The sequence below is a fragment of the Melanostigma gelatinosum genome (genome assembly GCF_949748355.1).
Source record: "Melanostigma gelatinosum genome assembly, chromosome: 12".
NCBI lineage: Eukaryota > Metazoa > Chordata > Actinopteri > Perciformes > Zoarcidae > Melanostigma > Melanostigma gelatinosum.
Window position 1 is genome coordinate 21,803,804 of NC_136645.1, and position 72,089 is coordinate 21,875,892.

A 72,089-nucleotide genomic window follows, 5' to 3' on the forward strand; every position below is an offset into this window, starting at 1 on the left:
CTTGCCTTTCTTCTCACAAAACTCTTGAATCTCTGCTCTCAGGTCTCGACCTCTTTGAAGCACTTTGCTCAGGCTGAGCCACCTGACAGCTGTGTGTTAGCCTATGTCACTGTGTTCAGTCTCATGCTCCTCCAAGAGTGCAACAAACTGTCTGTGATTCAATGCTCAAGGCGTTAACTATTTTAGTTACAACATCAATTAAAGCTGCGAGCAGCGATGAGCGGGCCCTCGCTATATGCACGTCGGGGTGCATGCACGTCGGAGTGCTGGCGGGACTCCGGCCTGCGCGGCTGAGAACGTCCGCGACCGTCGGACGGCGCGAGGACTCTGGTTGATGCTGCCATTCAGTTCTGTGACCGTCAGACACTGCATGCAGGTTCAGAGCATGGCCCCAATATACTTTTATTTAAGTCCATATGTGATACATGTTCCTACCAAATTTCATACATCTAGGTGAAACGTATTGCGAGGGCTGCTTCGTTGAAATTTTGTAGGGGGCGCTATTGAGCCGATTTGCCACTCTGAACCAATAAAATCATATTATACAACTACATTTTGGGCTTTAAATGTGTATGCCAAGTTTGCTTATGTTTCGAGCATTTTTAGCCTCTCAAAATGACCTTCGTTGTTAATGGCGAAGACTGCATCGCCACGGCAACGGCGTTCGACAAAACATCAAAAGCTTCATGATCTGGCATTATGAACTATTTGTGTGGAACAAATTTGATATTGATTTGATTTACCTACTAAGAGAAACAAGCCAAAGTATCAAGACTTTAACTTCCTGTTACCAGTAGGTGGCGCTATGACTATGATTCACAATTGGCCTGCATATGTCTTCAGGCCTGGAGTCTAATCAAACACGTGAAATCTGGTAAAGATCTGATGATGTGGAGTCGAGTTACATCAGTTTATTCGTTCATGGCGAAGGATCGAAATTCCGTCGCCACGGCAACAGCTTTTCACGAAACAACAAGCTTTGAGTAACTTTTCATCACAAAGGTCTTTAGACTGTACCGACCAAATTTGAAGTTGATCTGATGAATTCCCTAGGAGGAGTTCGTTAAAGTGCAGCGGCTGGAAATGACAAAAACGACATGAGAAATTCATAAAAAATGCAAAATGGCTGACTTCCGGTTGAGTTTAGAGCATAGCCCCAAGAGACTTTTATTGAAGTCCATATGCGATACATGTTCCTACCACATTTCATACATCTAGGTCAAACGTACTGCGAGGGCTGCTTCGTCGAAATTTTGTAGGGGGCGCTATTGAGCCGATTTGGCACTCTGAACCAATAAAATCATATTCCGTAACTACATTTCGGCCTTGTAATCTACTTGCCAAGTTTGCTTATGTTTCGAGCATTTTTAGCCTCTCAAAATGACCTTCGTTGTTAAAGGCGAAGACTGCATCGCCACGGCAACGGCGTTCGACGAAACATCAAAAGCTTCATGATCTGGCATTATGAACTTCTTCTATTTGTGTGGAACAAATTTGATATTGATTTGATTTACCTACTAAGAGAAACAAGCCAAAGTATAAAGACTTTAACTTCCTGTTACCAGTAGGTGGCGCTATGACTATGATTCAAAATTGGCCTGCAGATGTCTTCATGCCTGGAGTCTAATCAAACACGTGACATCTGGTAAAGATCTGATGATGTGGAGTCGAGTTACATCAGTTTATTCGTTCATGGCGAAGGATCGAAATTCGCCGAGCCGCCACGTCGCCGCCCTTCAGTAACTTCTTACAATCTTCACAATGAAGCATTATCAAGGTCTTAAGGCTTGTTTGACAACATTAGAGAGGGATCTGATTAATCTGTGAGGAGCAGGATGTCAAAGTATGCAGCGTACAACTTCCGGTTGCCACTAGGTGGCGCTATCACTATGATTCTAAATTATCATATAGATGTGTTCCGGGTCAGGATGTTATGACATATGAGAGATTTTGAACAGATTCGACAATGTACGGCCGAGTTACAACAACTTCCTGTTTCGTGGCGAATGGTGTTTCTTTGACGCCACGCCACGGCCACATCGTTCGATAACTTTTTGATCTTTGAGTAACTTTTCACTGCCAAGGTCTCAAGAGCAGACTAGCCGAATCTGAAGTCAATCGGGTCAAATCTCTGGGAGGAGTTCGTTAAAGTATGACGCCTTGAAACGGACAAAAAACGTCATAAAAGTAAAAATGGCCGACTTCCTGTTTGGTTTAGAGAAAACTTCCAAGAGGATTTTTGGTGCGTCTCATCACGTTCCACATACCTACCAACTTTCATACAGCTGGGTGAAACCTGATGTTGGGGCTACTCAATAGGGGGCGCTAGCGAGCCAATATTTCATACTGCAGCTGGACACCCCAATCAGACTGCAATTTTCGCAAATTCTGGCTTGCGTGCCAAATTTCACAGACTTCCCAATATCCCAAGCACCTCCTTTTTGCGACGAAACACATAAAATAAGAATAAACATAGCGGTTTCAATAGGTCCTCCGCTCCGACTACGTCGGTGCTCGGGCCCTAATAACATGGTTAAGTTTGAGCACATTCTGATGTATAATGCAATGCAAAAATACACATTTCAGTTCTGGGTTTATTTCAGTCACTTTATCTTGCATCTGCTTTAAAAGTCCGAGATTTCTCCCGATCAGATTTGGACAACCATCAGTTGTGACACATGCCAGTTTGTCCCATTTCAGTCCCAGCTTGTGGAAGCATGCATTTACCTCCGTGAACAAATCACTCCCCGTTTCACTGACTGCATTGCTGCCAGCTCCTCTGTAATCTCGTACAAAGATGAGTAGGTGGGCTGTGTCCCGGACATCGCAGCTCTCGTCCAGAGCCAAAGCGAAAAATTCAAAATGGTCTGCTTTGTTTTGCAGCTGAAGCTCCAGATTTCCCGCGATGCCCTCGATCCTCCTCGTTACGGTGCACTTGGAGTCAATTTTGTGGGATATCACAAAGCTGGTCTTGGCGGCTGCATCCCTGGATGTGTGAAGCTGGATGTGTAAAAAGGCCTTGTTGCTTTTGCAGCTTAGCTGGCAAAGCCTCAGACGTCCGTTCCCGCTCTGCATCCGTCAATCTTTCGTATTTCTCTGTGTGTTTCCTCTCGTAATGACGATTCAAATTGTAATCCTTCAACACTGCGACTTGTTCTCCACAAACTAAGCACACGGCTTTACCTTTGACTTCAGTAAAGAAATACTTTAAAGTCCATGTTTTGTTAAAAACTCGACACTCTGTGTCAGTCTTTCTTTTTTTAACACAGGCTGGCATTTTTTGAGGGCTAACAGCTAACTCACATCTCTCGTAAACTCAGTTCGCCAACACATTGCAGTGACGCTGCTGCTCACACACATTCACTGACGTACTTAAATTGAGAAGAAAAAAACAACAAAAGTATCCTTCAAAATAAAAGCAACGCAGCTCTATTCTGTGCACGATGTACACTTATTTACGTTTTATTCCTAATTTACCAATGACCTCTCGCGGGCCGGACGGCAAGAGCTCGCGGGCCGGACATGGACCGCGGTCCGTACAATGCCCAGGTCTGGTCTAGATGTATCAAAATGCACATAACCCCCCCTGTAAGAGGATTACTTGACTTGTTTGTGGTTGACTGGTGCAAGATGAAGGGCCTCGCTCCACCTTCCTGCTCCCTTGAGGATATCTTGACTTTCCTGCAGGTTGTTGTTGACAGTGGTCGTGCTGTATCCACCTTGGGGGTGTTTGCTGCAGGAATTACAGTTTGTGTTCTACATTCTGTCAAATGTTACAGCATTTGTTATGATCCGGCTGTTAAACCACAACAAAACGCCACGAAGACTCAGTCACGGAGCTAAATGAACCAATTAGTGATGTTACGAGATGTGCCGACGCTTCGAAGCGTGTGTCGAGTAATGGAGGGGGCGTTTCCTTGAAGCGCGTATCGAGGCTTGCTTCATGTAGGGGAGGAGCCAAAAATGATGACGTCCGAAGCCTCGCTGCCCGGCTGTACCACGTGACTGCTTCGGGAAGTGGTTCAGAGTTTGCCGGGAGGTTCGACAGCAATATAAACCACTCAGGCTCCATTCAAAATGTGGGTTGTTGGTGGAGAGTTGCGGTCAGTTGAGAGTTTGGATAGTTTGGAGAGAGAGAGATAGTTTGGATAGCGTTTATATAGTTTGGAGAGTTTAGAGAGAGATAGTTTGGAGAGTTAGGAGAGTGAGGAGAGAAGGATAGGTGATGGAGCCAGCTAGGAAGAGGAGGATTTCCCCTGTGTGGGAACACTTTGATTTGATAACTCCTAATAAGGTAAGCTAAATCTAACTCTATTTCAGACACATTAGGTTTGCTTATCAAGAACTGTATTTTCACAGTTTCTTCTTTTATTCAAAGGTGAGGTGTTTATTGTGCTCCAAGGAGCTGGGGTACAATAACAACACCTCATCCATGCTAAGGCATCACCGTGCCTTGCATGAGAATAAGGAGGAAACTGGAGCTTCAGCCAGCCATTGTAAGTCATTACAATATTACAAATGCACCATCACAATTTTTCCCTGTTCACTTTTGTGTATTGTGCAAATTAAGACAGGTAACAGACACTGTATTTATTCTCTTTTAACCAGCCACCAGAAAACAAGAGCTGGATGAAGCCCTCGTCTCCATGATAGTGAAGGACACACAGCCCTTCAGTATTGTGGATGATGTTGGATTCAGGGCATTTGTGTCCAAACTGGATCCTAATTATGTTATCCCTACAAGGCAGGTATGTATGGGTGCATGCATGAAATTGAGAAACTGTTATTTCTGAATAAAAATGAATAAAATGTCCCGTGTCCTGTACATCACTGTCCAAGTTCCACAAGCATATTCAGTCCCCTCTTCCTAGTTCCACAAGCACTTTCACTGTCCTCTGCCTGCTTAAGCCCATGCCATTTTCCTAAAGTGACATAATAACATCATTACACAACCTGCCATATCATATGATACTTCCTTTTTTGGAAAATTCACACACAGAATACATTCAAAAAATATATAAAAATATTTTATTATGCACATATGTGATCATTTATGTACAGAAATGATTTGGTCATACATTTTTGTAATTCAGTCATTCCCAACAGCCATAACAGACACAACAATTCAATGCATCACATTATGTGGTTCAGATACAGCTGCCTGTGATTATACACTTGGCCAGTAGGTGGTATCGTGTGCACATGAAGCTTCGAGTAATGAACCCTTTCTCGAACCAATTGGCTGAAGTGTTGCGAGGCCTCATGAGGCTTCATCTCGCCATCACTAGAACCAATCCTTTTAATGATCAAATGACAGGACATTTCAAATGTGCAACAAATAGTGAGCATTCTGGCCGTGAGCACCAGACGGTGTAACTGCTGCTGCTGCTAGACTCTCCGTGTAGCACACCAGGTGTCAGAGGAAGAAGCCAGCACTTCCTCCGGATGGGGCGGGTCTTGTAGGGCGCAGGCCGTGGCCAGCTGCCTCCAATCTTCCTGATGTCACTCTAACGATCCAGGAGCACTGAAAGGTAAACACCCCCTGGCCGAGGCCGTGGGCCGTCACACATGCAAGCCAGCATGCTTTCCTGACTATTCTGACCCACAATCCTTTGCACAGCAGATATTTGAGCAAGAGGGTCAAAGTTCAAGGTGGCATGTTATAAGGAAGCAGTCTGTCCCAGTTGAATGCAAACTGCATGCATCAGTATGTACTTTGTAAGAAAGCTGCAGTATGTCCTGAAAGTAGAAAAAGTAATCAAAGTAAATGATTTAGAACGCAGCTTCAGACTGATACGTGGGTAAGTTGTCCCGCCCCAACAGGTTCAACCAGATCCACAAAGTGGAGTGAAGAATAAAAACACTCTCAGGTCAGACTCTGTTGTCTTAGTGAATGTATTTATTCAAGATAAACTCTACACAACATTTGCTGCAAAGGTTTCTGCTTGATCATCTGTTCCCTACTAGTCTACATACAAGAAGACAAGGTGACAAAGAGGGCGTGCATGGATCCTCTGAACTATCTGGTCTAAGCAACAGAATCCAGTTTTCAAAGCAACTCTTTAGTTGAAATTATTTTTTACCAGACACTGAGTTTGATCCTGAACGACTCTTGTTTGAGCTGTGAGGAGGTTTGTGTTCACAATGACATTTGATCCTATGAACACAGCTCAGACTGAGGCTCAGTCCAACCAGTCAGACTGTATACTTTGATGGTGACGTGAGGACACACATACTCTCTGATGAAGGATAAGAAGCTGCGTCACTTCACTTCGTCTGATGGAAGTTTAAGTTGAAGTGAAGCACGGAGCTCCTTTTCTACACAGACCTGCTGAGGACAGAAGAGAGCTGCACACTGATGAAGTTCATGCTGAAAGTTCAGTAAGTGGAGCTGTGATTGGTTGAAATGATGTCGTTGATTTTTTTGAACGTGTGAATGTTTAAAGCTGCTTTCAAACACAAAGCTGGGACACAAGATGGCTGCCTGTGTGAGTAGGCAGAGAGAAGCTGCTGTTAGTTTGAATGTTGAAGTCCAGATGAAGTGTTGCTTTGAATGATGACACTGTGATGAAGAAGAGGAGTTCAGTCCAGTGGCGGCTGGTCAATAGAGGGCAATGGGGCATGGCCCCACCTTGAGCCACACAACAAAAAAAATTTATAATAATAATAAATTATACAAATTGTCAATATTTGTGTTTTTGAACTGTGGAATGTACCCAGTAATATGTGTAAAATGTGATATCTGCACAAAATATATGGTTTTCCTGCTCGTCCTCTCCGTCTGTGTGCACGACACTCTGAGAACGCGCAGCTTGGGGGGCCAAATCGTTTTGGCCCAAAAGAGGCGGATCTATGAAGCAGTTTAGCCAATTGCTGATTAAAGATATAAATGAGTGACATACAATTTAGCCAATCAGCGCCCTCAAATAGATTCAGTGTGGGGCCAAAAAGATTTTGCCCCCCTAGCTGCGCATTCTCGTCAGGAGAAGTCTCTACAGGCGAGCACTACTCCTCCAAGACCCGTTTGAGAGGAGAACTTTGGCGGAGATTCTGCAGCCAAAGAGCTGATAACAGATCAGCCTGACCTCACAATCAGACAGCAGACTCGCGGGAAAGGGAAGCAGTACATGCGAAGTTTCTGACAGGTTTGGCTAGCTGGATGACGTCATGCTAAGCATTTATTTCGCTTTTTAAAACAACGGGGACGGATCCAGCACAGACAGTTACGGGAGTGAGGGATGAGGAGGTAAGGAAACATGAGAACACCAGGGTAGGGAGTGAGGGATGAGGAGGTAAGGAAACATGAGAACACCAGGACACACATGAGAACTCTGTCAAGCTACATATTAGACAAAGTGAACATCTTTTCTTCTACATAGTTGTCCTCAGTCTCATCTGCTTAACTTGGTCATGGAGGCATCAACATGTAATAGAGATGTTAAATTAACAGTGAAAACTCATCATAGCTTAATTTAACATCAGTATTCATAATTACACTTCATGTTTACTTCTCCTGATCTTTACCTCCTATAACAAGGTCCATAGGGGCATCTCAATAAATAAACATGTTATATTATATTATATAAGTGTTATTTACTGATTGTTTTCATGTTGGAATAAATGTTAAACATTTAACTGCAAAGTAGTAATCCGTGTTTGATCCTTTAATTTTTTTGCATCAAATCATACTGGGATGTTTGCTGAAATTGATAGGATGGCCCTACCTAGAACATTTTCCACCAGCCGCCACTGGTTCAGTCTGATCAGGGGTCTGTCAATTCTTTCAATTCAATTAATGTTTTTATTGCCCAAAATCACAGATTAGAAATTTGCCTCAGAGGGCTTTACAACATGTCAAGTCCCGCATCTCATACAAGATCCTCCTCCTCACCTACAAGTCCCTCCATGCCCATGCCCCCCAGTACCTATCGGACCTCCTCCGCCCACATGCCCCTCCCCGGAACCTGCGGTCTTCAGACTCTGGCCTGCTTACCACCACCCGCACCAAACTGCGAACCGTCGGGGACAGAGCTTTCAGTGTGGCAGCCCCCACCCTCTGGAACTCTCTCCCTGCGGTGATCCGTAACATCTCCACTCTGGACGCCTTCAAAAGGGCCCTCAAGTCCCATCTGTTCGCCAAGGCTTTCGGCCCCTAGTTTACTTGTTTTGTTTTTCCGACTGTTTGTCTAAACTGGTTTTGTTACTCTTGTAAAGCGGCCTTGGGTCCCCTGAAAGGCGCTATATAAATTAAAGTTATTATTATTATTATTATTATTATTATGTAAAGATTTGACATCCTCTTGTCCGGGAACCCTCACATCGGAACAGGAAAAACTCCCCCAAAAAAAACCTTTTACAGGGAGAAAAGAGGAAGAAACCTCAGGGAGAGCAACAGAGGAGGGATCCCTCTCCCAGGATGGACAGAAGTGCAATAGATGTCATGTGTAGTCAGGACTGTTACTGACGTGGAGCACTAGGACCCAGCAGGGACCAGAGAGCTCACCTGGGCCTTTGTTCCTGCACTGAAACACACCTGAGAGACTCTCTGTTTGCTCTCACCTGCTGCTTTCAACCCTTTAAGTCCACAAAGCTTCATGTTCATTTCTTCTTCTGCTTTTCAACACATTTACTCCATTTTTTACAGTGTTTGAATGTGTTTGTGTTTTCTTTCGTGTTCAGTTTTTCTCTCATTGATCACCAGGTTGTAGTCGACCTTTTACCAACTGATCAAATGGTGAAGTGAACAATCCATCAAATGAAAGCTTCCACATGTTCCCATAGTGCCCAGTGTTTTCTATGAGGATACTTACATGTCATTTTACTGTTCTGTGTTTTACTGACTTCTGGACTCTGTAGGTAGATCATGAGGAGAAACAGCTCAGATCCATTTGTTGGACAATATTTAACTTGTAAAACACTGTAAATTTATAGGATGAGCATTTAAAATTACATCTTTTGTCATGTTGATAAAACATTAATGTTGTTTTATCTCCAGAAATCTAAACATTAACAGACAGATGGACACAACAAAAACATTTGGTTACAACATAACCAAAGTTCAATTAGTTCAATTCAATTTGCAGTATTCTCTTATACCTTTAACATATGTTCTCATATCTACTTACTGGCTGTACAATTACAGAGTATCCATAGCTAATATCTGTATTTAATGGTATTTTATTGCAGTAGAATATATTTTTATTTTACTGTAATTTAATGGGAACTTCTGCTGCCAGACTTTTTACCATTTTATAAAGATTTGTTTTTTAAAGTGTGCACCTTAATCAGCAGGTTGTCGTCGACCTTTTCTTAACTCAACTGTCTGAGACACTTTTTCTATTGAACTTTTCTCTTCAGACTTTTCTGAGTGAAAGAGGAGCTGAGCAGCAGACAAAGAATGTTTCCTCGTGTGCTTTGAGTTTTCACTGTAAAAACAACTGAAGTCAAAATTAACAAAAGGTTTGTTCACTTCAGTCTTTAGTGTGAGCAACAAGAAGCCAAAGGGATTCAGCTGACACTGATAGGAAACAGAGAGAAGCAGCTGATACAGGAGAGATGATGTAAAGGAGAAATGAGTGCTGATGTGCTGATGATTTCAGCTCTGCTCTCACTGGTTCCTCTACACATGAAGGCACAAAGTGATGTGAATTCGGCAGCAGCTAACAAGGTCACATGACTGATTTTGGATTATTGGACTAGCTGCTTCATGCTCTGACTAGATGTAGTAGATTTGGAAACAAGTCTTTTCAAAGTCAGTCAAAGAAAGTGAAAAGTGACGTCATCCCCAAAGAACATGAAGTGTCTTCCTCTAGTCTTCAAACAAGCCTAAAGAGCATTGTGAACGTCATTTCTTAGAGATGACTCTGCAGCTCAAAGTGACAACATGGAAACTGTCCCATGAGTGTATTTAGTATTGAGGTGAATGAGCTGTGTGTGTTTGTCATGCTGAAGAGAAATAATGTTGTTGTGTTTGTGTGAAGGTGTGGACTCTGCTATGAATCAGTGTGAGGACAGAGAGGAGGGAGTCCCTCCCTCTAAAACCAGCCGGACCAAAGCTCAGAGGTGAGATGACCATCTCTAACTGTTCACACATAGTGTTCACTTTTTACTGACACCGTCACAGAGGAGTTCACTCAGTTCATTATGTTTTATCACTGAGGTCAAAGTTACTGATGGTGTTGTACCAGACTTCATTATATTCAGAGGGGTTCCTAATATTCTGACCCTCAAACACAGCTCTCAGTATCATGTAGTCCATTACAACACCACCTTTAACTGAGTCAGTCTCATGTAGTCCATTACAACACCACCTTTAACTGAGTCAGTAGAATGTAGTCCAGTACAACACCACCTTTAACTGAGTCAGTATCATGTAGTCCATTACAACACCACCTTTAACTGAGTCAGTAGAATGTAGTCCAGTACAACACCACCTTTAACTGAGTAATTATAATGTAGTCCAGTACAACACCACCTTTAACTGAGTCAGTCTCATGTAGTCCAGTACAACACCACCTTTAACTGAGTCAGTATCATGTAGTCCATTACAACACCACCTTTAACTGAGTCAGTATAATGTAGTCCAGTACAACACCACCTTTAACTGAGTCAGTCTCATGTAGTCCAGTACAACACCACCTTTAACTGAGTCAGTAGAATGTAGTCCAGTACACCACCTTTAACTGAGTCAGTAGAATGTAGTCCAGTACAACACCACCTTTAACTGAGTCAGTAGAATGTAGTCCAGTACAACACCACCTTTAACTGAGTCAGTCTCATGTAGTGCAGTACAACACCACCTTTAACTGAGTCAGTAGAATGTAGTCCAGTACAACACCACCTTTAACTGAGTCAGTCTAATGTAGTCCAGTACAACACCACCTTTAACTGAGTCAGTAGAATGTAGTCCAGTACAACACCACCTTTAACTGAGTCAGTATCATGTAGTCCATTACAACACCACCTTTAACTGAGTCAGTATAATGTAGTCCATTACAACACCACCTTTAACTGAGTCAGTATAATGTAGTCCATTACAACACCACCTTTAACTGAGTCAGTATAATGTAGTCCATTACAACACCACCTTTAACTGAGTCAGTATAATGTAGTCCATTACAACACCACCTTTAACTGAGTCAGTATAATGTAGTCCATTACAACACCACCTTTAACTGAGTCAGTATAATGTAGTCCAGTACAACACCACCTTTAACTGAGTCAGTAGAATGTAGTCCAGTACAACACCACCTTTAACTGAGTCAGTCTCATGTAGTCCAGTACAACACCACCTTTAACTGAGTCAGTATCATGTAGTCCATTACAACACCACCTTTAACTGAGTCAGTATAATGTAGTCCAGTACAACACCACCTTTAACTGAGTCAGTCTCATGTAGTCCAGTACAACACCACCTTTAACTGAGTCAGTAGAATGTAGTCCAGTACAACACCACCTTTAACTGAGTCAGTAGAATGTAGTCCAGTACAACACCACCTTTAACTGAGTCAGTCTCATGTAGTACTTTCTGTACTTTCTCATCTGTGATGACTCATGTTTGAACTGAGACACTTTACTGGTTTAGTGTCATTCTTTCACACTCGGAGCTGCCCAGTACAAACTCTGACACTGAGACGCTCCACTGGAGCAGCTGGAGGTTCTGGGTGCCTTGCTCCAGGGCACTTCAGCAGTGTACAGTGAGGGAGGGACAGCTCCATCGAGGGCTTGGTGAGAACTGTTGGGACTAAACCAAACTGACTGGTGAAGAAAACAGTGAGCTGAAAGACTGAGCTGTTGATTCTCAGTGGGATCAGCAGGACTAGTAAACCTTTACCACTACAGGGACTCATCTGATCCACATCCACATATCACTTCATGGACCTTTACCTTGTGTTGGTCTCTGTGTGGACAGACACAATGTGAGCTGATTCTTCATGATTGAATGATGATGATAAAATCTCAGTGTTTCTATCAGTTCACAGCAGCAGAGAGAAAAGTATCCTGTACCCAGCTGTGTGTCCATGAAGCGATATCGGTCTAATGATCGTCTGATTAACTTCAAAGATGGACGCCGTTCTGATGACCCAGAGTAAGTTCTTAAAACAGATGAAACAGATGACTAGCTGTTACACTGATACAAATTTGGTCGTCGATCATTTATAGTCTGTGATCTGTCATTATGATCTCATTTCTTATTATGATCATGACATGATGCAATATCTTTAACTACTTGTTGTAAATTTTACATCAGACAGCATTCTGGATATAATCCTAAATCTAGTTGCAGAGGTCTGGAGACTAGAAAGACTCGGAGGAGGAAGTCTCCCCAATGGTGCTGTGGACAAAACCGAACACAGACCCTTTGTTTCAAGTGATGTGGCAGATCAACAGTATTAAGTCTTGGTACATCTGACTAACAACACAATGGTAGAATAGAAACTACACCAAATATGAAAAGTATCACATCAGATGTGATTCTAGTTGTTTCTAGTTGTAGTTGTATCTAGAGGTGGAAGGTATATAAAGTAAACTGGGATGAATTTGACCTACGATATAATTTTTGACTATACGGTGCTGCCAATGAAATAACTTTTACTGTCCAGTGAAAGCAGATGTAACAGACACAGATAGGGCATGGAAAGAGACGACTCAAAAGATTATTTTCAAGCATTTATTGGCTCCTGCAGAAGACAATATAACACACATAAATTGCCTTCTGATTGCTCCCTCAGCAATGCAAAACACCGTTGTGTAAAGATTTCATTATTTTTCTTAAAATGTGGAAGATATTGTTGACTAGCTTACATTACGATGTAATAGTATTTGTCAAGAACTATTACAATTGACAAGAAAACATTCAACCTGAATTATAACAAGAATTTTATAACCATGAAAACTAATGTACAATAGCAAAAACTGCGACATCAGGTGGACAAAATAAACAGGAGCATGGGGTGGAGTGACTAAACAGAAACCGAGAAAATTATAACATTAAACAAAGGAAAATACATACCTGCAGAAGGCAATATAACACACATACATTTCCTTCTGGTTTCTTTCTCTCGCTGCACATCTGCTCCTAAACATGCAAAATAACAGAATTTACACAAGGGAATGAATGCTGAAATCTCTGCGTCGCTCCGTCTTTTTATATGACCGGGCGGCCTGACGTAAAAGCAAATAGCGCCTAAAAGGCAAAATGAAACAGCCGCAAAACTTATATTATGATGATCAAAATGACATGTAACAGCTGGATAACGTGATCGTATTAGAATAAAATTCACACATTCTCAACAACATCGTTAAATGACAAACAAAATTAAAATATTACAAAATGGAAATAAGAAATAAAAGTACATTTTTAACTCATAATTTTTACATCTGGTTTTCATTGCGATCAATCATGACAGAACACACCATCTTCAACTACTTGGTGTATTTGTGTTAATAGTACAAACACAATGTGAGATGATTCTTCATGATTCCTCCACAGAGAGGACCAGGAGAGCTCAGAGGTTCCCAGAGGTCAGTCTGCCCAGCAGCATCAAACACACCTGGACTCCATATTTATGGTCTGTACATGTACAACTACTTTTACATCTATTCTGTTCACAATCATCTCCATGCTGCACTTTGTAGACCAGTGGATTGTCAGTCTGTCCAACATGGATCTGATGTTTGGTTCCATGGTTTTAGTTTGTGTCATTCATAGAATATTCTGTTCCAGCTGCTGGATGAGAACATCGTCACTTTTGTGAAGAACGAGCTGAAGAAGATCCAGAAGGTTGTGAGTTCAGATTACCCAGAATGCTTAGAGAGTCAGACGGATGATGAGGAGGTGCTAGACGGTGAGGATGAAGAGCAGAGGAGGAGCAGCAGAGAAGCATTTGTGAAGATCACACTGCACTTCCTGAGGAGAATGAAGCATGAGGAGCTGGCTGACTGTCTGCAGAGCAGTAAGAGGATTTCTCTAAAGATTTAACATGCCGCTGGATGAATGGGACATTTACTAATGTCTCAAGAGATGGACCAACATATTCATAGACTCATTCTTTGAGGAAATGACATGTTGAAATATATTCTTTAACTCATTGATCTTCTTTGTTGTGTGTTCACTCAGGACTTCTTGCTGCAGTTTGTCAGCGTGAACTCAAATCTAACCTGAAGAAGAAGTTCCAGTGTGTGTTTGAGGGGATCGCTAAAGCAGGAAACCCAACCCTTCTGAATCAGATGTACACAGAGCTCTACATCACAGAGGGAGGGACTGCAGAGGTCAATGATGAACATGAGGTCAGACAGATTGAAACGGCATCCAGGAAACCACACAGACCAGAAACAACCATCAGACGAGAAGACATCTTTAAAGCCTCACCTGGAAGAGAGGAACCAATCAGAACAGTGATGACAAAGGGAGTGGCTGGCATTGGGAAAACAGTCTTAACACAGAAGTTCACTCTGGACTGGGCTGAAGACAAAGACAACCAGGACATACAGTTCACATTTCCATTCACTTTCAGAGAGCTGAATGTGCTGAAAGAGAAACAGTACAGCTTGGTGGAACTTGTTCATCACTTCTTCAGTGAAACCAAAGAAGCAGGAATCTGCAGGTTTGAAGAGTTCCTGGTTCTGTTCATCTTTGACGGTCTGGATGAGTGTCGACTTCCTCTGGACTTCCACAACAATGAGATCCTGACTGATGTTACTGAGTCCACCTCAGTGGATGTGCTGCTGACAAACCTCTTCAGGGGGAAACTGCTTCCCTCTGCTCGCCTCTGGATAACCACACGACCTGCAGCAGCCAATCAGATCCCTCCTGAGTGTGTTGACATGGTGACAGAGGTCAGAGGGTTCACCGACCCACAGAAGGAGGAGTACTTCAGGAAGAGATTCAGAGATGAGGAGCAGGCCAGCAGGATCATCTCCCACATCAAGACCTCACGAAGCCTCCACATTATGTGCCACATCCCAGTCTTCTGCTGGATCACTGCTACAGTTCTGGAGGATGTGTTGAAGACCAGAGAGGGAGGAGAGCTGCCCAAGACCCTGACTGAGATGTACATCCACTTCCTGGTGGTTCAGTCCAAACTGAAGAAGGTCAAGTATGATGGAGGAGCTGAGACAGATCCACACTGGAGTCCAGAGAGCAGGAAGATGACTGAGTCTCTGGGAAAACTGGCTTTTGATCAGCTGCAGAAAGGCAACCTGATCTTCTATGAATCCGACCTGACAGAGTGTGGCATCGATATCAGAGCAGCCTCAGTGTACTCAGGAGTGTTCACACAGATCTTTAGAGAGGAGAGAGGACTGTACCAGGACAAGGTGTTCTGCTTCGTCCATCTAAGTGTTCAGGAGTTTCTGGCTGCTCTTCACGTCCATCTGACCTTCATCAACTCTGGTTTCAATCTGCTGTCAGAAGAACAAACACCATCCAGTTTGTCTAAAGTCTTTAGAAACAAACCTAAACCAAAACGTCTCTACCAGAGTGCTGTGGACAAGGCCTTACAGAGTCCAAATGGACACCTGGACTTGTTCCTCCGATTCCTCCTGGGTCTTTCACTGGAGACCAATCAGACTCTCCTACAAGGTCTGCTGACCCAGACAGGAAGTAGCTCACAGACCAATCAGAGAACAGTCCAGTACATCAAGAAGAAGATCAGTGAGGATGTGTCTCCAGAGAAAAGCATCAATCTGTTCCACTGTCTGAATGAACTGAATGATCGTTCTCTAGTGGAGGAGATCCAACAGTCCCTGAGTTCAGGACGTCTCTCCACAGATGAACTGTCTCCTGCTCAGTGGTCAGCTCTGGTCTTCATCTTACTGTCATCAGAAAAAGATCTGGACGTGTTTGACCTGAAGAAATACTCTGCTTCAGAGGAGGCTCTTCTGAGGCTGCTGCCAGTGGTCAAAGTCTCCAACAAAGCTCTGTAAGTACAGAGAGAGTTAGATTCATAGATCATAACTTAAATACTTTATCTTTTCTACATATTGCTTATTTTTTCTCAATCATTGTCTCGTCAGGCTGAGTGACTGTAACCTCTCAGAAAGAAGCTGTGGAGCTCTGTCCTCAGTTCTCAGCTCCCAGTCCTCTAGTCTGAGAGAGCTGGACCTGAGTAACAACAACCTGCAGGATTCAGGAGTGAAGCAGCTGTCTGCTGGACTAGAGAGTCCACACTGTGAACTGGAAACTCTCAGGTCAGAATTCATCAACGTTTTCAATTAATGTCCTCTCAAGTCCTGACTTAGATTCATAGATGAACTCGTAACCTGTATAAGATGCTGCTTGTATTATTTCAATCAATATTTTAGTCTCAGTATATTTCCATGAAAGCCAACATCATCGCAGTACTGCAGTAACCTTACAGCAGTGGTGTATAAAGTACTCAAAAACCATACTTGAGTAAAAGTAAAGATACCTTACTGGAAAACTACTCAAGTAAAAGTAAAAAGTCACCTATTAGAATACTACTTGAGTAAAAGTCTTAAAGTATCTGATATTTATTGTACTTAAGTACAAAAGTACTTAAGTATCAAAAGTAATTTTCTGATATTAAATGTACATCATAACCTGAACATTAAATGAACATCATAACCTGTTCATTGAAAGTAAAAGTACAAGTAAATGCTGTTAATAAAAAAGCAAAAGGTCAGAATTTTGAGAATTATGAAGTTTATTCTTTTAAGTGCTGTGGCATCATGACCAAGGACATGGAGCTGTGTTGAACATAATTGGGTTGGCTGTGATCCATCCAGGAGCAACAATGTTCAACATAATATATTGTACATAAGTATACTTTTGCATCTACTATGAACTTATCATCATAATTCTCCGAAAAGCAATATGACACTATGAAGGAGTTGTAACAGTGCGTTTATAAGTATGCTCATTAGACTAGAGGATGTAGAGGACAAATGCATAATATTATGTTCAGCAAAAAATATCCACTTGATGCATCAGGTCAGTGTTTAGAGAAAGGACGCCTGCCTTGTAAACTCCTGTGGGCCTGATTTGAACAAAATAAAGGTTTTGCTCAAGCTGAATCTGCAATTGGGCGACTGCTCCCATCATAACTCCATCTGATCATCCACAACATGACTCAAATATCAAAACATGATCAATACTAAAGCAGCAACACAGTCATTACTTGAAACTGAAACATGTCCTGTTCATCTTCAAAAGAAGTTAGTTTTCAAAATGGTGAGAATTCAGTCTCGCTCTTCTTGGGCTGAAGACTAGTCCTGCGATGCTAAATAGCCTTTCACAGGCCGCTGAGGCAGGTAGAGGTCTTTTCTACATATTGCTTATTTTTTCTCAATCATTGTCTCGTCAGGCTGAGTGACTGTAACCTCTCAGAGAGAAGCTGTGGAGCTCTGTCCTCAGTTCTCAGCTCCCAGTCCTCTAGTCTGAGAGAGCTGGACCTGAATAACAACAACCTGCAGGATTCAGGAGTGAAGCAGCTGTCTGCTGGACTAGAGAGTCCACACTGTGAACTGGAAACTCTCAGGTCAGAATTCATCAACGTTTTCAATTAATGTCCTCTCAAGTCCTGACTTAGATTCATAGATAAACTCGTAACCTGTATAAGATGCTGCTTGTATTATTTCAATCAATATTTTAGTCTCAGTATATTTCCATGAAAGCCAACATCATCGCAGTACTGCAGTAACCTTACAGCAGTGGTGTATAAAGTACTCAAAAACCATACTTGAGTAAAAGTAAAGATACCTTACTGGAAAACTACTCAAGTAAAAGTAAAAAGTCACCTATTAGAATACTACTTGAGTAAAAGTCTTAAAGTATCTGATATTTATTGTACTTAAGTACAAAAGTACTTAAGTATCAAAAGTAATTTTCTGATATTAAATGTACATCATAACCTGAACATTAAATGAACATCATAACCTGTTAATTGAAAGTAAAAGTACAAGTAAATGCTGTTAATAAAAAAGCAAAAGGTCAGAATTTTGAGAATTATGAAGTTTATTCTTTTAAGTGCTGTGGCATCATGACCAAGGACATGGAGCTGTGTTGAACATAATTGGGTTGGCTGTGATCCATCCAGGAGCAACAATGTTCAACATAATATATTGTACATAAGTATACTTTTGCATCTACTATGAACTTATCATCATAATTCTCCGAAAAGCAATATGACACTATGAAGGAGTTGTAACAGTGCGTTTATAAGTCTGCTCATTAGACGAGAGGATGTAGAGGACAAATGCATAATATTATGTTCAGCAAAACATATCCACTTGATTCATCAGGTCAGTGTTTAGAGAAAGGACACCTGCCTTGTAAACTCCTATGGGCCTGATTTGAACACAATAAAGGTTTTGCTCAAGCTGAATCTGCAATTGGGCGACTGCTCCCATCATAACTCCATCTGATCATCCACAACATGACTCAAATATCAAAACATGATCAATACTAAAGCAGCAACACAGTCATTACTTGAAACTGAAACATGTCCTGTTCATCTTCAAAAGAAGTTAGTTTTCAAAATGGTGAGAATTCAGTCTCGCTCTTCTTGGGCTGAAGACTAGTCCTGCGATGCTAAATAGCCTTTCACAGGCCGCTGAGGCAGGTAGAGGTCTTTTCTACATATTGCTTATTTTTTCTCAATCATTGTCTCGTCAGGCTGATTGACTGTAACCTCTCAGAGAGAAGCTGTGGAGCTCTGTCCTCAGTTCTCAGCTCCCAGTCCTCTAGTCTGAGAGAGCTGGACCTGAGTAACAACGACCTGCAGGATTCAGGAGTGAAGCAGCTGTCTGCTGGACTAGAGAGTCCACACTGTGAACTGGAAACTCTCAGGTCAGAATTCATCAACGTTTTCAATTAATGTCCTCTCAAGTCCTGACTTAGATTCATAGATGAACTCGTAACCTGTATAAGATGCTGCTTGTATTATTTCAATCAATATTTTAGTCTCAGTATATTTCCATGAAAGCCAACATCATCGCAGTACTGCAGTAACCTTACAGCAGTGGTGTATAAAGTACTCAAAAACCATACTTGAGTAAAAGTAAAGATACCTTACTGGAAAACTACTCAAGTAAAAGTAAAAAGTCACCTATTAGAATACTACTTGAGTAAAAGTCTTAAAGTATCTGATATTTATTGTTCTTAAGTACAAAAGTACTTAAGTATCAAAAGTAATTTTCTGATATTAAATGTACATCACAACCTGAACATTAAATGAACATCATAACCTGTTCATTGAAAGTAAAAGTACAAGTAAATGCTGTTAATAAAAAAGCAAAAGGTCAGAATTTTGAGAATTATGAAGTTTATTCTTTTAAGTGCTGTGGCATCATGACCAAGGACATGGAGCTGTGTTGAACATAATTGGGTCGGCTGTGATCCATCCAGGAGCAACAATGTTCAACATAATATATTGTACATAAGTATACTTTTGCATCTACAATGAACTTATCATCATAATTCTCCGAAAAGCAATATGACACGATGAAGGAGTTGTAACAGTGCGTTTATAAGTCTGCTCATTAGACTAGAGCAGCGGTTCCCAAACTTTTTAGGCCGCGCACCCCCTTCTACATCCCGACCGGGTTCGCGCACCCCCCCCCCCCCCCCCATTAATAAAAAAAAAAGAAAAAAAGACGCAACAGAGCCTTTTAAGCCTTCATAGCCGCATAAGAATCGGACCAATGAGAGAACAGTTTGCTCGCGCGTGGCATTTGTTTACAAGATTTAGTCCGCTGTTAAATGTTGCAGTGTGAACACAAACCGAACAAAGGAGCAAGTGCAACATTGTATCACATTAATCCCTGAATCAGAACAAAGCAAACGAACTGAAGGTGTGAAAACGCCCTGAAACACTGCAACAAAGTTTCAATAACTTTCAGTGACACAAGGCGTCACTTTTAAAGAGCAATACGGATGTGAGGACACACGCACAGGCTCAGAGGCAGATTATCACATTTAATTTACAATTAATGAGCGACTAATGTAGCCAGGATGTCTTCGGACAAAGCATCGATGCGGCGCGACACAGTGTTGTTGGACACCGGGATCATGTCCAACTTTTTTGCTTCTTTCTCCCCAATCATACATTCCACCATCTCTCTGGCAGCTGGCAAGCTCACGTCTTCAGTGATTGTGTGCGGTAGCCCCTTTCTCGCTATTCTGTAACCAGATATGAAGCCCGTAGTGCGTCATTTATAGACCAACACATGAATGAGACTGCAGTTGTTTTGGCTGTTTTGTAACTCCTCCAATTTCGATATAAACAATGTAAGGGGCTTTTGACTTGCACTGGCATGCTTAGTGTTCAGGTGGCGACATAAATAAGAGCTTCAGACTGTTAGCCAGAACCTCACTGCACACCACGCACTGTGGCTTTGGGCAATCTGCGTTGCCAATACAAGTGAAGCCCAGACACAGATACTTTTCATCATATTTCCTCTTTTTTTCCCAGTCTGATGCTCACTCTCTTTCCTCTTTTTCACCTTGACTCCGCGATGGGCCGATGTGCTCCCGATTTGTCTGTGCAATCCCTTCCTCCTTCCTCCGTCTCATCTTCCTCTGACTCGATTTCTTCTCCCGGTCTCTCCCCACGCACCTCTCCGTTCCCCTCGCCTCCGATTCCTCTCTCTCTCTCTGTCCCTCTCCTCTTTTATGACTGATAGCTTCAGATGTCCCACCTGACAGTTTTTAAATTAAAATTACATTTTTTTTTTATATTTAATATTATTACACCATCAGACCGCCATTACACTTTTCCTCTCGCACACCCCCTAGAGGCAGCTCGCGCACCCCCAGGGGTGCGCGCACCCCACTTTGGGAATCCCTGGACTAGAGGATGTAGAGGACCAATGCATAATATTATGTTCAGCAAAACATATCCACTTGATGCATCAGGTCAGTGTTTAGAGAAAGGACACCTGCCTTGTAAACTCCTATGGGCCTGATTTGAACACAATAAAGGTTTTGCTCAAGCTGAATCTGCAATTGGGCGACTGCTCCCATCATAACTCCATCTGATCATCCACAACATGACTCAAATATCAAAACATGATCAATACTAAAGCAGCAACACAGTCATTACTTGAAACTGAAACATGTCCTGTTCATCTTCAAAAGAAGTTAGTTTTCAAAATGGTGAGAATTCAGTCTCGCTCTTCTTGGGCTGAAGACTAGTCCTGCGATGCTAAATGTAGTTTACCTCTACCTGCTGAGGCAGGTAGAGGTGTGTTCAGCGTCACAGACAGCTTGCACACAGCTGCAAAGGATTTCCCTAATGCTAACGCTGCGCTCTCTCGGCTCCCATCAATCCTATGGTGTGGTGGCTAGCTAACATTAAGTTAGCTAACGTTAGCCAACTAGTGCTGCACAACTGTCAACACTTCCTCAGCTCACTAACTCGCTAGCGATCCACGGGTGTTGGTCTTCGTCACCACCGTCGTTTGTTGCGGGAGTAGCAGGTGTTTCCATCATTGTAGAGTGGAATTCTACTCAGGTAGTCGCTCGCTAGCTATAGCATGTAGCATCCTGGCATCACTGGGAATCAAAACACCGCGGCTTTGAGAGCACTTGTTTGCAATTGTGCGCAATTGTGCATTAACGTGATTAACCAATGATTTAACTCGCAAGCTAGGATCACTGATTCACCAAACCTGCTTGATTGCAGTCTGTGTTCCACCACAGTCCCCGACGCTGCTCTCATGATTCATTTTTTTCGAAAGGTTTCAGGGGAAATGTATCGGAGTAAAAGTATCAGTTTTCTTTGCAAAATGTAGTGAAGTAAAAGTAAAAGCAAACAGAAATATAAGTTGTAAAGTAAAGTACAGATACCCAAAAAAACTACTGAAGTACAGTAACGAAGTATTTCTACTTCGTTACTATACACCACTGCCTTACAGCCCTCACAGTTTCCTCAGATCATGTGACGTGTGTTGTTTTGTGTGTTTGCAGCCTGTCAGGCTGTCTGATCACAGAGGAAGGCTGTGCTTCTGTGGCCTCAGCTCTGACCTCCAACCCCTCCCATCTGAGAGAGCTGGACCTGAGCTACAATCATCCAGGAGACTCAGGAGTGAAGCTGCTGTCTGCTGGACTGGAGGAGCCACACTGGAGACTGGAAACGCTCAGGTATGAAGAGACCTGCTGCAGCCACAGACAATCAGTCTGATAGAGGAGGTAGAGCTGGAAACGTTTTCTCTGTCACACTGTCAGCCTGGTTAATATGACCCAGACACACCAAGCTGATCTCAAACTACCAGAGACTCATCAAACTGTTTGTGTCCCACATCAGACCATCAATACAGACAGAAGTAGTCAGGGAACAGCAGCCAAGATGAGCCACAACAGGGAGGGAAGGTGATGAAACTGTTGTTTTTCTGCAGCGTTGTCTTGTTTCAACATTAGAAAATAGGACAGTGGTGTATCCTGACACGTCGACGGGTATCATAGAGTTTAGCTTTACCTGGTTTTGGTTTGTTTTGCACTGAGAGCCAGTTCCCTTCGACTTGTTGAAACTACAGGTGACAGTCGGCCACAGATGCTCAGTGAAGAACCAACAGCTGATTGTGGACATGGTGTGTCAGAGCCCAAAAAGGTTTATTTAGGATTGGAGCAAAGTTCTAGGGGACACAGGCAGTGCTCTGTGGCTGCAGACGGACTTGAACTGTAATATTTTCATCCCCAGATTACAGATAATAGAAACCAGTGTTGACTGTTGCTAGGAGACGGGATGTGAACAGCAGTGTCAAAGTCAGACACTTTGTACATCCAACCATCCCCCCCGACCTCCTTCATCAGAGGGTTTGTGGTGCTGAAGTGATTTCAGGCTACTTTCTCCTTCACTTCTGAGAGACAACAGTCATTATTACACAAACATAAGAGATCGATTGTCAGGACCAAAACATCCAACAATCAATACTTCTATATTGACAACGGATCAGCTGACTCTGTGTAATGGTGAAGAGTCGTGTGGTGGTGATGAACCCACAGAGAACTGTCTCCATCTCTGCAGCTCTACAGAGCTTTTCAGCCTCTTTTAGCTCCTAGTTTTGGTTCTGCAGCACATTTCCTGTTTGGTTCAGTCTCAGTGTTTCCAGCAGCAGCTGTTTTCATCCAACAAGCTGTGATGAAGCCACTGTTCACTACCTGCTCAGCAGCAAACAGCAGACAGACTCAGTTAGAGACTAGCTGGTGAACATAGTGGAGCATTTAGCAGCTAAAGAGACAGATGTTTCCCTCAGGAGGTGGTGGAGACCAAAAACAGAGCTAAAAGAGAGAGAATATTGGACTTCCATTCATCAGGTGACACAAGCACAAAGACTCCTGATGAATCATCATGTTGATGTGTAACTGCTGGATGTGGAAGCAGCTGGTTGATATCATGTTAGACACAACAACTTTCTTTCAATCATTTTATTTCCAGTCCACACCAATGTTATCCCCAAAAAGAACAGCACATAACATCACATACCTGCTAACTATACAAACAATCAGACTCTGTCACAAAAAAAAAAGATCCAAGGAACCAAAACAAACATAAATCATCACCCTCCATATTGACCCTGCAATAACAATTAAATATTAATTGCGGCTAACTATACAGACAGTCAAACTCAGCAACAAACCATGTTTTTTTTAAATATCTGAGAAAACAGCACAGTTGTAGATCATCATCGTCCATATTATACCTGTCACAACAATTAAATAATATTAAATATTGTGGACTTTTCCCTTCACCAGCTCACTTGGATCCCACGTTGCAAAACCTATTCGTATGGTTTCGGCATAGTCCTCTCCAATAAAATCCATAACAGGCTTTCAAACAGAGAAGAACCCATTTATGTCTCCTTGGAGAACATGTGTGAGCCTCTCCAATGGGAGTAGTTGTAGAACATTATGAAGCCAACTTGAAACAGATGGTTGTGTGCCGTCTAGCCAATACTGTAAGATTGATAACTGTGCACAGAATGATAGAAGACTAAGAATTCTCTTATATCTGTTTAATACTGGTGAGGCAGCGTCTAGGCCTAGGATGCATTGTACAGCATTGAGCTCAATAGGACACTGTGTTATGGAGGATACTTGGTTACCAATTTCAACCCAAAATTTATGAATTTCTGGACAGAGCCACATTAAATGCACATAGGTACCTCCATGCTGCTGACACCTTCCACATACATCTGTGTGGGGCTGAGTGAGCTCTCTCCATTACCTGCTGTAATTCTCCATTGAGTCCGCCTTCTGTTTCAGCTCACTGGTTTCTTTTTCAATGTGACTGATGCAGGTTTTTAAGTCCTCAACGTCGTCTTCGTTGCAGTTGACTCTTTGTTGTACTGCAGTGATTTGATGCTTACCTCTTATAATATATGTGTGTGTGTGTGTGTGTGTGTGTGTATATATGTATATATATGTGTGTGTATATATATATATATATATATATATATATGTATATATGTGTATATATATATATATATATGTATATATGTGTATATATATATATATGTATATATGTGTATATATATATATGTATATGTGTGTATATATATATATATATACTGTACATAAAAGATCATTATTAATATCACCACTGTATTAATGGTTTCAGTAGAAGCATCAAGCCGTGATATTAAGTCTGGTTTACTGGCTGATTGCGTCCATGAGCGACTGAAGGGAGACTTGACTTTGGTTTAGATGTCAGAGATTTCACAGGTAATCAGCTACTTGTTCACTAGTTCAAAGGTCGTACATCCGTTGGTTTGAACTTGTAGAGGTTCTATGAACAAACTGACTCCGCCCATGCAGTGCGACTCACGCACGTGTGACCACGACCCAGAACCGACACAACTACTTTATAAGCTGATAATATGTCAGATGTTGTGTTTACAGCTTGTTTTCACTGAACCACAAGTGGACAAAGAAATCAATTGATGCAGGTTTAAACATGTGATTTACTGACTGACTGGAAGAGGAAACTGGGTCTGAAATGGATGATTGTCAATATAACACTGATAATAATATATCATGAATAAGTGAACATAATGAGCTGTCGTCATCGGCCAATCAGAAGAAGCTCCAGTGAAGTCAAAGAGTATGAGCTGATGAATAATAAGTGCTCCATGTGAACATGAATAACAAAGCTCTGTGTGTGAGAGTGATGTAATGTCCATGTTTCATGCTGCTCTGACCCCCCTCCTCCTTTCAGGGTGGAGCCTGCTGGAGTCCGATGGTTCAGACCAGGTCTGAGGAAGTGTAAGTGTGCTTTGAGTTTGATTCATGAAAACAAAGCATCTTCAAACTGTGACATCACTCATTCACATCTCTGATGTCATCATCAAACAGATGATAGATTAATAACTGCAGCTGTATTGTGTCTTGTTCTCTCCATCAGATTCCTGTGAACTCACACTCGACACAAACACAGTGAGCAGAAAACTCAAACTGTCTGACAACAACAGGAAGGTGACACATGTGAGAAAGGATCAGTCATATCCTGATCATCCAGACAGATTTGACTACTGGCCTCAGCTGCTGTGTAGAACTGGTCTGACTGGTCGCTGTTACTGGGAGGTCGAGTGGAGAGGAGGAGTTTCTATATCAGTGAGTTACAGAGGAATCAGAAGGAGAGGAGAGAGTAATGACTGTGTGTTTGGATTGAATGATCAGTCCTGGAGTCTGGAGTGCTCTGATGGTGGTTACTCTGTCTATCACAATAAGGCAAGAACACCCATCACCACCTCCTCCTCCTTCTCCTTCTCCTTCTCCTCCTCCTCCTCCTCCTCCTCCTCCTCCTCCTCCTCCTCCTCCTCCTCCTCTGGTAGAGTAGCAGTGTATGTGGACTGTCCTGCTGGCTCTCTGTCCTTCTACAGAGTCTCCGCTGACACACTGATCCACCTCCACACCTTCAACACCACATTCACTGAACCTCTTTATCCTGGCTTTGGGTTCTGGTTCGGTTCTGGTTCCTCAGTGTCTCTGTGTTCTCTGTAGGAGGGAGAGTCTCCTCCTGCTAGAGAAACCTTCTCTCTGCTGACCAGATAGTTCAGTGTGTACAGGATCACACACAGCTGGTGTGAGTTAGGAGGATGTGGGTAGGAGTTTATCCTCAGGGTGGTGTTTGTAGTGTTCTCTCTCCAGTATGCTAGAGGTTGATGAAACAATACTCTGAACAGAGTGATGTAACTTCAACAAGCTTACTCTCATTCTTGAAGGTCGTACATCTTGTGTGTCCAAACAGAACATCATGTGTTCCTTGGATTCCCCGGAGAGAGCAAGTCTCACTATATTACAACCCTCTCTGATCTCTAGATGAACATAGATGTGTTATTAGCAACACTGTATATGAACTGAAATAAAATATTCTCCTCATTTTAACTCAAAGTGTCCATGAGTCTTTTCTTCTTCTACTAACAATGTGCTACTTTGCAGTGATATTTGATCAACAATCTGTTGATTTCTCCAGAAGTCACAAAGTACCTGCTGAACATGGTGCATCCAGATCAATGTTCTTCTCTTGGTGATGAAGACCTTCATCATCTGGAGGGTCTGGAGTTCATGGTCAGATAATGCGCTCTGTTGAAATATTAATCAGACAAGTTTTAGTATTTATTTTGGGTAAATTATTGATTACATATCACATAAATCAGGACATAAAAATATGATAATATCATAGTTGATGAATTACTTAACAATCATTATATTAAGCGATAAAGAAATAATCATTAGGTGGTTATTCTGTTATGTTTATTATAACAGAGGATTATAAAAAGTAAATATAATATTAAAATGATCGATGTTTTTTATACATACCGTATATATATACACACACACATATAATATAGCCTATACTCCATCAGAAAAACATTGCAGCCAACAATCATCTTTTTGGAATTCATTAAATGAGCGTGTGTGTGTGTGTGTGTGTGTGTGTGTGTGTGTGTGTGTGTGTGTGTGTGTGTGTGTTGGTGTATATGTGTATAATAAAATGTCGTAAATAAAAGTTGTATCTGATGAACTTTAAGTGAGCTCTGTGACTTTCCAACAATACGTGTTAATAACAGAGACTCTAAAATGATAAAGGTGGTTGTTTGTTCACTATATGATCAGTATTTAGTACATTGTGTGTAGAATGATGGATTTGGGACACAGACTGTGGTGTTGTTCATCCAGCAGGGGGCGTCCTCTCACTGCACATCAAGTCTCAGAGTCCTGAACAACTGAACAAGTTTGGACTAAAGATTCAAACTAATTATAAACTTTAATTAAATTGAACAAGGAAATAAACTGACGCATTCAGTCGTTAGATTTAATTCGATTGTAATCTTAAAGAAATAAATAAACTGTGACTGAGTGTGTGTTGGAGGTTATATACACATGTAGTATACGTGTGTGTGACATGTTCTTTATTAAAATCACCATTTCTTCATCCTTCTGCTCCCCGTGTCTCTGTGTTTGGGTCCATCTCCTGCTACCTTTTTGCCTTAACTTGACAGAAGGAACCAACCGAAAACATGGACTCAGCAGATGGATGGTTTAAAGAGGAGCTCTGTGACCTGAGTTATTCCCTCTTTTGTTTTCATGGAGCGTGGAGGAGATCTGTGTTGAGATTGGTGAGCAGGAAGACATCAGCAATGTTATGAATGGCAGTGGTGGGCCGTCAGGGCCTAAACAGAATCACAAAGTTATAGCTATTTTATGATTTAATCATGTTTCATAAACACACTACATGTATTGTAATTATTTTTCCCATTATCTTATTTTCTCATTGCACAGCTACTGTCCTCCTCTGTTGCTCTGCTTCCAGCCTGCAGCGCTGCTTCCAGTGCAGCTTGTTTTAAGGAGAGCTTTTATTCAATCAGATTTCACCTCCATGTCTCGAAAAGGTTCAAAGTTGCTTCATGTTAACAGAAGAATTGTTAGAATCTCAGTTTGTTAAAAAAAAGGTTCAAATAGTTGTTAAATATTGTGTAAATATCAAATAATCTTATATTTCTTCTTTCTGAATTCCCTGAAAAGAAATGTTAGAACATTATTAATTTGAACAAACAACTCATATAATCAATGACCAATAACTCATAAAGCTGTGAGCTGCAGCAGCTTAACAGAAGTTAGAGAACAGGAGAGTCACAAGGTGTTAATAGATCTCGGTCTGTTCACATCCACACGTCCTGACAAGAGCTCTAATTAGGCCACAAGTGGAAGCAGCTGTGTGGGTGAACCAGGCTTCACTAAAGAAAACCAAAGGCTCAGATATTATCAACATATTACCAGTCGAACAAGTTCAGAACACAGAAACAAAAGGTCAAAGGGCTTTTTAAACCTCATCACAACTCAGTTTAAGTGTCACAGAAACGTTGGAGAGAAAAGTAGTCCCAAACCAGACACTCTTCTCTCTTTTATTATTCAAATAAAGAAAATGTGTCCACATTGTGATCCACTTTTCAGCTGCTCAGTGTGATGTATTGAGTCACCGTATATAGTTACATCCCCAGTGAAATATGTTCCACATACTGTCGTTGTTGACTGTCACAACAGGCCGAGCGTTGGAGGATAAACTGGATATCTAGAGAAATAGAGCAAAGAGGAAATCCTGCTGAAGTCATTTATTGTATTAATGACATTTCAATCAGTCAACAAAGGTCACCTTCCCTTGTTTCCCTCGTTATTTGGAGAAGATACGCTCCTTCAGGACGTCGTAGCAGACCTCCACCACCTGAGGGCGCAGCAGAACAAGACGTGTTAGGGAAGACAACTGTAGTCCTGACTCTCCTCTTTCTGATCTACATGTACAGTGCCTTGCATAAGTATTCAGCCCCCTTGGATGTTTCATCCTTTTGTTGCTTTTATACATGAAATCATGGTCAATATAATTTGGCTTTTTTGCAAAAAAACCTCTTTAATATCAAAGTGAAAACAGATTTTTACAAAATAATGTCAATTAATTAAAAATATATAAGGTAAAGTAAATTGCATAAGTATTCACCCCCTTCAGGTCAGTATTTAGTAGATGCACCTTTGGCTGCAATCACAGCACTGAGTGTGTGTGGATGTGTCTCACTCAGGCTGCCACATCTGGACACGAAGATTTTTCTCTATTCTTCTTCAAAACAGCTCAAGCTCTGTCAGGTTGCTCAGGGATCGGGCGTGAACAGCTCTTTTCAAGTCCAGCCACAGATTATGGATTGGATTGAGGTCTGGGCTTTGACTTCCACTCCAGAACATTCACCTTGTGGTCTTTGAACTATTCTATGGAGCTTTTGCTGTATGCTTGGGGTCATTGTCTTGCTGGAGAACAAATCTTCTCCCAAGTCGTAGTTCTCTTGCAGACTGAGTCAGATTATCCTCCAGGATTTGGTGATATTTTCTGCATTCATGTTCCCCTCTACCTTTACAAGCCTTCCAGGCCCTGCTGCTGAGAAGCATCCCCAGAGCATGATGCTGCCACCACCATGCTTCAGGGTGGAGATGGTGTGTTTGTGGTGATGTGCAGTGTTTGGTGTTCACCAAACATAGCGTCTAGTCTGATGGCCAAAAAGCTAAATTTTTGTCTCATCAGACCAAAGAACCTTCTTCCAGTTGACATTGGAGTCTCCCACATGCCTTTGAGTGAACTCCAGGCGAGATTTCATATGAGCTTTTATTAACAGTGGCTTTCTCTTTGCCACTCTCCCATACAGCTCCGACTGGTGAAGAACCCGGGCAACAGTTGCTGTATGTACAGTCTCTCCCATCTGAGTCACTGAAGCTTTGAACTCCTTCAGAGTGGTCCTAGGTGTCTTGGTGTTCTCCCTCATCAGTCCTCTTCCAGCCCGGTCACTCAGTTTGTGAGGACGGCCAGCTCTAGGAGACTTAAACAAGTGCCATACTCCTTCCATTTCTCAATGATGGACTGAACTGAACTCTGTGGGATGTCCAGTGAGTTGGAAATCTTTTTGTAGCATCTCCTGACTTGTACTTTTCAATGATCTTTTCTCTGAGTTGCTTTGAGTGTTCTTTTGTCTTCATGTTGCAATTGTCGCAGGAATACTGATGAACCAGAGACTGGACCTCCCAGACACAGGTGTGTTTATACAACAATCACTTGACACACATCAACTGCACTCAGGTCATCTCCATTTCACTACGTGTGACACTGCTGGCATCAACTAGCTGGACTTCTGTTGAATTAGGTCAGTCACTTTAAAGGGGGTGAATACTTATGCAAACACTTATTTTACACTATATATCTTTAATTCATTGACATTAGTTTGTAAAAATCTGTTTTCACTTTGATATGAAAGAAGCTTTTTATTGATCATGATTTCATGTATAAAAGCAACAAAATGGGAAAACGGGGTGAATACTTTTTATAGGCATTGTATACAGATATGTGACGAGATGGATACTTCATGTATCCCCGGGGGAGATTGGTACGTCACATTTACAGCTCTGGAGGTGAATTCATGTCCTCTTTTAAAGCCAATCACAGTGTTGGAGTGTTGGTGTTGTCAGTGATAAGGAGCTTTATGTTCTCAGCTTTGTTCCAGTGTGGAAGATGCTGTGGGTTAAACTTTAACACGTATCATAAAGTCATATCAACATGATGCAGCTGATCTTTGAACTGAGTGCTGCAGGTTCAGACCGGTTTATTAAAGTGTTGGAGTGTGACAGCAGCCTGAAGACACTGAGGACTGATGAAGAAGAAGAAGAGGATTTAATCCTGATGGAGCTCATCGTCCCACTCACATCAACAGAAAACTCTTTTTCCACACAGACCTGGTCCAGACAGCAGAGAGCTGCAGAGTGTTGAAGTTCATGAGAAGAAACTGAGTAAGTGGAACTTTAATTCATGACAGACGAGCTGCTCTTTGTTGGTTCATGTGTTGACCTCCTGTCTTTGATAATGAGTCCACAGCACAAAGTAGATCTGACAACAGATACTTGAAACTACAGCTGGCTGTCTTTAAAGTCTACATGCAGAAACAGATCCCATTTCCTGCTGAGACACAAATCAAATGAGACTGAAGACTAATGATGAACCCGTCTGTCTGTCTTCATCAGGTGGCTGCAGCTTATCAGCAACATGAAAAGGTATCACACTCAACACTTCTCATTACATTTGATCCTGTTCTACCTTCAACATATTCATTCTCACTAACTTGATGTTGACTGTTTCTCTGCTCTTTCACTTGAACATTGACTCATAATAAAGCTGTAAATCTATAAAACACATACAGTCGTTAGGTTGAGTTCTGATACTGGACTAAAGTCTGGACTTTGATCCTTCAGGTGTTTTATGAAGCTCATATTTCATGTTTATTGAGGCCTCTGTTGGTCAAAGTGCTCTCATAGATCAGATGACCAGTTCTACTCTGTTAATTAATAACTTCATCAGCTCAATGACAATGTGTTATTATGTTGAACTTATCAGTCTATGAAGTGAGAACCAATGTATGCAGAGAGGACTAGGGACTAGTTGAAGAGGACTAGGGACTAGTTGAAGAGGACTAGGGACTAGTTCTAGAGGACTAGGGACTAGTTGAAGAGGACTAGGGACTAGTTCTAGAGGCCTTGGTTGATGTTGTTCTCCAGAGCTAGAGATACTAGAAGTAAAAAAAGTTCATATTTCCACGATACAATGATTCAAATGTATGAGGGTTACTGAATACAAATACTCTGGAGATGAGAAACTCACATTCACATATCCTTTCAACAATCTTGTCAATACATTACAACTAATTGGTGTTCTGTAATGAATTTTAAAATGTCCCTATGTTTTATGGTGAAAGGAGTATTGGCAAGTAACCTTCAAACATGGACTATGGACAGTTCAGGGTTATGATCATGGGCCACAGTCCGTCAGTGTGTACTGTAGCTGATTTTGCTGTTTTTCTCTTTGTTTTTTAATCCTTAAATCCTCATGACAACTCTGATATATATGAATTAATTAATTAATTAATTAATTAATTAATCGCAGCAGAGATCTGGGGACTAGTTGCAACAATCTGGGGATTGACAGCAAATGTCTACTGACTTTTTGCAGATAGGGACAAGTTGCAGCAGTGTAGGGACTACTTTCAGAGGTCTAGTGACTAGTTAGTCTTTAACTAACTGCCATGAACATCTGTATGCAGATAATACAATATTGTGTTGTATTGCCCACACTAAACCTGCAAAATTGCTTTAACGCTCTCCAAGTTGCACTCAGTGATCTAAAACTCATATTGAAAGCACTACTTCAGTGTTCGGATAGATGACAAATTCTCATACTCAAAGGAACTTTATATGGTAAAAACAGAAAGAATAAAAGCAATTACAATATGAACAAAAGAGATGACATAACAATAAGTAACAAAAACAAAAACATATATAATTAGCTTCACGGGTTAACAGCAGATTTAAATAGGTGAGTATTAAGTGACAGAGAATGTCTGAGGTTTTACTGGTGGTGTTCATATAGCACTCATCCCACTGTGGGTTAGTGTGTACTGGTTCTAGCTGATTTTGTTGTCCTTAAATCCTCTAAGGGACTAGTTACAGAGGTTTAGAGACTAGTTACAGAGGTTTAGGGACTAGTTACAGAGATCTTGAGACTAGTTGCAGAGGCTTAGGGATTAGTTGGAGAGATCTTTCACTTGAACATTGATTCATAATAATCCCATAAATCCATAAAACAGTTACAGTCGTTAGGTTAAATTCTGATCCTGAACTTCAGTTAAGACTTTGATACCTCACTGATTTTACAACCAATAACTAATAATTATTAGTTATTATAAGTTATTGATGTTGCTGTATTGATACATTGAGGTTTATTGTTTAGATTTAGATTAATCTGCAGTCAGTGAGTTTTCTTTCACATTGAATCCAACAGAAACAAATAGGAGCATCTGTGACTGTGAAGAGGATCAGCTGAGGGTTTCATGTCAGACTAATATGAGCTGTATGAAGAGTTTATTTATTTGTGTTCTATATTTACTATAAATTACATCATGGGTCTGTTTTACTGTCTGAAGCAGCAGACTGAACATTTTAAATAAAGTTGTTGATTCAAATGCTGACTGGAGCTCTTTAGACAAACTGTGAGATGATCTCAGGTTCAACATGACACATGTCCTGCTGTATTCATGACAACGATTGGAGTCCTTGTGTTAACCCTCTGGACCCAGCAGTGTGACGGTCTTATTACCAGAGAGCACTTGAACACATCACAGAGTGACAGGAGGAGGGCTCAGTGTTCAGGTCCAGAGGGTGGAGCTTTATGTTTCTCCCTCAGCTGCTGAGCTCCCCCTGGTGCTCAGTGAGGTTTACACTCAGTCAACAGGCTTCAGGTTCAGCTGGGATTCATTTAGGCTAATTACTTTTTTAATGTTGTTTTACAGATAAACATCTCTTCCAATGTTATGAGTTGATCTTTCTCCAATTAAACTTTTTTCTTTATTGCATCATTGTAAACTGAATATTTTTGGGTTTTGAACTGTTTCAAGACGTTATCTTGAGCTCTGAGAAATGATCATGGATAAGAATTTGTACGTTCAACTGTTAATCTACAATAATACAATAGTGTGTTGTAGCTGCATCTCTGTGTCTGGCATTAGCTTCATTAGTGCAGTGTGAACCTTGTTGATTAAACATCATCAGTTCAAATCCAGCTGTGCTAGCAGATGCTCTACGTGTCACATAATTACAGCTTCTTTATTCATAATCTTCACATTCACACACTCACACACATTCTTATGAGACAATATATTTCTGATAAAACGTTGCTGTATTGATCCTTTTCTTGTTGAGAGCTGCTAGTTTTTCCAACAGCTGCTGAAACTGAAGACTAAAAACTGAATGACCTTCCCTGCTGGTCTTCCTCTGTGTGCCAGGATCCATCAGAGACCAGAGTCCCCTGGACCTGAACCCAGCTGTGTGTCCCCTGAGACCAACCAGTCACACCAACATGGCATCGATTTTAAAAGAGGAGAAGTCTCTTCTGCAGAGTAAGTTGAATTGCATTGAACATGGACAGCTTCCCAGTAGAACTGGTCTTCTACTGCTGATATTAAAGTACTCTGTAAAGAACAGAGGACAGGTGATGATACTGCTGTTTGTCCTGCTTTCTGAAACGTAACGAGAAGTAGAAAAACCAGAACTACATCAGTGATCAGTCACTTCCTGGATGAAACAGGAAGTGGTTTATTACCTAAGATGTGTCCAGACTACAACCAGGACAGTGTGTTTGAGTTTAGACAATCAATGAGGGACAGAGTTTATTACAGTCCACTGTGAGTTACAATCAGAGCCGTGAAACTGAACCAGAACTTCAGGTAGATGTCACGAGAACATGAAAGTACATTCTTCTCAAATAAACAAGTGAAAGTGTGTTAGAGAGCTACGTTTTAACATGTTAAAGACATGAGATGTGCGTCAGGTGTGTGAAGGTGTCGTGTGACAGATGGCTCTCAGATGGTGGTGGAAGATGTTCAGTGACTCTGATGTCCTGACTTCAGTAGTTCATTCCACCACTGTGGGACACCAAAATGAGGAATACACCAATACACCAACCATCAATACACCAAAATCTCATAGTATACGAGTAAAAACTAATTTTTTTAAGTGATGTAATGATTTATGTATGGGCCTACAGATAATGGCTAAAGTGAAACCAAATCCATGCAGTTTTTTATGCCTTCTCACCTGCAACAGCTGTGGCCGTAAACAATGTTGTCCATCTGTCTGTCCCATTCTTGTCTACGAGTTATATCAGGAATGCCATGAGGGCTTTTCTTAAAATTTGCCTCAAAAGTCCACAAGGATGAACTGATACGATTTTGGTACATAACTCAAGTATTGATATGCTAATTAGGACAATATCACACAAATGTCAAATGGAAAAAATGATGAAGTGATGACATTTTGGACAGACATGGATGTAAACTGCAACTTGACCGGTTGGCAGAGGCATTCAACCTCTCGGCGGTAATTCTAGTTGAGCACTGAGACAGAGAATGATACCGTCCTTGGGAATTGAGACATTACACACGACAAATACTAGACTTTCTTAGCGAGCACTAGAATTGTAAAATTGTCAAAGTAGAACCTCCTCCTATTAAAATGTGCATTTACCTGCTGAAGCACTGCTGGCACAGTCTTGCGTGGTGGACATACTGTCAACAAATCTGAATAATAGGATTGGAAGGGAGCCGATCTCGGGGTCATGTTCCGATTGAATTATGTCACAGCCGGAGTAAAGCTGTTCGCTAACTGCACACAGCAGGAGCGCCCAACCTTCATGTGTCAAGGACTGAGTCCAGGCAAGGAATCCAGCGTGCTGACCCTCTCAGAATTCAAAGCAATCATTCATACGAGTGTTATTAGCCATGTGGGAGAAAAAGGTTTTGAAAAATCCACCTGACGTTGATGATAAAACCTCCAGAAATCACTTTATTATAGCATATAACCTTACCCAAAAACCACAGCATTGCCCTTTGGTTCTTTGAACAAATTAAATGAGATATAGTTTGTGAAATAGTCACTAAATGCAATTTATTCGTTTCGTGTACAGGAACATGAATTGTCAGGGTTTTTTGTGTCGAAAGGATGACATTACGTTACAAAAATAAAAGTTAGGTTTCGGGAACAAAACAAAATCTCTTTGGGACAAGCGGCGTCTTGCACCGATCTCATGGTTAAGGCTGTTCTTATCCAGCGTTCGTAGCTATACCTTCATAGATATCCCACACAACCAAATCGTATGTAATCCACGTAATCATGAACAACATAGGGTGGGCAGGTCTGGAGTTGGATGGGTCAAACAAAAAACCTTTCACCAGGAGGCCGCTGTGTGAAACGAGAACCGTTTTATGGTTGAAAGTCCCCTCCCGTGTTTTTTCTTTATATTTATTTAATTAATTCTACGTCACAACCTCTGAGTGTTGCATAATCACGTGGATGCATTTAAGTTGTGCGTCCACCACGAAAAAGGATCCGAACTGACTTTCCATTGTCATTGTTTTCGTCTTGAGCGACACCAAAATAACGGACAATTGGTGTACATCTACACGAACCCGAAAAAAAAATGTCATGACCTGCAATGATACTGGGCTGGATTTATTGTGTTAAGTAGTGAGCTTTAGAGTTGCTGGTAGGCAGGTTTGGACAGAGCCAAGCTAACTGTTTCACACTGCTGCCATTCTTTGTGCTAAGCTACGCTAACTGGCAGTAGCTTCACATTCAACCGACAGACATGAGAATGGTATCAATCTTCTCATCTAACCCTCGGCGAGAAATATATTTGGCAAAATGGCGAACTTTCCTTTACCATTCCTCAGGTTACAAGTTATAACGCCGTCCCAGCCGACAGCGTCATCGTGTTAGCGTAGCGCGCCCTCAGGTAAACACCGTTAGCTCTGTCAGTACGTTTGCCGTAGTTTGTGCTGTTAGCATGATTAGCTGCGAGCCAACGGCTCAGGCGGCATCATGTTGAGAGCCGCTTAGAGGCAACAGAAATAGAACACTTTTGTGTCAAGATCGTCTATTTCAGGTTCAAGGTCTGCAGTCAGAACACAACCTTTTTTTAGTGTGCGGGAGTCGCTTCAGCAAGCCTGTGAGACTGACTGAAACAGTTCTTAGCGAATTGACCCTGCGTGTCTATTAGATTAACCTCTGACCTGCTAAATCGGATACAGGAAGGCCTTAGAGATGCTACAGCTAATCCCCAAAGGTTTTGCATTCCAGAAGGAAATGGCCAACAGTTATGCCACAACAAAAGCCTGTATCGTAGTAGATTAAAAACTGTCTGGATACAGCACATGCTAAGTGAGTGAATGTGTTAGGCACTGCTGATAATCCCCCCCTCCTTTTCTTGTTTCCTATTTAACAGGACACTATCGGCCACCTGGATACTGAGCTGAGGAACCTGAAGGGCGAGTTGGCCGAGCACCTGAGGGAGTACCAAGACCTACTCAATGTTAAGATGGCCCTGGACATAGAGATCGCTGCCTACAGGTGCTGATCTGCACCCAAAGAGCTCTTCAACTCAGTACTCGTTCAGATTCTCGTAGCGCATTGTGAGGTGCATTGAGTCTGTGTGTGTCCGGTCTGACATTTGTTTGCTTTGGTCCCAAACGAGGAAACTGCTGGAAGGGCAGGAGACTCACTTTAACTCGAGGATGTCGTTCGGTGCTGCCGGCTACGGCTACCAGCCCCGGGCCTCGGCCGGCTCCTCTCGGGGCAGCCAGAGGGAGAAAGACGGGGTCATGAAGGAGAGCAGCGAGGAGAGCTGCGAGGAGAAAGATGAGGCAGACATTAACTCCAACAACTGAAGGAAGATAGACAGGCAGATGTGGTCATGTGCGGTGTCTGCATGGTGAGTTCATAGTCGCCTATTGTTTTTAATATTTGGAATTGGAGCCAAAAGTCAATACTTTGGGGGTGATAATCAATGTCTTGTTCTTCCTGGAGCATGTGTGTCAGTTTTTAGAGGATCTTCGGATTCTAAAACGAGGAGTTTGTCAGCATTACAAAGTTGTAAATGTTCAACTCTAAACAAGGAAATCTGACATGAACATCTTGACCAAATGTCCTGTGCATCTCCAGAGGAAATGGAGCTTGTTGAACCAATTGGGACATTATTAAATATGTGACGAGAAATTGAAAGTTCCGGGGACGAATTTTACTGACATCATGTGAGAGAAAGAAAAAAAGATAGACTTGAATGTTAGCGTAGTTCCACGTGTCCGTTGTTGCAGCATCTTTTCATCTATGATGTTGAATTTAGAGGTAAACTGCAATGTGAATAGCAACAGTCTCCTTATAATTAATAAAGCATTTCAGGGTGTGTGGAGGATGACCGTGCGTTGCATTTTGTAGTTTGATGACATTACAAAGTTTAGATGTGATCTGCGTTGCTAACATAACCGCTACAGTATTCTGTGTTGGAATAGCCATCATGGTTTATTACCATGTTACACACTGTAAAGCATTAGCTGTGAAAAATATTCAGTACATGTTAGCCCAACTAGCTGCAGTGTCAATGTATACACCTTCTGAAAAAAAAAATACTTGCTGTTGTTTCAGTTGAGATGAGTAAAGTCACATGACTGACTAATGGTTTTCTCTGCTTTTATTATACAAATCTGTGTATTCACAACTACAGGAGGACGTTCTCTGAGGTTTCACACAAGCACCAGATAGAAACATCAAGAAATTTTAAAAAATGACATATTGCATCAATCAAATACACAGGAAATATTTGAAATGAATAAATTAATTGTAAAAACTTATTAAACGCACATAAGTGCTCGTAGACTGAACAATTTAGTCACTGTTGAGCAATTATGTACATTTTCCGCATGCTGGTAATAAATATTGTAGGCTTAAAATGAACACAAAACAGGAAACATTTACCAGTCTACAGTCATTTATTAATTCATTCTGACAAAAGCAAGTAGGAGAGGTATCTAAAAAAAAAAAAACATATCAAAGATTATACAAAACTACTTTTGTCATCCGGTGAGAATCAAGAAGACAGCCTGTACAAAAGCTTTTTAAATTAATGAGTAAATCAACAAGAAGCACGTTGTAATTAAAAACAGAGTGTAGATCTGAACTCCATATAACACACACACACACACACACACACACACCTTTGGTAGTTGTAGTTTCAAGCCCTTTAAAATCTCAACTGTTGATCTGAAATCCCACTCGTCCCCCGAGAGCATAAATAGAAAAAAATAGCTAAAGTCGACTGTTGCATCTTTTCAGACTAGACGTCGCGTTACCTTCACAGACTGACTGCTTCAAAGTTACAGACCCACTGACAGAACCTGAGTACAGTTTCAGCTACAGCAGCAGTCAGTGGAAGCACACTGCAGACACATGGCTCGCCCTGAATACGAGTCAATGAGTCTCGAGTTGAACATTTGACGCTACGGCGTGAGCGGAGGAGTTGAGGTTGAGGAACGTCTCGCCGGCCACCAGCTACCAAACATTTTGCTGGCAGGAAGAGACGATCCCAACAAGACATCCTGGGCAGCTGTGGAGTACCTATAATGCCAGTGTAGAAACTTTACTGCACATTGTCACAAGAGTCTGATGAAGAGAAACAAAACCCAAAAGCTCTGTTCACCCCTCTTGTTCTTAAGACTGGGAGGGCAGGACCAGGCCAAAGTGCAGCACCAGCAGACCATCCTGGAGCAGAAGGGACACAACACCAAAAGCATCACCTGAAAGTACCCCCATAGTTTCCATCATTTAAGTTGCGGTTTGGTTCCGATCGTGTGTTTTTTGAGGGACTCACCTGTAGTGCCTCTTCGCCCACAGAGTTCTGTATGTCTTTGAGTGACTGGTAGTGATCCAGGAGGTGGTCTCCACAAACCACGTCCACCTGCAGGACACAGAGAAACAGGTTTCGTGATTAGGCATTCAGATCGGTCCTACACAAAACTAACTGACCAGAACACTGAACATACGAGAGAAGCCTTGGATATTTATGAGAAACTGGAAGGAGGTGATGGGTTAGACTACAACTACAATGAACTACTCCAATGATATAAAAAAAGTGTTATAACAATATGAGAATTTAAAAGGAGCAGTTATACAACGGTTGTGACCGCTGCTACAATGACCGGTGACTAGGGTTGGGTATCGTTTGGGTTTTTTCTAATACCGGTGCTAAAACAATACTTTTAAAACGATACCGGTGCCTAAACAGTACCTGAACCGATACTTTTTTCTTCAAATTGAACAATATATTAACTGTTTAAAGTATACTATAAATATAAATAAATAAATACAAAACACTTGGCTTCAAACTACAGCGTCAAACTTTTAAACTATGAACAATACGTTAACTGTTAACAGTATACTTAAATAAATATGAATACAAAACACACACTCTGTACACACACTACAGCTTCTAACTTCTGCAATTATCAGCATATTTTCCTTCTCTGGCAAAATACGACACGTCTCATGACTTATTTTATTTTACCAGTTGGTGGCGGTAATGCGCCAATTCGTCGTTTGCCAACCGCCAGTTGGTTTCAAAGGAGGAGAAGAAGAAGCTTTCGCGTGCCTGTGTTGTTGTGCTTATGAGCGACAGCGCTAAGTACCCCGTTGTAATAATACTATGAGTGAAGAGCGGAGGACCGAGTCCTGCTGCCAGGACGGAGTCATCAGAGTAGTGTAAAAAACGTATTTCAATCGGCTCAGGCACCGAAAGGAAGCACTGAAATCTGCGTTGCGTTTCGGTCCGGTAGATACCGGACGTATAGGAACCGGAGCCATATTGGCACAGAGTTTCGGTACCCAACCCTACCAGTGACCTCCCGTTAGTCTCTTTCTCGGTCCTCTCTGAGTTCATCCAGACAGGCCAGGAAATCAACATAAGCTGCTAATCCTCCTCCACGTGCTCCTAAATACCAAACGCACAATCACCTGAACCCACTTCAGTGTTTCTGTTAGTCTCTGAGGAAAGGGACACTCTGTTTGTAACTCATATTTGGAATCATGACGCGTCTCACAACACGGCCACTGCTGTGAGACAGACGCGTGGTATCGCTGCACTAATTATGTGATTAGAATGAGATTAAGCCTGTTCTTAAGGAGTGTCAGTTGTACTTTAGATGCAGGCACCCTGCTGAGATTTGACCCGAGCATTTGCCCTCCTATGTTGGGTATTTCTGCTCATACCCAGCAGGTGTTTGGTCTCCCGAGGGTTCACGTGTGCATTTCTCTTTTTTTCTCCGCTCATGTTTCCATTCTTTGGATAAATGGCCGATGTTGACACGAGTCTCACGATGAGGTGAAAAGTTCTCAACAGTCAACAAAACTGAGGAAACCTCTTCAAGACCACACAGTCCTGTCACCTTTGACTCCTATGAGACAGCAGACGAACATCTACTTCACGCACTTTTGACACAAGTGTTTGCCTGTAACTGTTTGCAGAGTCCAGTCTACAGTGTAGTTTATACACTTCACTGATAAACTGCGCACACATTTTCCGACAGCTGCGCACTTCCTGTTCCACTTATGAGCTCTCTTCCTCTTTCCCTCTTTGGCCAGTTTGTTAGATTACATTTGAGTCGTTATAAATCACGTTTACTTCCATTCCTGGTGGCAATTCACATCAGTGTACATTTATGTAGTCAAGAAATCGCCTGTTGAGGCTCAGCTCGGTTACAATATGGTGCGTTCAAGCGCGTAGGTAAATTACAACGTTATCATGACGTGTTCAAACGTAATCTAGTAAAATGGAGTGTTTGTGAGAAACTTGAGCAGCAACATAAAATATATATATTAGAGATGGAATTGGGACTTATTTAACTTCCTAACGCGAGTTCAAAGCAGCTTATAATACATGATTTAACAACTAACACCACCCAAAATAACAAATATTTAAAGAAAAGTACAATCATTTATATCCTCAACCTTTGAATTGTCTGGTTTGATGTAAATTACCACAAAGTTAAAGGAAAACATTTACAATTTGAATTATTTTTTTGTCCAACTGTTGAAATCTCTGATGGTTTTATGTATTTATTGACAGGCCTATACTTTCTATTTCAGACAGGTAAGTTTTGGCTGTTGGGGAAGTAGAACCCCTGTAAAAGGCCCCCACTCATTCACACATACCAGCGTGACCCTGTCCCCTCCTCCACTATGTGCTGTAATGCCGGCTTCCTTTGCTGTCCCGCTTCCAAGTCCATCTAAAGCAACCGTCAGGATCAAGACAGCAGTCCTGTCCTGTCACCAGCTGAGAGCCTGGCAGACTCACCTGGCAGGTGGCGCTCAGCTCCATCTTCCTCCTGATGAACAGCTCCACGTGGCGGACAGTCGCCTCGCCTGACACGCGGACGTACCGCCTCTCTAAGGGCTGAACGGGGACACGGGGGTCAGGGTGGAACACACTCAAAGTTCTTCAGAAGAATGGAACCGATTCAAAAACTATAAAGGAGTGTCATTTAAGTTGTTACCTTGTAGTTATCGATGCCCTCTTCAGCCCTGAAAGCAAAACAGCAGTCAATGAGTGAGGACAACGGGACAATGGGACCATCTAGTAGCAGGTATATGTAACTGCAGGGCATTTCATCAAACTGGGTTCCACTTTTTCCTCAAAGGAGAATAAATACACCTTGGAGCTGGTCACTCATTTATCTATCATCTATAACAACAAGAGACTAGAGAGCAGCAGTGGTTGCCTGTTTGTTAATTAGGGAATGATTTACACCTGGAACACAAGGCAAATTAACAGCAATGAGCATGCAGGTTATGGTTTCACCCTAGCTGTGACGGTACTGCTACTTCACACTGAACTTGGGAGTTTCCATTTTCTGTGCGGGACATAGAGAACACAACTAGACCTTTTTTCACAAAAGACTTTTGAACATGGCATAGCTGCAAAAGCCCTAACGTGATTAAAAACATTTCATTTTCATCCGTTTATCGGGCTGCGAGCCGCAGCGTGCTGAGCATGTCTTCTCATTAGCTGCATTGTTAATGTGATCAGTTACACCTGTGCTTTTACTGCTATGACAAGTTCAATGACTGCTGGGATTGTTGGTAAGACTTGTTGTTAGAACACTGTTAGAAGGAATGTTATGGGGAAATATGTCATAGTCTTATGCTTTAGGGTTAAAGAATGTAAATCTTTAACTGTGCAGGCACCAAACACTTTTTCAGTAGATGATTCTATCAGTTTTGCATCCAGGTGTCTTGTTATTTGTTATCCTGTGCATTGTTTCTGTCTTCAAAGACGGAGACACACAGAGGTCTAGGTTACGGTACTTCCTGATGAGCATCAGCTGAAGGGCATGACCCTCTGTATGCATATATGATGTGTGATGGTAAAACAGGCTTATTCCGTCTCCGCAATACTGTATCTTAACTCTTCGATTAGGTCACAGTGACCTAATCAAAGGAAGCACCTGGCTGAGTATAAATGTCCATGTATCTGACTGTGGTGTCAGAGCACCTCTTGCAGATGACGGTGATGTATCTGTGAGACTGTGTTCTCTTTGCTTGCAAGCAAATAAATTGACTATTACAACTTTGATCCTTCATCCAGACTCTGTTTCATTTGACATTGATTTGAAAACACTTTACACTCTTCTCCCGACTATTCATAGTAATACTCCACAACAGGAAACAGACAGCAAAAGCTGAATGCAACCTGACACCAGATGTGTCTCATTAACCAATTACAACATCTCACTATCGAGATGAGCCAATGAAAACCAGTAAAGATCCGTAATCAACGGGGATTAATACATTTGCAAACAACATTTCCTTTGTGTCGTGCCTCTAAATCATATCTACATATGCAGAATGTCTGAGAGGCTGAGTACCTTTCGTTGCCTATATAGCTGCTAACTAATGCTGGAGAGCAGCTTTAGATCCTTACCCAACAAAATCCAGCAGCAGAGACACGTCCAGCTCAGGAGGAATGGTGAACATGGACTGGGGAATGTTTTCCTTCTTCTGCCTCTTTATCACCACGGGACCCGGAGGGGAGATCACCACTGCAGAGCAGCAGAGCGAAAACAACACAGGGTGGTTCACTTCCATTCTAGAGAACCCATTTTTCTGGCCTGTTCCAGGACATTTTTAGTGATGCTCCAAGTGGTATGACAGCGATCACTGCATTCACTAATACGTTCCTCTCTGTGGAGGTCTGATCATGCAGTCTAAGGCTATAAAATAACCTCTAATGTGCTTAGAAATTGTCACAAATCGATTCATAGACTGAACAACCAGTCACCAGCGACTAATATTTACATTTTGAGGACAGTGTAACTCACATCACTGAGCATTTCAGCATCTTAAGTAGTAACCTGCATGTGCTACCATGTGACGTGACTTGGGAACCCTGCCACATTCAGCACGAAACCGCATGCTCAAAAAATCTCTATCTTTGGACCCCCAGGTATTCCTTTTTTTACGATTGCTTACACACTAAAATAACACAGTTAGCAAAACCTGACACTTAAGGAGCAAAATCTCAGCCCGGATCTGCATATTCTATGCGGAATATGTTCAGGTGTGTGGAACTGATACCCACAGAATGAGCCGTGTGTATTTCTAACCCAGAATGACAGTGAGTGAAACATCGTACATTACATTCCTCACAGTTCGTCTAACGAGCCGGTGTACTTAAACCTTTAGTAGTGAACGGTTACCTGATTTTGGCACTGCCAGCCCTCTCTCTTTGTAGAAGTTACACATTTGCTTTCTTTCGGCTGTTGCACAAAACAAAAAAATAAAGAGTTCACATTAGAATTCAAGCAGAAAATGACACATAATGTACATGAATAACCTTAAACTACATCCGACTTTTTATACTGTACTTACACTCCTCCAGGAAGGGAACCATTTTGTAAACAATATCCTGCAGCTGTCTGTCAGGCCTGCAGGAAAGACAGAGGAAACAAGTTTTAAACTCAACACTGACTGCTTTATTGACAGCAGATTATCAATCCTAAAATCCATACATTTCCAGAATTCATCATGTCAAAAATCCACTCTTGACAACAAAACTAACTCCATGTACAAGAAAATGAATGCATTCCAATTTCCAGAATAATTATGTAGTGTTTTCCGCACACTGATAAAAACCTTTTCCTCCTGAATAACTTAAAACTGGACTATGAAAAATGTTTTGGTTGACGACCGTCTATTAATTTAACATGTACGGTGGGGAATCCATATCAGCCAATAGGTGGAGAACTACCAGACCTACCTGATGTTGTATAGTGGTTGTGTCTGGTGGACAACGATGCTGCACGTGGGACACTTGTTGCTCTGGAAAAAGTGCTTCACGATGCAGGTTTTGCAAACTAGGGGAAGACAAAACACATCGCAATGTCAGACACAGTCGGGACATTATGTATGTCGCATAGCCAGACTAATAGGAATTTTTAAGACTGATATACAGATCAATATTTGAGACCAAATAGCTATATTTTTTTAACAAACATGCTTGGAAAATTATTGTTATAGCATGCTTGAAATATTTAGTGAGCAGTATGTTTTGTCAACTTGTCAAAGATCATTGCTTGAAAAACAATGGAGACACTGGAGGTCATTTCTCTTGTCACTGTATGTAGGTGAGGAACAAATATTGGCTGACATATTGCACGGTTTATCAGGTGTCCTCTTGTGTAATCGGACGTATGTGGCACAGAGACATCATGGTGGGAATTAAATGTTTGTACGGGCATCCTGATATAAAACCACTGCATCCCCAGTCGGGATCCTTTTTGCACGTCAATCCCCTTGTTTCCTGTGAGCCTCACTGTATCCCAAAAAGTTTGATTCCCAAAGGAGAAACCCAATCAATGATATGCACTCCTGTGGAACTCCCTGAAGCTCCTCTGAGAACTCCAAGGCGAACATAGACCTGAGATATGACTCACATGTGTGCAGGCACTCCGTGATGGTGGTAGCGTCGATGAGGAAGCCACAGCAAAGGGCACAGCGGATGTATGGATAGAACTGTTTGAGGGAGAGCGTGGTCTGTGGGAAAGGACACAAAATCCACAGTCAATGGTTACAGCTTTAAAAAAGCCACGCAGCTTCATTTGCATTGCATGAAGGCACGTCGGCTTCAAAGGCTAGCTAGTATTAAAAGCAATACTACGTGTTACCAGTTGAGGCATTCACGTTACCGGTAGGTAAGCAGGACAGCGCAGAGATGGGGAATAAAAGTGTCAGTTGTCAGAAAGGTAAGAACATGGAAATAGTCTTACTTATGAATTAAGTTACGTTTAAGACAGTCAGTGTGAGTAACGTTAAATACAAAGGTCAGTGAACGTACCTCTTCCTCTGAGTCGCTGTCTAATATGTTCGTTGACCCTTCATGACTCCTGCGACCGTAAAACGACAGACACAGAGGAGTCGACATTCCCAACGGCAGCTAACGACACTACAACAAACGTCTCGTTTTTCTTTAGGTCTCGAGGAAAAAAACAGCGAGTAAAATGGTTTATTTCAAAGTACAACTTAGCTCTGACGTTAAACGTCGATGTAACTTATAGTCGCCAGTGAAGTTAGCTATGCTTGGCTAGCGGGCTAACAAACGTACACACTCTGCGCTTACAGGTTGAAGTTACTTAGCTTAGTTGCTAATGTAACCTCCGTTGGCTGGTCAACTGCTCCAGTGCGTGCTATTGCGGAAAAAAACCATTTAACACGAAATAAAACGACCTCCTAACTTTAAGTTACTTTGTTGCCTTCTTCGCACTCACGTTAACGACTCAATTTCCCTCGCGCGTGTTCCGCGAGACTCAATAACATTACGCTTTCCGGCCTGGATCCTTCAGAATAAATGTGATCTGACCAGCAAAGCAACGTTCAGCACAATTCAAAACAAACCGGACGGGCATTTTCTGTCTAAATGCCCCCATTGACATGTACTTTATTCTCAAATAATTATATAATCTGTAGCAAAATAAATACAACATAAGTCATGAAAGCCTTCAAAAACAACATTTCACAACACATACAAATACCCGAACCATGGTGGAGGCAATTTAACAGAAATGTGGGAATGAAAGAATGTGGAACTGAACTGGAATTACACATAGCCTACAGCATGAAATACAAGAAAGTCTAGTGACTTTTCTAATAATTCCAAACACGATTGACAAATCCAATACATTTATTTTGAAGATACAATTACGTATTTCCAGTGAAAGCAATACACGAGGAAGAAGGGTCTAAAAAATAGAATAAAAAATAATAATAATTCAAATTATAAAAATAAAACAATAAATAAATAAACTAATTAAATACTATTAATAATTAATTATAAAAATAGAAATAAAAAAGGAAGTACTGTCTACTCTGAAGTTGCCAGCAGGGGGCGCTCGAAGCACCTCCTTACGGCCTATGCAAAAAATGAGCACTCATTATTGCTGTATATGTCTGTATTGATTCTTTTCCGACCCCCTCCCTTACCTCTCATTTCTGTATCGTAATGAAGTGTTGCTTTGAAATGCAGGGGTGCCCATGCCTGACCTCATTTGGTCACAGGAACAGTTGTTTGAGTCAGGAGAGCTCCAGATTAGAAGACATTTAAAAAAAGGGAGGAAACAGCAAATATTACAGTAACTGTATCAAGCAAACAATATTTGTGTGAAATAGCTGCTCAATAGAATTATTATTTACTTTCTTTAAATGTATCAAATAATTTAAATAATTTTTAGCATTCAACACAGCCAGAATAATGTGGACAACAATTATTATAAATTAATTAAAATGTATACATTTATTTGTTTAGTTATTTTGGACAAAGGTTTTGAGCAAAAAAAAAAAAAAATATATATATATATATAATGATTTAGAGTTACAGAGCTAAACCCTCTTTTGTTCTGTGGTAACAATACAAGAAGAGTCCCACTGAATTTGGTGCTAAATGTTGCAGTGACATGCCCACCAGAGTAAGGACATCCCCTAATACAAAACCCCAGCGACATGTCTCAGCAGAACAGACATTCCTTCAGGACATCAATTTACATCCTGTTGCTTGTGAGATGGGAGACCCACCACCATCTCAGGCATTAGAGTGGATTTTATGTTTCAGCTTCTGAAATTCATCCTCTTGTTATTGCAGGTCATTGGCTCCAAACAGTACAGTTGCTGTTGTGTTTATTGGCCATGAAGACTGCCGTTTTTAATGGATGTAACTTAAGGCTGCAACCAAATGCATGGGTTGTACTATATGTGCTGTGAGTTGATGTGGTTGAGCTGGCTTATTGTTGTGATACTGACAGTATATGCTTCATGTCTGAGGGTACGTTTTGTTAATTTTCATTGGATAGATGGATGTCGTTTTCATTTTAAACACATTTACACCCTAATATTAGTAGGGGGACACCACCTCTACCTTCTACAAAGCATAACTAATGTGTTTGAATGCATTCTGATGGGGTGGCCGGAATAATAGAGACACTCCTTAATGACAACTTTACAAACTATTTTGATTTTATTGTAAAGCCCCTAATTTGTCATTTATGATATTTGGCTACGTAAATCAAATTGACTCGACCTGCAATTCTAAGAGGTTTAGTGAGAGATGTTTGCAGTGATGGATCAGTCATCTCCATTCATGAAAATACTCTCCATCCTCTCAACATTCCCTCCACGAGGTTTAATCAGGCACTTTATGTGCAGAAATGCTGACTCATATCTGGGACTCTTTGTGGTTAAATATCTACTTTTCGATAGATTTCTTTGCGACGTTGGAGTTCGGACCGCTTTCTATCTGCCAACGGATGTCTGTGGGAACACAGAACTCACCGCATTTACAGTGCTGTGTTTTGGGGGAGTGAAACGAGATTTCCGCCTCTTAATTGTCTCGGCAAGTCTTGCAGTTAGTCAATGTCAATAATGGAAGATCGGCACACTCGAAAACCTTTCATGACTGTGCAAATACCCCCATGTCATGGCTGAGCAGGGAATTTCCAGACATCTGCTCACCGCATAGTAGCTTTGTGTTGTCTCTGTGTGTGTGGTGCACATTTATTTTGCATTCATGTGCATCTCCATACCTGCATGTTAAACTTTGTGTTTACTTCTCATGGTAACAACATGAAGAACTCCACAGTAGACTGAGTAGACATTCTCAGCACTTCATTTTGTTGTGCTTTTGCACATGGAACTTGGGGAAGCCCCATTGAGAGTTAGGTGGGATAAATTAGGAATTCACTCCTGGTTTAAATTAAGTGGTGAATACAGCTCCGGGGGCCGAGGGTCTTGTGTGGGATTACTGGGAATTTACAGGAAGGGAATAAATCTGCCTCATAAATCTCTGGTCGTCAAGTATTCTTCTCTTTCCTCTCAGAACCTCTACTAGATATATCATTCAGGAAGAATTTATTGTCACAGATGGCTCCAAGGATCCATTCTGGTAAAACATAATTTAGGATGGTCGCTCTTTAGGATCATTTAAGAGGTGGCACCATATCGGTGGAAATCCTTCCGTCACATACACACACAGCAAGATCGATCAAAAGCACCTAACAAAAAAGGCAGGGCACCAACAGCACAATAGCATGACCTGTCCATGTATATATTACAACGACAGCTTACAAATAAACATGATTAAGTGTTGACATGTAGCAAAACTAGAAAAAAAGACTTGAATCCAGATGACCATATCAAAACACCGGTTACATATATATATATTTGTTTCTAACTTCAGAAAATTGAAAAGCATTTACAATTTACACAGTACTCATAATAATATATTACACGGTACATACAGAGAATGATAGTGTATGGTGTACCTCACTTGGACAGAAAACCAGCTCAAACATGCTCTTCATATCAGTGCAGTGTGTCTATTTATATCACTACAGTACAGAGCTCATCTGTCCCACCGGCAACAATCACGTCCAGCTATTTCACAAATTATAGCACGACTGACACACAATGCCTTTTTACTGAAAGCCAGTTATGATACAAAACAGTTCCTCAGAAAAAAATGTATGCATGGTTATATATATTAATTACAAATGTGTGTGTTCATTTACGTGGTTGTATTTCTATCAGATACCATTTGACGCGACTGTCTTGCCATTTAGGGCTTCCTTCCTTACCTTCACTCGGCTTGGCAACACACTGTGGGATGGAGCTGCGTGTTTGTGAGACAACAGAAGATTACAGTCAAAATACATTCAGCCCCGATTATTGTAAATTCACAATTGTCCCGTTTTGTTAAAAGCCCACTTTTCACGCATGTCTTTCATTACAGTCCTCGTCTTTGTCATCGACTTTGGGGCAGCAGTGAGTGGCTTTTGTTGCTGTCTGGTGCTTCAATCTTACATCTTTTCAAGCTCCAGGCTCTTAAAAGTGGTGGCGGACGCACCAAGACGCATCCCGTTCGTGTGGCGCTGCGTGTCATTTTTTGGGGGGGAAAGTGAAAACGGTAGGAATTGTCACCAAAACATTTCTTAGAGACGGAGCTGCTCTGGGGGGCAGAAATAATCTCTTTTGTTGGGTAACAGCGGTGAAGCGGTGACACTTCACATACCAGCACAACTTAGAAGACACAGACACGCAGAAGCTGTTCTGTTCTTCACTTGCCACTCAAACCAGGAATTTGATGCCCCCATGTTGTTGTGAAACGCTGACTCTGTTCAGTATGTATGTCTTACTGTTAGCTTGGCAGTTAAAGTTGGTAATGTATTTTAGAAACCTGTTTTTTGTTGTATTCTCAATAAATCGAATTCTCAATAAATCAAATGCTCTGACAAAAAGTCATATAATCCCCTATCTGCTCGGTGGTGCATGAAGTAAGTTTGACTTTCAAGTATAAAATGCAGATACAATGACCCCGCTCTTCCATATCCATGGACCCATAGAGAGAGCTAGGGCACTCGCGTTTTCTTAAACCCTGTCTCCCAGGCCTCAGTCTCCACAACCTTTTAGGACCTAATGATATTCAAATAAAATACATTTATTTTAGAGAAAAATATCTGCTGATTCGCAAACACCCTTTTCCCAATGTAAGTCAATAGAGTAAAAGTATTTTTGGGCCCCAGGGCATCACATGACGGACCCGGAAGTTGTAATTCCACTGTTTGGCCATTATGTAAAAAGTTGCTTCAAAGCCGATCGGTCTTCCTGGGGCTTGGTTCTACAGCTGTGAGTGCTAACAACGACCATGTTTGTTGTTTACGCTCATTGTGATCATTTTGGGGGAGTGGCTTTGGTGGGAGGCCTTTTGCTAGATTTATCGACTTTAAGGACTAGCGCTGTCAGCTACTGTCGTCGGAGAGGAGTTGGCAACACTGTGCTGGGCTTTTCGGTTGGATCATTTTTTTAAATTTAGCTTACTTGTGCTCGTTCCTCCAATGATACCTATCCAAGCTTTAAGCCAGACACTTCAGGGCTATTGACCACAATTCTTCAGTCATCAGTTCCTACATAACCGATCTATAATGAGTAGTGAATTGGGATTTCATACGCAGGAATCCTCATCGTTGTGTGCCAATGCTGAGGAGTGTAGTCAATCATCTATCTGCAGCTCTAAGGCACTTAGCTTTAGCATCCGGCTATGTGCTGAAAATAGCAGTATCTCGGCTTGATAGTTAGCCTTAAAATACCAACCCCCCATTTAATTTACCCGGAATAGGCTCTTTGGCTCTGCACTTAAGGTTTAACTCAGACAATCATACAATTTATACTTCTAGCATAGCCCTACCTGAAAGAATGTCTGCATTACTAAAACTACAAACTGTTGGGTGGTGAGACAGGGTCTATACAGTGAGGTGTCCACTGACTGTAGAGTGTAAGGTAATGCCGTTTTCCATCTCAGACCTCCAGCAGACTCTGGGGCCGCTCAGGTGCTGGAGGCGGGTCAGGCTGGAGGCGGCAAATGGGCTTGTTGCACATGGGGCAGACACTGCGGATCTCCAACCATTTCAGCAGACACCTGGGAAACGCGGAGATAGATTAGAGACACATTACCACGTGTTTTCATTTCAAAGTAAGCCAAATAGCGCAAAGTTACACAGGTGGAAACTTCAGCAATCAAGATGAGAAAAAGGAGTTCAAACAGCCTAATTGAGGGTCGTAACACAGAACTAGACAGACAGTCATGCAGGATATGTGTACACGTTCAAAGGCACTGGTAATGCAGGTAGACAAGTGTCAGTCAGAGAGACAAGTTGTCAATATCACGCCAACGCTGCAGGGCAAAAACAGCTTGCGTTGCTTAAAAGCACGCTCATGCTCAAACATGCAAGGACGTTTCCAGAATTTGCTCGTCAGTCTCTGCAGGGCATCCCAAACAAAACTTGCTCGATTACGCTTTTCTGAATTCCACTGCTTCTCCGACTGCTTTGGCTGTTAACTTAAAGACACAAATCCATGACGAAGCGGCATTTGTGACTGAGTCATTCCTTCGAAACTGGCTCGTCCACAATGTTGAGAAAAACTAATATGTTGTGTTGTTTGTAAAGTGAGGCCTATATGGACATTTGCAGACTGAATGGCTGCTCCAAAAGTGCTATTCCACACATGGTTTCAATTGGCGGTTGTCTTCCGTTTCGAGCATAATGTATCAGTCGATAAAATGAGCTGCACCAATTTGTGAAACAGCCAAAAACAAATGATTCCAGTCTGTTTCCTTTGACTGTAACTTTGAAATAGAGTTTGCACGTTCACAAATACCGAGTCAGCTTGTCCACTCTCATTAAAGTTTGACAATCACCAAGCACGGTTGTAGGACTTACTTCTTGTGAAAAGCATGGGAGCACGGGCACACTCCGAGCTCGTCCCTGCTGCGAAACTCGTCTAAGCACACCGCACACGTTTGCTGAACAGGGAAACAAAACAGGTTTTAAAATCGGTTCATAACCGACACCTGAAGCATGTTCAGTTAATACAGAGTATCCTGATACAAGCACTCTACAGTATACAGCGTTTAAACAGTCAGAACGATAATGCATCCATTCTGCAGTTAATACTGTGAAGGTCTTTCATTAATCACGACTGCACTGCTATCATTTTATTACTGCCATAACCCCTTATTCATGTGAATATTGTACAGTATGTACTACAATATTAAGTTGTTGCCTTTGGCATGCAATATATAAACGTTACCATTTTTAGCATTTAGGTAATGATGGAAATGTGCACCAAACTAACCTTATAGCTTACAATTTACAGTTTGCTGCTAGCTGTGACTAGCTCCTATTTCTGTTGTGTGATGTCTGACCACACCACTCTCTAATATTAAGCTAATTTGCTATCGACTCAATTTAGCATAGACTTTTTTAAACTTGACAACATAATCATTTTATTTTGGCCCGTTTGTATTTCCTGTTCAAATAGTTGTTCACGCAATATGCTAACAGAGAGGAAACTTGGACTAAAGCTAATGCCCTAGCAACAAAATGGTAATGCAAAGGGTCTACGCTCAATTTTACACATGACTGCAACAGTGTACCAGAGATTAGCTACCGAAACAAACAACCTCCTTTGCAAATTGTAGCTATCACTTTTTTTGCTACATTTTAAACACCAAACCGCCAGCTTACAGCATGTTTTCCACATAAATTCCGTCGTATTAGCCAGTTAGCATTGAGCTCATTGACTCCCATCTGTACTCATCTTACGCCATTACGACAATGGAAAGGGTCGACACTCAATGTTCTGACTTTTACAAAACCTTGCAACCGTTATGTAGTATGCAATTTGGACATAGCTTATAAAACAGCCTGTCACATGACTGCAACAGTGTACCAGGGATTAGCTAGCGACTGGCCAAACGAATAGAACCTACTTTAAAAATAGCCAAAATGAAGTGTTTCCAGCAAATTACAGACACTATAGCTATTTACAGCAGCAAATGTGTTGCTGAAAGTTGTAGCCATTGCTTCATTTTGCTACATTTGAAACACTCGGGTCACTAAACCGCTAGCTCACAGCATGTTTTCCACGTTCATTCCGTCCCATTAGCCAATAAGCATTGAGCTGATTGATTTCCATTCACTATGTATTTAACTTACGCCAATTAGGCTCAGCTTCTTCCCCGCTCCTTTCAAAACAACCTGTTGACGAGAATTGAGTTGTGACAATAAAATAAACAATAAAACAATAAAGATGAACGTACTCTGAGTCACAATTTGACGTGACTCAAACTGGATACACAGCAGTAAGAACACATTACCTCGTTGTAACCGTACTGTTCTCTTGCACCTTGTCGCCTAAGTCTGTGAAGGAGAAAGAAAAAAGAAAAATGTATTATACAAATTGTATTATGTGCCTGGTGCTCCATATGTGTCTTCTACAGGACATGTTTTGTCACGCCTTATGAATCAGCTGAGAGTCAAACAGCCTTGGAATTCAGACAATGCCAAATTCAAGTAACAGCCTGCGCCTATATGCTCAAAAACGTTTCCCTTTATAAAGGTATTCTGACTGAATTTCTGTTTTATTAAGTTGATCATAAGTTGTTGAAAGCAAAAATATATCACCGTTATTTTAGGCTCAGTTAACAATTTAAAAAATGCATTTGAGTTGCACGCCATTTTCACGTTCGAAACCTTATTGGGAGTGACCGATTTTAGGGCTTTGCCATCGCTAAATACATTTACATCAATGAACAGAATCACAACCTTCTTTTAAAGGTCAGATATCTCTCTGACAGCCAAATGAATTAACAGAGCATAACCTCTTTTGCAAAAGCAAATCTTTGAGCAGGTTTTACTAGAAATCCTGGAAGTAGACAGCATCCCACTAACTGACATAATTCCAACCTGTCTGCAAATGCCTGAAGCAGCTTTCTCTTAAACCTTTGTCGTTGCCAAATAACAGCCGACGCGCCATGACACACCACGAGAGGCCTCTGCGTTCAAATATTGAAACCCAGTCTGTAACAAGTATAAAAATACAGAATGTCACTAACTGAAGTTGTTGAGGCAGGACGATAGAAAGTTATACGAAGATTAGAAAACATCTTCTGGTGTGCACCGAAGGTTGCAGGTTAGTGATCTAGCACTCTAAGACAGGGGTGGCCAAACTTTTTTGATTTTGGGCAATGTACAGAAAAAGAGTCATGGGCCAACAATAGTGAATGTGCAGTTTTCAACCAGCTACACTACAAGAAAATCTGTGTTTCTAGACCAGAAAAACCCATGTGGCATTAAATTACATTTTTTAACAGTTTGTGATTACAGACGTTTATTGGCGTGCCCACATGTTACAAAACGTATTTCTGCATCTGCTGCTCTTGGATTTAATTTGAATTATTTGGTACTTTTAAACTCTAAAATGATGCTTAGCTTCAGTGCCCACTTACAATGTCATGTGTAAACATGTAAATAAATGAAGATAAAACAGGCTGAAATTGCCAAGTATTGCTTTCCTTTCATAAGCGCCCTCTTAAAAGATTATGATGCTAATGTAAATGTATGATGTAAGTCTATTCGTCTGATATTAAGATGGAACAAACAGAACAGGCAGGGATAGTAAAATATTGGTTTAGAGGTTAAAAGAGAGAACATTTCATTAGTTTTAGTCACAATCGAGTCATAAACAAAGGATGTGCAATATACATGCAATGCAATTTATTACAAATATGCTAAAGCCACATTAGCTAGATTACTGCCCGTTTGACAGCCTGTGTAAATCCAAAATGATGACTGTGACTGTGTGAATCCAGTCCCGGGAGCTCTAACCCCTCCATCGTACCTGAACATGTAGCAGCAGAAGATGAGGGTGAGCATGAGGATGAAGAGGCCGATGCCCAGAATAATGATGTAGACGTTGAGCGGCAGGTGGAAGAGCTCCTCAGACGTCATCTTGCAGTAGCGGCCGGGGTTCTGCAATCCAAGGTCACACAGACACCCTGAGAGGACGGGACACACGGAAACAAAATGATTACACGGAATGGAAACGGGAGCAAAATGACTGGTATTAATGCGACTAAAGCAATGTTTGTTTATGAGGGTTACACCAGCACAGTATCACAGCAGTCACAGGAGATTTTCATAATGACAAAATGCAATCAAGATTTGTAGCCTCGTTCGGGAGAAACGCCTCTGAAAATGCATTTCAAAACAAGCATTCTGAAGTATCCATTGAGTATGTATTTACCAGTTCAACTATTTATGCATACTTGAAGCGACCTTTCTTACAGATGGTGAATTATTAAGCATTTCTACAACAAATACTACTACTTATCAAACTGCATCATATCCATCTTATCAACATAAAATATTTTCATAAAAGGTTGGCATGAATGCAAGTCCAAACCAACTCAACACAAAGAACAAGGCAACGGTTAACGAAGCCTAATGTTGGTCGTAATGCAAATACACATACTCACGTTTTCAAACACATTTTGAAAACGTATGAAAATGTATTTTTTTTACAGTAAACAAAGCTACAGTCAGATCTAAGGAATGCAGCCAACCGCATGTGGCATTTAGGAACTCAGCTGAAATGACTAAAATGTATGACTTACAACACAAAGTGCCTTACGCATGGCCTTTAAAGACTGGCGATCCATTTGAAAGGAAAGCATTGAGAGATTTAGACGCGTTGTTCATCACAAAGTGATGAACAACGATGTTAGCAAAAAAACGGCTTGGAGTAGTGTGGGTGAGCTTTCAATATTTGATTTCTTTACGAATGATGTCACTATTGGACAACTTCTTCTCTGTCTTGGGTTCTCAAAGGGCCCAGCCCTGAAGGAACACTCTGTTTGTGGGGACGAACTTTACTGCACATACGAAGGTGGAATGGTTGTCGCCTACAACTTTGAACTTTCATATTGGCCTTGAAACTTCATTTCTAAGGTTAGAATTAAATTTAGGTGTAGCTCTGATCAGTGGCGAAGGGTAGTTTCGACACATCTTATGACAGACCCTACTGCATAATTGTGTCACAGGTTGCTACTGACTATTTTACACCATCAACAAAAGAACACCATGACAGAGATGGGTTTGTCCGTTTAAGGGTGTGTACCTGTAAGTAGTAAGTGGTACCTAACCGGTGCTAGCTGCTATTGCCAACCATAGCTTGAATATAAGAAGTGGATTCAGTCGCTGTGACAACTCCCACTGGTGAGAGGGCTTTGGCCATTGCCATCTTGTTTTGTGACCATATTTGGAATGCGGAGCAGTGACGACGTAGTATAGATACCGTACAGCTCCGGTCGCGACCTGTCAATCACAAGATAGACACGCCTTTAATTAAGGACCATCATTGACTAAAACATCATGCTGTATTGAAGAAGACTTGAAACTAGAGTAAACTCATGTTCACAATGTTTACTGAGGTAAGTAAGAAGTCAGGTCATTTTCTCATAGATCAGACTTTATTTTGCAACCAGAGGAGTCGCCCCCTGCTGGCCTTTAAAGAGAATGCAAGTTTCTTTGTCTGCCTGTTCTCAAATCAACACTTTGTTGTGGGGCCTCCTACAAATGCCCATCCTCTATGATGGATAATATTAAAGTGCAAGACAATGCTGTAATTAATTGTTCCCAGATGGATAGTATGACAAGTAGCCATCTCTATTATCTTACAACCCTTCCGCGCCCCTCACTGTATATTTTCATCTTTGAGTCCATTTGTTGAGATGTTATCGTGCTGAGCTCTATCAGAGCCTTGCCAATATGTTTCCATGGTCCCGACACGTCTTCATGACCAACATATCCCATCATACTTCACTCTGTCTGTGTCCACCGCCTTTGGCGACGATGCGGCGCACGGATCTGTGTAACCTGAAAGGCCTGGCGCTCTGGCACCGCACCGCATCTGTGAAGCATCGTATTTCAAATTGCAATGTAACACTGCTTACACGGATTCTTGAGCATGCACTCAAGTTTTTGAACGAAGGTGAAAGTTGAAATATGAGTGCATGTGTAGAGGCAGTGCGTAATAAACAACTGTGGGGGTGCCAAATATTAATTAAATAAGTGAGAAAGTGGGAGAAAAGGAGAGAACTGAGGCTGGGGAAATAACTTTTGACTCTTTTTTTATTGCTGGTATATTTCAACTGCAATTGGCTTTAAATAGGAGAAACCTATTCACAAAGTACTCCGCTTTCCAGTGAACTTTTACAACCATCCTTGCGTCACACAGGAATGTGTTCCACTTCTTGCTCCGCATCTCGGGCTGAGACGAGCTACTCGCTGGAGTTTGGGCTCAGCAAGAGGTAAGTGTTTTCAGCCCGAGGGGCTCGAACATGCACTTTTCATCCCCCACGGTGCACGTCAGCCTTAAACTGCAGTAGTTAACTATTTCTTAAGGTCAAGTGGCACATTTTCTGCAGTGGTGACGGTGACCTCTGGTCCAAAAGTCATTCTTTAATGGACAGAGGACACAGCCTGAGTGCGCAGTCCTGGGTTGGCTTGTACATGCACAGTGGTGGGGGGGGGGGGGGGTTAGGGAGCGTTTGATAGGAGATTTGGGTGAAGGACGAAGCAGCTGTAATCTTAGCACGACGTTTGTAAATCATTAATGGTGAAGTGCTAAAAAGGTAGGCCACTGTGCAAATGTATGCAGTCTGGATACAACTGTATCTGTAACACCGTCACACAGAAACAGTAGCTTTTGGTTTGACATGTTTTCGCTGGTAAGTTATAGAAACTGATTGTATCAAAACTTTGTTTAGCGGTCCTAGTTGTTGTTTTTTGTTTGGAATATATTTGAGGTCATGTCAGTGCTAAAACACATAATAAACCCATTTTGATCATGGCTAATTATTGGTCACGTCTTGACTTTGTGTGAAAAATGTCACATGAGGTTTGGGTTGTGGTAAGCTATTCATGGATCCAGCGGTAAGTGTGTGTGGAAAATCCTTCCAAAGCTCTTAACTACTAGCAAGTTTCAAATTAGTGATTCGCGAAATTAAAAAGATTTAAAATGGTTGCTAGGAAACATTTGATTTGAAATATTCCCAATTTACATCTTTATTAAACATCATTATATTAGCAAGCCAACTTTAGCTCTGTCAGCTAGTTGACAGTTACACTTAGCAGTTACTAGGTGTAAATATTTAGTGACAACTAATCTTCACAAAATAAATAATACCTGTAACTCCAGTTAGCGTGCAAGCTCTCTAACGGGCTTCTCTATTGGTTTACCCCATCAGGGGTGGAGTAATGGAGAATGGACGTCATGCCTTGGTGTTGAAACCTTCTGTGATCGTGGACCCGTGGAATCATCACGAATGGCCTGTGTGGGAGCCCGGCTGTGAGCTGCCTGGCACAGTTAAGGCAGGCCAGCGAAGTAGGATATTGTTGCTAGTTAGTGCTAAACCAGTTCAACAAGTGCTGGCAAGTTATTATTTAGCTACAGCTAGCAAGCTAGTGGTAGCTAGTGACGCAGCCCGAGTGTTTCAGACACAACTTGCAACAAAGCCAGCAGTGACGATCAAGTGACTCAAGGTGGCTGACTGAAAAAGAGTGCACAGCGACAGGTGTGCCGGTGTTTTGTATGGCGTCTATGCTACCACCTGATTAGGCCATGAGTGCAAAGATGTCCCCGGAGCCTCGATGGGATAAACTATTCCGCCTGTTTGCTTTAATCTCCAACTAGTAAGAGATTTATAGTCTCCGACTAGTAAACTTATTTCTAGGCTAAGTTTGAGCTTACGTGGGAAAAAAAACACCAGCACACTTACCGTTACACCATTGGACAGGGTGCATGAAATATGCGAATGTTCGGTTGACAGACCCAGGAAATCTGTGGGGTTGTGACCTCTCCGATATCACAAAGTCTGGTTTCCCCAAAAGCTCAAGTTTTGACCTGTTCGTCCACTAGGTTTAAAGGTCCAGACTAGCGTAACCCTGACGGTAGAACAGATGTGCAGCGAGTTAAATCCTTGTGGTCTGGAGTAAGCAGATCTGATTAAATACTCCCAGATTCTCGAGAAGACATTACCAAGATAACCAGCTGCTCATTTGAACCGCAGCCTTCAGTGGTGATTTGCCACTCAAGGACAAAGACAAAAGGCTTGGAGATGAGCCGATTGAACACAACCAAACCAATGTCACTGGCAGTATCGAAATACACTCCAAACCCCATCAAGTGCTCTGGATATGTACCTTTAGCCGAGCGCAGTCCCTGCTTTTCTTGTTTTGCCTCCCCTTCAAAACATTGTCACGAGGCTCTCCCTCCCTTCTTTTCTCCCCTCCTTTCCTTTCCTGTCTCTCTCCTCTGTCCTCTCCTTTTTAGATCTCCACGTCGCTTTCCCCTCTTCTGCGGCTGTGAAAACCTGCCGCGGTCAATTATGGAGAGACAAAGGGAAAGGACATGGATGGGTTTCCCCGGCAGCACGGCCAGCCAACCAGGCGGACGGCCTCAGTGTCCCTGTGGAAAGCAGCGTCTCATCTCGTCCCCTGCCTCCACGCTCTGAACAAAGAACACTGGGAGGTATGTGCCACAGGAAGACAATGCTGCTGATGTGAATTCAGATCCTCTCCTCTCTCTGTGTGTCCTCTTCTTCTCACTTTCTCTCTCCTTCCTCGTCTCCCTTCCCCACTTCTCGTCTACAGTTTGTAAACAGATCCCTGCTCATGTGATTCGCTGTCTGCATCACAGCTCTGCTTTCACCGCCCCCGTCCTTCCTTCCTCCTCCCTCCCTCTCTCCTCCCTCCCCGCCCGCCTGCCCTCCCTTTACCTCCAGCCCCTCTGGGTTTTTCCTTCCACCAGACCCCCCCCCCCCCCCCCCCCCCAGCCCCCTCCTTCCTTTGCAGCTGCAAGCTATTATTGAAGTGGCTGCCAAGCAGATGGCAGACAGGCAGATGTGGAAACAGGCGGTGGTGAGAGGCTGAGATATGACAGTCTTAAGGTAGCTCAACAAATGAGACATTCGTAGAATTGAACTGCAGTTCGTACAAACTCTCTCGTTGTTTATCGACATCATACCCTTAACTGATTCGGAGAGGGAACTAAACACCTCCATCAAGGCTGGACCATCAACTGGGCAAAGCCTGCGCAGCCCCAGTGCCTCCGACCAGGTTACAAGTGGTTACGGAATTCATTGCAAATATGTTTGTTAATACGGTCATCAACACCGAAGTATAAACCCTTTTACAGATTGTAAACGATGATGGCGTACGGAAGTATGCACACGCAGTTTGACGACGGAAGTACGGCAGTGTGCAAAAGTTTGTCAGGCTAAGGAAGGGCATGAACCACCAAAGCGCGCAAATGCAACCTAAACAAGTTGACTTTCCAGATCAGTGTGCTATAAATGAGTGGGTATAGAACACATTAGCAGCCAGATACATTTGTTGGAGAAATTACGAGCTCCAAGTCACCAGATGCTTCCAACTACGTTATCTGTGGCCGTGTACAGAACGTCAAATACCATGACATGGACTCAGAGGTTTGACTTTCCTGAGTTTTAAAGTGGGCGCTACAAATCGTCTAGTGGTAGTCAACCAATGAATAGCTTGCAGCCATAGATGCCAGTGTTCCGGATTGACGAGTGATATCATAGTGACAGCAGCTGTTGAAAACACAAATAAAGTCTGGGTATTCTCCAAAAAGCCTTTAATACATTTGAAATGCATCTGTTGTTTATTGTCTACAGTGTATAACAGGACACAAACCTGTTGTAGTGTTTCCTCAAATGTGTATGTTGATCTATTGTTGATCTTGAACTATTCAACAGCTCCTTACAAGAGCTACTCTACCCGGGCTTAGCCTAATGCTTTGTAACTCCGGTACCAAAAGCAGTGCACAACATCAGTAATTAATGAATACACATCATTTAAAAAAAACGTTGAAAGTAATTTCACAAAATGTATCATCATTTTAAATAAATAAATCAGTATTGTTACCCCACTTCCCCCCTCTAGTCATGTGTTGTTACGCAATATTGCATTGTTTACAGTATTACCCCACCACAGAATGAAAAGAATGTGCTCAGTAATTTCAAAATAACAAGGTAAAAACATCAAAGTTGTTATTGTATTTGTCCCAGTATACAATGGTATTTTATTTTGCTACCCCATGAGTACTAAAAGAATATTCATTTCTGGTCTCCATCATAAAGGGTTAACATATTTAGTTTTTCGCAAATTTTGGGCAGGGCAGTGGTCATATTTAAAGGGACATTCCACCAATTTTACGCATCAAATTCAGTTCACTCAACATAGAGAGTACTTTTCAGCCCGTGAAAACAGTTGTTTAATGTTTTCTGTGGCTCAAAAGGGATCTGAAGTCGAATGAAACGTGTGATTGAGTTGAATTATGGGAAGTGTAGGCTCCAATCAGCTACGTCGGCTTCTGCTGCCTCGATTTTGACCATTCTTTATAAAAATCTGTCTCTCACAAGTCTCCCAACCTGACGAGAGTCCAATATTAAATCGATGTCGTGTCCCATGGGTGAATAAATAATATTCCCTATTAGATGATTTGGAAGTAATCCAATCTGAAACATGATATGATTTCAGTCAAACCATACTTGGCTGTGGACATTCAGTCAGCATTATGAAGATAAATAAGTCAACAACAGATGAAAAGGCAAAGAGAAACACGTGAGCAGAAAGTTAAACAAGATGGGCAAACACGACATGAACATGAGACGGACGCTCGGGTAGCCAGCACTGTTGCAATGGATGTATTGTAAAATGAACGAATCATCAGTCTGGTGAGATGTGAGAGGAACACGTGCACGAAACATGATGTCCTGAGCTTGTTTCCTGTAGATTCTTCCGCTTGTTGCCGCAGGTCTCTGGGAGGAGAGCCGACACTCACATTTTCTGTGTTTATTTGCTGCCTCCTTATTTCAAATGATGTCACCTCATCAAATAAGCTGCGCCAAAGGCGCAAACACTCCAGAGTTCAACTAAGCCATGACACACGCACACACGCACACACGCACACACACACACACACACACAGACACAGACAACAACGCTATACACGGTTGTTGCTTGTTGGTGATCCTGGCTCTACTGTCCAGGTTGTTAAGTTTAGTTTACTAGTTGTTCATTTAATTAATACCACTCTATTCATGGTATATACTGTGCATTTCTATTTTCTATTCTAGCTTATTTTTTATTAATCTATTCCTTCAATTCAATATCTGCTCTGTTATTTTATTGTACTGTATATGTTGTGAATTCCATACGTTATATTTTACTCTGTAAATTGCTGCTGCTACAAACGAATTTCCCCCTGGGGATGAATGAAGTTTATCTATCTATCTATCTATCTATCTATCTATCTATCTATCTATCTATCTATCTATCTATCTATCTATCTATGTATGTATGTATGTATGTATGTATGTATGTATCTATGTATGTATGTATGTATGTATGTATGTATGTATGTATGTATGTATGTATCTATGTATGTATGTATGTATGTATGTATGTATGTATGTATGTATGTATGTATGTATGTATGTATGTATGTATGTATGTATGTATGTATGTTGTGAACATGCCCTGAGGTCAATAGGATTAATGCAACCGGTGAGTTTTTGCTTTGAAATATTTGTAGAACTAAAACTACAACCTGGTACATGACGTACATTTTCTCCAAAGAAAAAAATGTGTTCGCAACTGCAGTTCACAAAGAAACACAAAAAGAAGGCATTTTAGACAGCTATGAAAATAATAAAAGCATATAAGGGAGTTTTAAAAGCAAAACCGCTTTCCCGTTCCATTTAACTATGTGATATGAAACGAAAATACAATGACAAAATGGTAGCAGGGAAAGTTTAATATATGAGAAGAGTAAGCAAGTGAAGTTCTATGGAAGGATAATCTGTAAGCAAATTATCTCTAAAATTAAAGTGTTATTAATAATCTTTTATTTACCTGTAAACGGCACTTTTTGTATTTTGCAGTCAGAGAATTGACTTCCATTCACCTGGAAGTTATAAAGAACCGAAAGGTGAGGGCCCATAATAAAGTCCCAACTAACTCTCTGTATGGTTGCAAAGCAATGTACTGTGTCCATGACGTACACATGTGAAGCTTACTTCAGTGACCAAAGGTCCATCTAGCGGCTGGTGTGCAGAAGTGCACTGCAGCCCCATGAAGTTGCGTTTCTTTCCCAAAATCCTTCTCATTGGACCAGAAAACACAAACTAACTAACTCCACTTACACAAAATAATTCAATGTGTTTTGCAAAAAAAAAAAGAAGAAAACATTTTTTAACGCTACACACGACATTTCAGAAATCAAGTTCACATGAGAGACTTGGCTGTGAAGGTAATGATCAAAGTATCATTAAAGGAATTTAAAGGATGTGTCCAAGAGTCAGTGTGTGCAGTAAAGTTAAACTTAATCCAACTTCACTCATCCTATCCTAACTACTGACCATGTTCCATAAATGATGGCTGAGTACTCCCCTAATACAATTTAAACATTTAAAAGCATGTAAACTGTTTGTCACATTGACCTACATGTAATTGCAAATCTGTATTTACCTGCATACGTGTTACATTCAAGTCCGATATAAAATCGGTAAATAAGTGGTATATAATACCATCAGATCTCGTAAAAATCATGTCATCTGATTTTGAAAGCTCTGTATCTGAATAACTAGAAGGTCAGTCAGAGAGCGCAGACCTTTGCCAAGGCCAGATGTCATGATGATAAAGGAGACACATCACGCTCACATCTAGGTTCACACATGTACTTTGTGTTTCTACAAGAACATGTATGCATGATTTCATTTTCTTTTTTTTTGTCTGTCTGAAGCGCACTTTAACAGAATTACATTACCAGGCTACAGCTTGGGTTCATGTTTACTTCCTGTCAGCTGATGTCATTCACCTAAACTCAACAACAAGAAAAACTGGGAAACATTCAGAAAACTGTGAAGTGGTCTATATGTAGAGTATAGTTGACATCACAAACGTTTTAAAAAAAAGAACTTATCAATGATCCAGCACAGTTTTATAATTTACAGCAATAATTGAAATAATTTATTTTCTCAATGTTTAGTCATACTTTTTTTACTATTATTTCTGTTATTATTGTTTTCAACTACATATGAGATATGTATTATGTTATGGTAATTACGTTGTATAATTTTAAGCTATTTTATTAATTCAGCTTCTATTTTACACTGTTTTACTATTACTGTTGTTATAGCTTTAAATTCAAAATATCTTTTTTTTATTGTCTTACGTGCATTTCCCCAGCAGAGGGCGCTGCAGGATCACATGCTCGTTGAAAGGCGCGGTGTCTGAATACGGGCTGTGCGTTTTTCTCCATGGACTGAGCGTTTCGATACTTTCACTGTATCTTTATAACACAGAGAGCTGCTTTGTAATGAAAAAGACAATCTCACTTTTTACAATATGGGACATTTTACAACAATTTAAAATGAACGTGTGTCGTGATTCATATATTTTCCTAAAAGTAAAGACCCTTCCAATACGTTTCATGAAAATTAGGCCAGTTTTTTGCTGTAATCCCTTTGACAAGCAGATAAACAACCCAAAATGATAACCTCTTAACAGAGCGATGATCACCAAGACCAAAACTCCAAAAATGTCAGTCCTTGGGTTTAATGGCTGTTGCTGGGTATCCTCTTCACTCATCCTTCCTTCACTCTTCCTTCCTTCCATCCTACTTCCTCCCTCCTTCTTCCTCGTCCTCTCGATTCATTTATTCACTTATTTTTAATCTATTGTCTAAATGTGATTGCTATTCTACTCATTCACTGATTCATTATTTTTAAGTTGGCTTATTTCATTCTATTTTGTTAATGTACATTTTATTTCACGCTTTTTTATTGCTATAACTGCTATTGTAGCTTTCATTTCTAAAATATAACGTCATTTCACATCTCCCCAGCAGAGGGCGCTGCAGGATCACACGTCAAGTGCGGTCATTATTGAACACTACACAGGATGGCGCTGTTATCTGTTTATATAACGTCCTGAGTGAAGCATGGACTGGAGTAGCAGGCGTATCAAAAGGCAGAGAAGTATTCTCTTGTGTTAACACATATCATATCCTGCACTATCTACGTCATCAAGGACAAGCACGTGGAATCCTTCTGCGGATTTAAACAGTCCAGGAGACCTCAAACACAACTGACGTGTTCACTTGTTGCTGTCACACTTGTCCATCCTCTGAATGAAAGAGTTTTCTGACAGTTTTCACTTCTCCTTTTATGCTGGGGTCAACACCAGCATGATCCAGCACAACACACCACACCGTTTTTTTGTTTTGTTGTTTAAGCCCTATTGCCACATGGGAGGTCAGCCCCCTAGTGTGGCGCAATGAGAATATATGTAAATGAGACGACCGTGCCCTGACCAGACAGAACGAGATTTAACCAGCCTGCGCCTGACTCCGGCTCGCTTACCTCTAAACCTCACACATGTGGAACGACAGATTCCAGCCGCGCGCCAACACAGAGGAGCTCGGACGTGTTGGCGGAGAGGACCCTCGACTCTCTGAATCTCTGAATGAAATCATGTTAGGTTCTCATAGTGCAACATTTATTTTTAATTACATCTAATGTGAACTTCATGGCGCAAGGCCTACTTTGACAAAGAAAATACTACTTCTCTAAAAATAGAGCTGGTGGTTTTGGGGAATATTGGGGGGGGGCGTGGCCTTATGAAAAAAACTCATTTTTAAATTCCATATTGATACAATGGATTGGATAAAAATACATAATGGAAGACAGGTTTATTTGTTTGCATATGTGATATCACAGTCGAGATCACAAGTGTGGACAAGCTGTAGGAGGACAACACATGTAAATATTAAACCGCGACAGTTTATAACCACGGGACACAGCGTCACACACACACCTATAGGAGCACGTCTGATCTCAGATGTCTTAGAAGTTCAAATCCAGACACTGACTGAGTCCGAAACCCGGATGGCGTTCACGAATAGACACACAGATAATAAGGCTTTGAAATCCTGTTTGTTAATAACAAGGGCTCGGATCTAGGCCAAGTGTCTGGAGTGACTGATCCAAGGACACTTGACGGGCCCAACAGTGCATAGATAGGTGAGATAACAGATTACCGTCATTTCAGGTCGGACATTGAACTTTTTTTTCTTGATATACGACAAATACAAATTAAGATTGTAGGGGACGTTTGTCTAATGTGATGATGGCCATCCACTTGTCATGTAATGCATATTATGGATGTGCACTGTGGGCACGACGTGATGATGCACTTTGTCACAGTGATACATGTGCAACTGTGACACACAACAAATCTGATAACGGGGGTTTAGTCGCGATCGCACACTTCCACAAACCGATACATCTAAAGCACCGAAAGGGCAACAATACATTTGTTTTTTCCCCAATTCCAACGTGCACTTTCACAAACGAGGTGACTTAGCACAAACTGCAAATCAGCACCGAGGCTACTTTTATCAGCATTAAATGATGTGTACATGTTTCTGTGAGTTTAGCAGAGACATGAATGGCACGAGAGGGAGATAGTGTTGCTGGGTAAAGACGAACGCCCTTCGGAAAGAAAAAAAAGCCTCCCCTGAATGACTTTACAGGCTTGTGTACTGTCTCCACTACACACCAAATCCAGTATTTTTCCATCAAGTAGCGCGCTGGACCACGTGACCATAAAGGAGGAAAAAAAAAGAAAAGAAACGCTGTCATGTTTGCGTCCTCAATTGACAGCGGTGCACGCCGTGTCTGCTTCTCAATCAGCGACATTCAACACTACATTTCTCTGTCTTCTGCTGCTTAATGACAACGTTTATTTATCGAGTCCGCCGCTACACTTTCGTATTGTTGCCCATTCGGGGGAAACAAACGTCTCATCCAGGTCGCTGTTCTAACCCTGTGCGTTTCGTGATCGTGTAACCACTCCCACTCGTGGCTGGTGGAAAATTACCAGCTTACAAGCAACAGGCAAATGAATGGTACTTGCGGGTTTTGTCACATCGTTCAACCTAACCGTGTACCTGCACGAGGCAGGCACTTTCCTCTCGGGACATATATTGCGTTTAAAAGTGGCAGAGCCTTCACAGAGTCTTAAGTGGACTAAAAATCATGAAATGGCAATAACGCACGTGCAGTGCGCGTTTATATGAATGGAGGTAATATTTAACTTGACCCCTCGGTAGTAGCGATAAACAGTGGCCGCTTATTTATTCCCTATTCTCATAAACGGAGTCATGTTAGAAGTCCATTCTGCATGGGAGTCTGCCCTCTTTTTCTCTTCGGGCGGAGTAGTCGCGTGGGCGCTTAAGCGAATTGAAATAAACTGACAGGTCCGTCACGCAATGGAACGCCGACAATGAAGTCTCGGCCGAAGCCGCGACCAATCACGGCGCGATGTGGGCGTCAACCCAGTCCAAACTTTACGCGGCGCCATCGGCTGAAAACTAAACCGAGATGGAATCTCCCAGTCTGAACCGGTTTCAACCGGTTGCGAGTTAGTTGCTTGGGAGAGGATAGGAGGCGCAGGCACACAACCTCTACACCGCCCCGCTGGAAAATTGTTAAGAGTAACGAATTAATTAGTGAATCAAGGTTTACTTTGTTTCGTAAAATGTTTCGGAGTAACATATTGCTGGGTTTGCCGTGATAGTAGTTTTGGAAGCCACACCAGTGGTCCTTACCAGTCAGACATCACCCACTGCTGGAGCTGGAGATAGTCAACGCTGCAGAAATAGGAAATCTTGTCTAATCAACAGTGATACTGAAGTACTCACTAGACCTTGTAGCTTCTCTGGCAAACGCCACTCTTTTCAGTCAGAGCCTCGGACTTTAGGTAGGTAACTGGGGTGAAGTGAAAACCTCCCATGCCGTGATTAACGTTTCTTGGCTTTAACTGTACAACGAATAAAATGCATTTTGGTTTTGGTATTAAGTTGTGCTGTATTATAGTTTACGTAGCCCGTCATAATGCGCCTAGAAGAGACATGCTAATTCAGAATGCAATAGCATCAGTGGGGACAGCCAATAGCCACCGACTGCCCGCTAGCTAGCGTTCAACGTTACCACTTGAGGAGAATTAGCTAACGTTGACTGTCATAGAAAGTGCTGCAACTTAACTATAAGCACAACTGACCGAGGCGGTCTCGTAACGTTACGTGCGACACCACAGATGAATCAATTAAAATTAAATCCGTGCCTCTCCCACAGCAGCATCCTCGCGTGTCTATGATGTCAAGTTGATGCTGCTAAGTGAGGGCACTTGGTGGTAGCCAACGTTAACTTCAGCCTCTACGTAATGTAACTGTTAAATAAAAGCGTCTGAAAACGGAGCTAATGGGACAAACCGTTGCCAGTCCTCCTGGAGTGTAGCCACAAAACGAACTGCCAACCCCCCTGAACAGTGTTGTTAAATGTCACCGAGTAACGTGAATGTATGGGCGACCTCCGTCTCTGGCATCCTCGGTGGGAGTGGTTGTAGGACCACATGTGAACTGTTTGTGCGACACACTGCTAACAGCTAGCTGTAAATACAGCTTAAATGCTAGCACTTGGTGTGGAGTGTGCTAGTGCCGCGTGCACGTTGTTTACGTTGGCTACGTTATGGGCTAGTCATTGTGAACATTGTAGTGAGCTGCTGCGTTATTTATTTATTTATTATTATTTTGGATCACATGATCTGCTGCTTGTGTTGCGGTTGGTGTTTGGAGGAGTGAACTCTTACAGATGTAAACAACGTGACGTCGCCCAGTATATCCGGCACGTGGCTCGGTTAACCTTCTTATTGTCGTAGAAAGGAGTGCTTGATTAGTAGAGGCACAGTTGAAGCACTGCGCATCAACTCCCGGTTTATCTAGAAGTTTCAATCTGTTGTTAAACCATCGAGGACATCTCTTTGACTTTTAAGAATGGTGCACTCAGTCCTTTTATAAATCAATATTAACCCATTTTTGGCAAAATAGTGTGTTACCACTCTCCTAAAACCCCTCCCATCACCAATGAAATAACATTTCCCTGCTGTTGTCATTCTTATGGTAACAGTTTATTTCCATATTGCAGTTTTGAGGAACTTGTCTCGCTTTGCATACTATTAGAGCAGTGACAGACTTGTGACACAATGCGCTTTACTTCTTAACAGGGCTCCCGCTGGTGGGTCTGGAGGATGTTTGTTTAGTAATCAGTCAGCTGTTTGGAATTGTTTCTAAACACACTGTTCACATGACTTTGCCTGTTGAATGTGTTCTGTGCACTCATGACCCCTCCCGCCACTGTCCTTGTTGCAGAGCTCTATGCCAGCAATTATGACAATGTTAGCAGACCATGCAGCACAGCAGCTGCTGGACTTCAACCAGAAACTGGATATCAACCTGCTGGATAATGTGGTGAACTGTCTATATCACGGGGTGGGACCACAGGTATGTTGTGAAGCATTTACAACTGCTTTATAATCCATCTAATACAAAATCTGTTGGTTTGTCTCAAATGTATAATTATGCGGCGGCTTTTTAATCTCTTTAACACACACCTGCATTAAAACACACTATGTTAATTATTCCGCTGCTGTTCTATTCACCGCAGCGCAGACATGTCTAGAAATTGCTGTTGCCCATTTGCAATTGTCTCGGTGTTGCATCTAAAGTGTTGCTCAAATTTTGTATTGCAGCAAAGGATGGCACAGGAAGTGTTGACACACTTAAAAGAGCACCCGGACGCCTGGACGAGAGTGGACACCATCCTCGAGTTCTCCCAGAACATGAACACCAAAGTAAGCATGCCACGGTTCAGAAAACACTGGTGGACAGACACTTACCTGTGCTTTGAGGAAGTGTATTCTATCACAAATACAAAATCGTTAAATTCAAAAAAATACAAACAAAAACATGAAAACACTTGGTCACAGTGGTTTGCTGACAGCATGCTTTAAATTATATAAAATCAAAGCAGTTTTATGCGCTGTGAGTGCATATTGTTAGGAGCACATGGCCCCAGCAGAGGTCGAATAAGTATTCCTGGCTGTGTTGGCACCGTGCCCGAGCTCTTGAGCCATGCAGGACCTCTGTCCCTCTGATTAAAGGAATGCTGTTCTGAACCTTCCAGATGATCAATTGCCCATCAACTCCTGGTGATAATATAAAACAGTACAAAATAAGCCTTTTAACATTCTGCCCAGTTGGGCTTGAATGGGAATGAGCCCTGTCTTTCTCAATCATTGTATAATATGGTGCAGTAGTAATGCCTGACACGACATGTCTGTATTTCGCTGCAACATCTTGGAATGCAAAATGCAAATTTTTGATCATTAATCAAGAAACGTTGCAAAATAAACATACATGCGTGCATTCAAGCATACTTCTGTATAACTTGCATGCTTTATGGCACATGGATTATATGAGACTAAAAGGGCTGTAGCTTACAAATGTTAACGTCAAGTTGAAAATGAGCTGCCCCAGTCCCCTAACTAGTTGGATGTATGGGCACATCTGCATGACCAGGGGTCAGCTGTATGTGCAGGTTGTTACTGCAACTCCTAAGATCTGGTTCGTCAGGTAAACGTAGAAAAGTTAAGAAATATCTGCAGGCAATAACGTTTAGTTTGAGTGAACTCTTACTTCCAGCACGCCATCAAGCTCAGCGACACCCTTAACCCTTAAGAGTAAAGGGTGTTGCCGTACAAACAGCATGAGCTCTGATCAGCAATGGCCATCCCAATACATAGTACCGGTATGTCAAATGCAGTATGCCAAAAAAAATACCAGGATGTCCAACTGCATCCGGCCGCATTTTGCAGTATGCAAACCAGCTATTCTTCCAATCTTCTGCCCAATGGTTTTATGAGCAAGAGGGTCAAAGTTCAAAGTCCCAATTGAGTGCACACTGCGTGCAACAGTGCGCACTTTGTAAGGGCGGCTGCAGTTGCGTACTGAAAGTAAAAAGTATGCGATTTAGAACGCAGCGCATGCGTCTTGATTTTTCAAATGAATAACCGCATCAGATCGATCATCAACACCTCTGGCTCCCCTCAGCTGTTAATTGAAGATGTTAGATCCATGTTGTTCCTCACAATATGTCCACAGATAAGTGCACACTCATCCCCCTTCTGTGCACTGATCCAGCTGATTAAGCAAACTGCCTGTGAATAGTGAACCCAGTGATTCACTTTCCAGACACATTCAGGGATTCACAATTGTATTTTCAAACAATTTGGCTATTCTTTTTAAAACAATCAAGCCTAATCCATAAATGTAATGTCCATAATGGGAAATTAATCCATGTACCGAGTGTGAAGTGAAGTGCAATGCGTCCACGGCTTCCTCAAAGTACACATCTTGACATTTGCTTTTTTGTTTTGTTTCATTTTTGCTTGCCTGTAAGAGTGCTTTTAACACTGACATTCATTACTAATGTCTTAAGTTGAGTCCTAGTTTTACATTTGTGATTTGCCAAGAAAATGGGCATTAGAGGAAAAGAGGAAACAAACGGTAAACGCCTCTTCAATTCTGCATTTATAAAAAATAAAAAAGTGCATCATTTCGAAGCACATTTGAACATTTGGCTTTTCTTAGCAACTGCAGTACTAGTTACAATATTTGCAAAAACAACATTTTTTTCACTGAATTCCAGCTGTGACTATTTGATATTAATCCCAATGTTCCATTATGTTTATGGCTTGTAATAGGAAGAAAAGGGGTGTGTCATCCTGTGCGTCATGACACAGCTAGGCTTTGACGGCAGGCCTCCACAAGGTCTACCCTTTTTTGAATTCCCTTTGACTGAATT

The 72,089-nt window shown here is 41.6% G+C and overlaps 4 protein-coding genes across 8 annotated transcripts in view; 2 read left to right on the forward strand and 2 right to left on the reverse strand.

Moving 5' to 3' along the window:
* LOC306785959 (NACHT, LRR and PYD domains-containing protein 3-like) overlaps nt 1–26,332 on the forward strand; it is a 90,933-nt gene extending 64,601 nt beyond the window's left edge. The window contains exons 10-15 of the mRNA XM_079280558.1: nt 16,018–16,191; nt 17,328–17,501; nt 18,638–18,811; nt 21,932–22,105; nt 25,179–25,225; nt 25,365–26,332. Coding sequence (XP_079136684.1) covers nt 16,018–16,191; nt 17,328–17,501; nt 18,638–18,811; nt 21,932–22,105; nt 25,179–25,225; nt 25,365–25,963 — 1,342 coding nt within the window. The 3' untranslated portion in view covers nt 25,964–26,332. The remainder of the gene's footprint in view (nt 1–16,017; nt 16,192–17,327; nt 17,502–18,637; nt 18,812–21,931; nt 22,106–25,178; nt 25,226–25,364) is intronic.
* Nucleotides 26,333–38,114: 11,782 nt separating this feature from the next.
* On the reverse strand, nt 38,115–46,210 carry pcgf6 (polycomb group ring finger 6). Its single transcript, XM_079280493.1, has 10 exons — nt 45,753–46,210; nt 45,352–45,451; nt 44,676–44,772; nt 44,288–44,343; nt 44,116–44,175; nt 43,341–43,458; nt 41,914–41,941; nt 41,715–41,813; nt 39,237–39,323; nt 38,115–39,127 (listed from the first exon to the last, which is right to left on the reverse strand). The coding sequence occupies exons 1-10, from the start codon at nt 45,837–45,839 to the stop codon at nt 39,077–39,079; spliced, it is 783 nt and encodes a 260-aa protein (XP_079136619.1). The 5' UTR covers nt 45,840–46,210; the 3' UTR covers nt 38,115–39,076.
* A 2,891-nt stretch (nt 46,211–49,101) lies between these two features.
* On the reverse strand, nt 49,102–59,939 carry LOC306785422 (RING finger protein 122-like). Of its 3 annotated transcripts, XR_013772407.1 has the most exons (7): nt 59,079–59,472; nt 55,139–55,295; nt 53,616–53,658; nt 53,455–53,496; nt 52,177–52,259; nt 51,144–51,374; nt 49,102–49,571 (listed from the first exon to the last, which is right to left on the reverse strand). XR_013772407.1 is itself a non-coding variant. In XM_079279791.1 (6 exons), exons 2-6 carry the CDS (start codon nt 55,246–55,248, stop codon nt 51,254–51,256), a joined length of 399 nt encoding a protein of 132 aa, XP_079135917.1. In that variant the 5' UTR covers nt 55,249–55,295; nt 59,503–59,939; the 3' UTR covers nt 49,102–51,253. The 3 variants fall into 3 exon arrangements, 2 of the variants coding, with proteins under 2 accessions (XP_079135917.1, XP_079135916.1); XM_079279791.1 differs by lacking the exon at nt 59,079–59,472 and adding an exon at nt 59,503–59,939 and having other exon boundaries at nt 49,102–51,374; XM_079279790.1 differs by having other exon boundaries at nt 49,102–51,374.
* Nucleotides 59,940–67,829: 7,890 nt separating this feature from the next.
* The window catches only part of xpo1b (exportin 1 b), a 28,125-nt gene continuing 23,865 nt past the window's right edge, over nt 67,830–72,089 (forward strand). Inside the window, exons 1-3 of one of the 3 annotated variants that reach the window (XM_079279902.1) lie at nt 67,830–68,148; nt 69,596–69,727; nt 69,976–70,077. In XM_079279902.1, coding sequence (XP_079136028.1) covers nt 69,602–69,727; nt 69,976–70,077 — 228 coding nt within the window. In that variant the 5' untranslated portion in view covers nt 67,830–68,148; nt 69,596–69,601. Of the gene's footprint in view, nt 68,149–69,325; nt 69,347–69,595; nt 69,728–69,975; nt 70,078–72,089 lie in introns of those variants that run through there. The other 2 variants (XM_079279901.1, XM_079279903.1) reach the window with 2 other exon arrangements.

Bases quoted from the DNA above. Each gene is read 5' to 3' on its own strand.
- pcgf6 (XM_079280493.1), bottom strand. From the start codon at position 45,839: ATGTCGACTCCTCTGTGTCTGTCGTTTTACGGTCGCAGGAGTCATGAA. The intron at 44,176-44,287 runs GTAAGTACAGTA...TTTGTGCAACAG, and splicing joins GGTTCCCTTCCTGGAGGAGT to CCGAAAGAAAGCAAATGTGT. The intron at 41,814-41,913 runs GTAACAACTTAA...GTCCCCGTTCAG, and splicing joins AGGGCATCGATAACTACAAG to CCCTTAGAGAGGCGGTACGT.
- LOC306785422 (XM_079279790.1), bottom strand. From the start codon at position 59,103: ATGCACCCTGTCCAATGGTGTAACG. The intron at 52,260-53,454 runs GTAAGTTAAATA...TTCCCTGTTCAG, and splicing joins AGAAGCTGAGCCTAATTGGC to CAAACGTGTGCGGTGTGCTT. The intron at 51,375-52,176 runs GTAAGTCCTACA...CGCGTTTCCCAG, and splicing joins TCCCATGCTTTTCACAAGAA to GTGTCTGCTGAAATGGTTGG.